This window comes from Chiloscyllium punctatum, chromosome 16, assembly GCF_047496795.1.
Source record: "Chiloscyllium punctatum isolate Juve2018m chromosome 16, sChiPun1.3, whole genome shotgun sequence".
In the NCBI taxonomy this organism is placed as follows: domain Eukaryota; kingdom Metazoa; phylum Chordata; class Chondrichthyes; order Orectolobiformes; family Hemiscylliidae; genus Chiloscyllium; species Chiloscyllium punctatum.
In genome coordinates, this window is record NC_092754.1 from 94381760 (window position 1) to 94453848 (window position 72089).

Here is a 72089-nt window from a genome sequence, read left to right on the forward strand (position 1 = left end):
ATCTAATGACTAGTATAGATCCATTGAAAATTGTTGAAAAAAATCTGTTTCATTGATGTTATTTCGGGATGGAATTTGCTATCCTTACTTGGTCTGGGCTTCATGTGACTTCAGACTCATAGCAATATGGTTGAGTCTCAACTGCCCTCTGGGCAATTCGAAATGGGCAATAAATTCTGCCTAGCCAGAATCGCCCTCATACTAATCCAGAAATTTTAAAACAAATGCTCATTAGGATCAAGCAACAGCGTTGTGTGCAGTTTTGCAAGTCACATTACAGCAGGGATGTGATCACTCCGAGAAAATTGCAGGAGATATTTCCCGGGATACTGTTTGAGCTGAAGAGTTTCAGTTGTGAAGAAAGACAGGACAGAGTGGAGTGTTTGTCGCAGTGTAATGGAGATTTCGACAAGACATGATTGAGTTAGGGTATAGATAGGGTTGACTGAACGAGTTTCCCATTGATGGAGGGATCGATCAGCAGGGACCAGAGACTTAAGGAGAAAGACAGAAAGATTTGAGAACATGTGCGAAAAATCTTTATCAGCCAGTGGTTGGTTGGAATTTGGATTACACTGTCTGCATTTTTCAGAGCGTCAGAAACCTTTATAACATGAATAAATATTCAGATGCGATCTTTTGCTCCCAAGACATATAAGGCTGTGGGGTTAGCATTGTGAAATGGGATTCAGTTCATTCTGCAGTTGTTTTTGACAAATGTGGCCACAATTGGTTGAAGGGCCTCCTTTGATACTCTTGTCCTCGGTAGTAGAATGGTTAGTGTCCCCGCCTGGCACAGGGATCAATTTTCCGCTGGGGACAGTGTAAATATTTTAAAACTGTCGCTCCTTTCCCAAGTGTGGGTATTGATACCTGTCCTTCCATTCTCGATGGGGCATGTCACAGGAAGGACAGTGCTGCCTGAATCAAGGTGGAGAAGCTGAAAATGTGTTGCTGGAAAAGCGCAGCAGGTCAGGCAGCATCCAAGGAACAGGAGAATCGCCGTTTCAGGTATAAGCCCTTCTTCAGGAATCCTGATTCCTGAAGACGGTCTTATGTCCGAAACATCGATTCCGCTGTTCCTTGGATGCTGCCTGACCTGCTGCGCTTTTCCAGCAACACATTTTCAGCTCTGATCTCCAGCATCTGCAATCCTCACTTTCTCCTTAAAGGTGGGGAAGGACTGCAACTCTAAGGGAGGCAGAGTGTCATTGAACGGCCAAACACGTGACTTCTGCAAACTTCACCTTGTGACTGTGTTGGAATGAAAAGCATTTGACAGACTTGTTCCAGATTGAAGTGTTTACTAGAAGCAGGAATCTGAGGAAGAAACAACATAAACGCATTCAAATATGAGTGCAGAAACATTTCCCGCAGCACGAATAAAATTGTAAAGGACAGAGTAGCGTTTCGATACATTGAATTTGGGTTCATTTGTTTTGATGAGGTTGTTACCAGGGTATAAAACCATTAAAAATGATACAGCATTTGCTCAATATGATGGAACATTGTCTCAGTAATTCGCATTGCTGTTCAGAGGGTGGGTTAGGTTGATTGGCAAAGTTAAATTGCCCTCTCGTGTCCAGGGAGTGAAATAAGTAAATTAGGTGAATGAGCCATGGGTAACGTGGGGATAAGGTCAGAAGTCACAGGGCGTCAGGTTATACTCAAACAGGTTTATTTGACATCATATGGGGGAGCGATTCCCCTTCTTCAGGTGAAATATAAGGAAACAGGGAGTGGAGCAAGGTCTGGGTGAGATGCTCTTCAGAGAATCGACACCGGCTCGATTGACTGAAATGCTCTTTCTACACTGCAGGATTCCGTGATTCTATGAATTGATAATGACGGTGTTTACTGGAGTGTAAAGCCTTTAGAGCAAGATGCTGATGGGGGTGTACTGAGGATGAGATTTTATTCACTTGTCTTCTTGGAAAATTGAGAACAGTTATCCCTGAACCAAGGAAAACTTAATGTTTTTTTTTCGGGTTATGAAATGTTTGAACAGACTAAATAGGTGGAAAATTCCCTCTTTCAAGTAAGTAAACATCTAGATGTCAGGTATTCAATAGCTTTGATAAAACCTTGGAAGGGCAAAGAAATGATGAGAACAGAATCGCTGTCACTCCAATAATCTGTTTTTCAAAATATTTGGAAAGGCAAATTTGGTGACATAAAAGGAATAAATTTTACAAGGAGAGAGACAGCGTGTGGCTAGGTAAAGGTGCAGAGGTGGGGTGTAGTCGGTCGGAAGTTGCCTGGAAACAATGTCTAAGTCGGTTGACTTTCAATGCAAAGAAATTTCTTTAATGTGTGCAACTGAATAAGATTCGCTTCCAAAACTCTGCATTTTGAAAAACTTGGCATAATATTCCACCTAAAGCATTGTAAATGGAACTGAGTGGATTTTTATTTCTTATGAAGGGAAGATATTACATACCGAATAGGAAGCGACCAGTTGCTTGGAGATCGACTTCCTGCTTTCATCACATGCGTTAAGGATGTGAGAAGAAACACCATGATGTTTGGTCCATTTAATACTCAGTGAAATCTGCCAAAGCAACGAGCAACAAAACTGGTGGGTTTTCTTTTGCAATTTAACCCTCTGTTTTTCTAAGCAGTCTTTTCCTTAAGCTGAAATTAAGTCAGAGCAAATTTGAATACAACATCGTTCCAGTGAGATATATGTAATTCACTTCTGATTCTTACAATGAACATTGTGAGATTTCAGCAAAATTAAAATGAAAGGAACAAATCAGCATTTCTTGCGATTTAATCCAATTCAGGTTCAGCCTTATGAGAAAGGCCATTGAGCAACAAGATCGCCTTTATTGCCCTCTCCATGGCTGCTTCTTCACGTGAGAGAAAAAGTGACTGAAGAAATTATGAGTCAAGTGTAGGTGTAAATATGATGGAAAATTCTTGTCCTGTTTCATTCTGACTCAGTTCTGACTCAGAATGTATTACCGACAGCTATTCATTCTGACCAGCATGGCTATTTATTGGAATTTGGTGTTATCATAATTCTACTGAAAGCAGAAACACAATGGTGTGGATTCGATTCCGCTCTGGAACTTTCTCATCCATGACTTTCACTACATGTAACCTGATGAGGTCACATGTCACCCCACTACAAAATGTGCAGAGGAGATTGTGAGATTACGTTGCTGGGTTATTATACCGCTGTGCTCCACATTCACGGGTTCGAGTCACACTCTGGTTGCTAACTTTACACACCCCTCAAGTAGTTTTCCTTTGCACCTCACACTCTGGTATACACTGGATCGAGAATCTTGCCCTTCACTGCACGGAAGATTCACAAATAATCGACACCACATTAAAGTCGAAAAGAAGAGTGAGAGCAGTCATTCTATTCAATTGTAGATGAAATTGGTGTAATGAGAAGGAACGCATTTTTCTTTCCGCCCTACATTCCATCTTGTCTTTCAATGAATTTACATCGAAAGAAAGAGAAAAAATTAACAAGAGATAGGGAGCACAAGTTTATCCAGTGGGGTTGTTCATGAGTATTTTAACCTAACACTTCACACAAAGATCTGATCAGTATTTCAAACAGTCACTCGGAATTGGAACCGCAGAAAACTTCTCCAATGAAACAAACATTTCATTCTTTCACAAATTTCTGCTGTGTGTGAATCATACAAGGATCCATTATCCAGAGTGATCACTGACTTGCCAACTGCATAAGATCGAGCAACTTCCTTCAGCAATCACAGCTTCTGTACACAGCCACCTGTGCTGGGGCCCAGTGTCATTTGTTGCCCCCAGGTCACAGCACATTTCTTCTTCCTGAGTTTATGAGGCTTGTTCCTGATCTGTTTAATGAACCTTTTCTGTCACTTCATCCCATCCCCTCACAATTCTGAACTTATGAATAAAATGAGGCGTTAGACGAAATGTTAAACCAAGTGTAAGTATGCTATTCAGCCCAAGGAGTCTTCTCAACCATTCAATGAACTCATGGATGATCTGATTTGGTGATGCCGGTGTTAGACTGGGGTGTATAAAGTTGCAAATCACACAACACCAGGTTATAGTCCAACAGGTTTAATTTAAAGCGCACTAGCTTTCGGAGCGATGCTCCTTCATCAAGTGATAGTCACTCCGACAGCTAGTGTGCTTCCAATTAAACCTGTTGGACGATAACCTGGTGTTGTGGCATTTTTAACATAGTTGATCTGATAATCTTGAATTCCTTTCTGCTCACTTAGCTCGACAAAGTTTCATCATCTTTCTGATTAACTATCTGGCACATTTTGAAAATACCCAACCACACAGTCTCAACAGCGGTTAGTGGAAAATGTCACAGATTCTTTGACCCCTGAGCAAAGAAATTTCTCCTCATTTCTGAATTAAATGGGCAATATCTAATTCTGAGATTATGTCCTCTGGTGCTCTCCTCAGAGCATAGTGCAAGCCACCTGCCCGTATATAACCTGTCAAGGTCCCACGAATATTGAACGTTTATAATTGTTATTATGTGATTATAAAGTTCCCCTCCTCCTCCTTTGTTTCAAGGAGAATAATCCCAGCCGAACCAATCATTTCACGAAGTTCTACTGTATACTGCAGCAACATGTTAGTAAGTCTGCGCTGTCCCTTACAGCGTCCTTACATATTATTACAACAGGTGGAGAAATTTCGGCGAGGAAACAGGTTGATATTTCAGGCGCCGACGTGAATTGAAACTTGAAATCAGAAAGCGATTAGAATCGGATTGACCCACAGGACCAAATACAGCGATGATAAATCTGACAAATGAGAATCTAATCATATTCGATTGACATTCAATGGCTTCAATGTAACTGAATTCCTCCGTGTAATCGTCCTGAGAGCTAGTATTTAGGGAAAATGGAACATGACCGCCCATATAAAGAAGTTGACGACAAAAATTTTTCCGTGGGTCGACTTTGTTTGAATATTAACTCAACTCTTGTCTCCGTGAAGCCTACATCGTCCGCAACGCACAAATTAGATGTTTAACAGAATTCTTTCCATTTGCCTAGGTGCGTGCAGCTTCAATGACACTGAAGGAACTGGGCACCCTCCACGACAATACAGTCACTTAAATGTATATTGTTGAACACCTGAATATTTATTCCTTAACTGCTAAGGCACAATTTCAGCAGAGTGCACCACATAGAAGATTCACTGATGAAGTCATCCAGGCATTGTTGAAAGAACCTTCAAAGCTCAAACATTGTACTGAATATAAGGACAAGGTTGAAGATGTACTGAACCTTCACCATTTGCAAATTACCCTCTAAAGTACATACCAGCATGACTTGGAGAGGAATTAGTGGTAAATTCATTGAGTGGTGAAGTAGTTTGATGGGCAAAGATTTATACTGCAGCCCTCTATCTTTCATCTTTCAATGTTTAAAAATGTAGATTATTGCATGGACCAGATTGCGCTCATTCCTTTCGTTGTTTCCTAAACTGGCGGTTGCTAAAGATCGAATATCATTCTCAGTCTGTCGTCAACAATAGAAAATATCCAAAAACCTCTCGAACAATTAATCTCCCTGTCCAACATTCTTCAGGGATCTGTGAATGTCCACTCCAAGATCTCTTTGTTCCTGTACACCACTCACAATCCTCACTGTTATTATTACAACACCCCAAATTCACGACACTCATTGGTCTGGATTCAATTCCATTCGCCATTTTTCTTTTCTACCTGATGGATACATCCCTGCGGTCCCTGACATTATTCATCATAGTCAACTACACGACTATGTATCGTTATTAAACTTCTCAATCATGACTCCTATTAAAAAAGTTTGAATTATTGATCTACATCAGGAAACAGTGGTACTTCACTGGGAACAAGCATCCAAACATGGCTCCTTGTTGCATGGCATGAAGAACTGCCATGTTCCAATCTCCAAGGGTTGCTAGCCCAGTACCTCGCCACTACATTTGCAGAAGACACAAAGATTGGTGGAGTAGCCAGAAAACCTAGGGGACTGTCAAATAACGAAGGCGAATATAGATAGACAGAAGAGTTGAGTGGAGAAGTGGCAAATGGAGTTCCGTCCAAGCAAATGTGAGGTGATGATTTGGGGAAGTTTAATTTCAGAGCCAAGTATACAGTAAATGAAGAGCATTGGGTAAATTTGATGAGAAGAGAGATCTGGGAGTTCAGGTCCTTTGTACCCTGAAGGTGACTGCACAGGTGGATAGAGTGGTCCAGCAGGCATATGGCATGCTTGCCTTCACCGGATAGGACCTTGAGTATAAGAGCAGGCAAGTCCTGCTAAAATTGTACAAGAGTTTGTTTCGGCCGCGTTGAGAATACTCTATACAGTTCTGGTCGCCAAATTACCAAACTTATGTGGACGTTTAGGAGAAAATGCGGAGAAGCTTTACGCAGATGTTGGCTGGTATGGAAGATGCAAGCTCTGAAGAGAGGTTGAGTGGGTGACTTCTGCTTTCATTAGAAAAGACGAGATTGAGGAGACCTGATTGAGGTCTACAATATCATGAAGGGTACAGAGAGAGTGGATAGAGATGAGCTTTTTCCCAAGATGAGGGATTCAATAATGAGAGGTCAGGCGTTCAATGAGAGAGGTGAAACTTTTAACGGAGATAGACATGGAAAGTATTTTACACAGAGGGTGGTAGGTGCTGGAATGTGTTGCCAGCAGAGGTAGTAGAGGCAGGCATGGTAGATTATTTAAAGATGCGCCTGGACAGATGCGTGAGTGAGTGAGAAGCAGAGGGATACGGATGCTTAGAAATTGGGCGACCTGTTTAGATGGTTGATTTGGACCGGCTCAGGCTTGGCTGTCCAAAGGGCCTGTTCCTGTGCTGCACATTCTCTGTATTCGTTGTTCTTCCTTGTTCACTGCACTACCAACTGTGGGTTACAGGTTAAGTAGTGTTACTCCTGCAATCATAATTACTTATGCAAGGTAAATGAATCACACCAGTGTGTAATTGTTTCAACCAAGAGCTGGGTCAACAAGAATGAAACCTATATGAAAAAAAATATAATTGTTTTCATATTAGCTAAAATGTGCATACAAGAATGAAAGGTGTCTGCAAACAATGGTAGATGGTACAGACAAATAAAAAGGTGCTGTGAGGATGTAGGTTAAGCCAGATATGCCTGTACAAGCAGTAGTTATAAGCATTTGTTTCCCATTTCTGCAAAAACAAAAAACCAACCCCAATTAAAAGGTCGTAAAGTTCATTATGTTTGGGGAAAGGGAGGAAATGCCACAAGTGTTGGAAATAGATCTCAAAGAAGGAAGATATACCTAACAGTTGACCACAGCCAGGATGTGGTGAAAAAGTCAAGTAAAACCTGCACTTTGTTGTGCACAAGGCCGGATACGGCAAGAGACAAACAATAGTAATGGGCACCGGGTTTGGAGTAGTGAATCCTATGTACTTGCTAAACTCTGCGAGTCTATTTCAGGCACCACGCTTGCAATCGTATAATAAACGTACAGATTGCTTCAGATCTTGTCTCGCACTGAAATTATTGAAGTGAGTGGGCTTAGTTTCTCACAACTGGGTGATTGTCCAGGTTATTCTTCCATCGCCGGGGTGAGTGGCTGGCCCTGGACACTGGGAAGATGCCTCCCATTCACAATTGAGAAGTGGTTTCTTGTCCCAGTTTTGTCCTCTCCCTTGGGCGACTGGTATGAATTCCAAAACAGAGACATCTGAATCAGACAGTGAAAGAAGTTCGATAAAAAATATGGAAAAAAGGGGCCAGGCAACTCTTTGCACAGACCAACGTCAGAAAACTGACTTTTAAGTATTAACTTGGTGGCCGGGAAAAGGGGTATTTAATCGCTGAGGGACTGGTGAGGGCCCCGAGAAATAGGGGGTAGGCAGAATAAGTCGAACTGTCACAGAGTAAAGGAAGAAAAAGTCCCTGGTAACATTCCTCCTGAAAGTCCGTTGGGGAGGATGTTGAGGGAATGGACAAGTAACACTTGTACAAGGGAAAAAGATAAAAAGATAATGATTAAATATTGTTGTTTAGTATGGACCAAAGAACCAATCATTCATCCAGCTGTCTTCCGGCCAAAGTATGATTCGGATGGGGATTGGGCATGTCAGTATTTAGGTATGTATGTGAATGAAAAACAACCTTTTAGTCAAGAAGAGGTGGACTATGTGTCCTGTTGGAAGGGTAGTTTGGGAATGATGGTAGTAAATACAAAGGATTTCCCCCTCTGCCCCACCTAGTCCCTGGGATCCTTTTGCCTGATGGCACTCCCACCCCCCGTAGCATAAAATCATATTGGGTGAAAAAGGGGGAGGAGGAGTGACAGACAGACAGACAGATATGGACAGGGAACGTATGACCCACAAGAGGAGAACGAAGAGGCGGTGGACGGGGATGTTGTTGTTCCCGACCATCAATCTGCAACAAAAGGAAGGGAAGATAAAGTAGATGTAGAGGACGCCTCTGGAGTATCGAAACAAAAGCCTAAGGGGGAAAAACAAAAACAAAAAAAGTGGAAGAACAGAAAGAGTTATCCCCTTCGGGAGGTATCAATACGGGACAAAGAGATTGGGTTTGTAAGTGGCCCTTCACCAGTGGGGAGGTCAGAACATTTAAAAAGGAGATGAAGGTCCTGGTTGAGGATCCGGTCGGGCTGTCTGAACAAATTGATCAATTCTTGGGGCCCAGTCTGTATACGTGGACTGAGTTAATGTCTATTTTGAATGTACTATTTACTGGGGAAGAAAGGGGATTTATACCAGGAGCAGCCATTAAAATATGGGACAGGGACCTTCCCATTGGGGATGAGGATACTGGACAGGGAGAGACGGAGTTTCCCCTCAGAGACACCCAGTGGGAAAATCAAAACCCGGAGCATAGAGAAGAAATAATGGAATTGAAAAAGGAATAAGAGAGGCAGTTCCGAAGTCGCAAAATTTTAATAAAGCCTTTGAAGTTAGACAGGAGAAAGATGAGACACCCTCAGCTTTCTTGCAAAGATTAAGAGACTCAATGCGGAAATACGCAGGAATGAACCCTGAGGACCCAGTGGCACAAGGTCTTTTGAAAGTACATTTTGTGACAAAAGCATGGCCAGACACAGAGAAAGTTACTGAAGATAGAAGGGAGGAATTAAACACAATTAGATGAATTGTTAAGAGAGGCACAGAAAGTGTTTGCAAAGAGAGAGGATGAGAGACAAAAACAGAAGGCAAAAATGATGGTAGCTACAGTTGATGAGGTAGTTAAGAAAAGAATAGAACCAATAGTGAGAAACTGGAGCGGTAGGTAGCAGCAGGTCGGACAGAGAGGGAGAGGGAGAGGACAATGGGGAGTATTTGATAGAGGGTTGGACGACAGGGGCAGCGATGGAAGTCTCCGCAGGCAGGATGCTGTTATTGCAGAAACTCAGGTGTTTTAAGCGGGAGTGTCCTGATCGAAACAGGGAAGAAAGGGCAATTACTCTTATGCATTTTGATGAAGAATAGAGGTTCAGGGGTTCCTGCCCTCGGGGGCCCACCAGGAACCCTTGATAAACCTGAAGGTGGGACCCTGTAGGGAAGAGGTAGTCTTCCTCGTAGATACGGGGGCAGCACAGTCATCGCTGAATTTCAAACCAAAGAAAGTAGGAATGTCGACACGGTCAATTACTGTTTCGGGGGTAAAAGGGGAAGGATTTACTGTTCCAGTATTTGAACCTATGATGATAGAAGGTCCGAAGGATAGAGTCACAGGGGAACTGTTGTATATCCCTGATATAGGAAGTAACTTATTAGGGAGAAATTTAATTATACTCTTAGGATTGGAGATTGGCATTCAGGAAAAAGAATTAGTTGTAAGATTGGCAATGTTGACTGAGGATGTGGAGAGATAGATAGACGCTATTGTATGGGCTAGAGAAGGGAATCGTGGAAAACTACAGATCCGTCCCCTAGAAATAAGTTTAAAAAGGAAAGGGCACGTTGTTTATTAGCGACAATCTCACCATTTCCATAGAAGGTAAACGAGGACTACAGCCAGTAATTAAGGTGCTAGAGATGGACTGTTGGAGGCATGTATGTCTCCTTATAATATCCTAATTCTACCTGTGCGTAAATCCGATGGAACCTATCGATTGGTGCAGGATTTGAGAATATTGAATCGAATAGAACAGGTCAGGCACCCAATGATGCCAAATCCCTATACGTTATTAAGTAAGATCCCTCATGACCACAAATGGTTTAATGTGACAGAATTAAAGGATGTCTCTTTGGATTGTCCCTTAGTGGAAGAAAGTTGGAACTTTTTTGCCTTTGAATAGGAAGATCCCAAGAAAGGATGGAAACAGCAATACCGGTGGACCGTGCTCCCCCAGGGGTTTATGGAATCCCCGAATTTATTTGGACAGATGTTAGAACAAATATTGGAGAAATTTAGTAACCCCAAGGGTACTGTTGCAATATGTAGACGACCTCTTCATAACAAGAAAGCGAAGTGAAAGAGTAGTAGAAGCCACTAAAAAAGTATTGAATTTCCTGGGACAGCTGGGACTGCGAGTATCTAAAAGCAAAATACAATGTGGAGCGAGAAGTGAAATACCTGGGACATTTAGTTAGTGAGGAAAAGCGGAAGACCATCCGGAACGGATAGAGTGAATAGTGGGAATTCCGCTGCCCAGGAATAAACGGGAATTAGGTAATTTTTTTGGGTTTAATGGGATATTGCAGATTGTGGATTGATTCTTATGCTCAAAAGAAAATTAAATTATATCTCAAACTATTAGAGGAGGAACCAAAGTGTCTGAGTTGGGAAGAAGAGGAAAAATAACTATTTAAGTATTCGAAAGATATTTGATCCATGCCCACATGGTAGCCTTACCTTCTCTTGATGAACCTTTCCAGCTCTTTGCTACCGTTGATAAGGGAGCGGCTTTGGGAGTATTAACTCAGAGGTGGGGAGGAATGAAACAGCCAGTAGCGTATTTTTCGAAGCTATTGGATCCAGTATCCCAGTGGCCTGAGTGTGTGCAGGCCGTGGCTGCCACTGCACTGTTGGTGGAGGAAAGCAGGATGCTTACATTGGGGAGAGCCCTAATAGTAAGCACCCCACACCAAGTGAGAACGATCCTAAACCAAAAAACTGGGCGATAGTTGACAGACTCGCGGGTTTTGAAATATGAGGCGATATTAACAGAAAAGGATGATCTAGTGTTGGCCACGGACAATTGTTTACCCCAGCTGCCTTTCTTTGGAAAGGGGAAGGAGACTCTCCTCAGAATCCAACTGCCTTAACATTATAGAATACCAAACTAAGGTCCGCATGGACCTGAGAGATGTTCCACTTCATGCAGGAGCCTGACTTTTTATAGACAGATCTTCCCGGGTGACTGAAGGGAAAAGACATAATGGGTATGCAGTTGTAGACGGGACGAAATGTAGTGTGGTAGAGGCAGTAAGGTTGCCGAATGAGTGATCAGCTCAGACCTGCGAACTTTATGCATTGGGAAGAGCACTGAGGGCGTTAGAAAATAAAGAGGGAACGGTATACATTAACTGTAAATATGCATTTGGTATTGTGCACACTTTCGGAAAGATATGACAGGACAGACGATTGTTCAAGAGCCGGGGGAAGGAATTAGCACACGAGGAGTTGATTAAACGGGTCTTGAGGTCTCTATTACTCCCCTGAGAAATAGTGGTAGTGCATGTAAATGGTCATCAGAAAGGAAATGAACCAGAAGTTAGGGGGAATAGATTAGCCAATGAAGTGGCTAAGGAAGCAGACCTGGATCCACAAGGAGTGGTGATTCATTCCCTAATACCTACTGTCCCGATCTTCGGGAAGCTCCTATATTTACTGAAAGAGAGGAAAGATAATTGAACGATTTAGGGGCTGCAAAGACAGCAGACCGGCATTGAATGTTCCTGATGGAAGGGAAATGCTGAACAAAATGATGATGCAAGAATTATGGCAGCCATTGGGGAGTACAAACAATGTGTCTTTTAGTTCTGAGGGAATAGGGATGCAAAGGTCTTTATACAATTGCGAAACATATATGTGAGGGATGTATAATATGCACAAAGGTAAATAAGAAAGTCTTGAGAAAACAGAGCCCGAGAGGAAAAGACACGGTATTGAGACGTTTCCAGAGTATGCAAGAAGATTTTACTGAACTACGCAGAGTACAAAGACTAAAATATGTGCTGGTCATAGTAGATAATCTATCTAGTTCGGTTGAGGCATACCTCCCAGCGACCGCCACTGTGAGTGGGGTGTCTAAAACAATATTAGAGCGCATAATTCCACGATATGGGCAAGTGAACCGTATAGGTTCCAACCAAGGAACTCAGTTTACCTCTAATGTGTTACAGGGGATAATGAAAGGGTTGGGAATTTCCTGGGAGTTCCATACTCCATGGCATCCCCCATTATCAGGAAGGGTTTTGAGAATGAACCAAACACTCAAACGACAGCTCTCTAAATTAATAATAGAAACCAGACTCTCTTTGACCAAATGTTTACCTATAGCTCTCCTGCGAGTACGAACAGCCCCAAGGAAAGATTTGGGACTATCCCCCTATTTGGATTACCTTATCTGGGTACGAAAGGAGAATTGCCAATTCCCGAAACTAAAGGCTTTTTCTTAAAGAAGTATATACTGGACTTATCCTACAATCTTTTCCTCAGGAAACAGGGTTTATTCGCACAGACTCCGCCCATTGAATTCACCATTCATCATATCCGTCCGGGAGATTGGGTCTTAGTAAAATCATGGACAGAGACTAAATTGCAGCCGGACTGGGAAGGGCCATATGACCGAAACGGCAATAAGGACGGCGGACAAAGGCTGGACTCACTACACTCGGATCAAAGGACCAGTGGAATCTCGAGTCGAGGAAGAAGTCTGGACAGCCGAATCAACGCAAGACCCACTGAAACTCAGGCTAAACAGACTTTGAGTAACTGATTATACAATGGCGAAGCGAGCGAGGGACGATTTCCGTAGGATTGTATATTAAGTCTTTTCGTGCTTCACCATGAGTTTTAGAATACTGGGCATGCTTAGCGGTATGATGCTAACCCTCTTAGTTTTGGAGTATTGTAAAATATCATATTCATACTTGCTTTTAACGGTTCCTGAGTCTGATAATCCACAAGTGTTAGAAGCTGATGCATGCAGCTTAGTAAATTGTGGGGAAGTAGATAATCAGAGACAGTACTGCAGCTCAGAGATACATCTTAAGTCCTATGGGGATGGCCTTGGGGATGGTACTTGGTATAATGGTCTCGTCACAGTACACCGGCCTTCCGACGCCTTCCGACCAGCTCGTGATTGCCCCGATAAAAAGTGTAACCCATTATATCTAACGATAAAGAAAACAACATGGCATGAATCAATCCTGGCGGTGGAGGGGGCGGGGCGCGGGAGGTAGTTGCGGCACCTATCAGGTAGAAATAAATGAAACATTTGGGATCGGAATGAAAACAAACGGGAATGATTTCTCGGGCTGTTGTTTTCGAATTAGCGTAGGAAAGGGAAAACGAGCAGAACTACTGGATAATAAGGTAAAACCTTTCACCCCTCCGGATGACCTTAAAGTAGTAAAAATTATAGAGATAAAGGACTTAAAACAAATCATCGAAATAGAATCTGGGTATGGGGATGCAAATGCCTGGGTTGAACGGGCAAAGTCTACTGTAAAAAGTCTGAACAAGAGCAATTGCTATGCATGTGCCTCCAGTAGGCCAATGGCCCAGGGGGTTCACTTTCCGCTCGCGTGGAAGGGAGACAGGAAGGGCGTGAAACGTATGATAGCCATGTACCAGGATGAGACTGCGTGGAATGATAGGAACTGTACCTCCCTATCTCTGATGTTCGCTCCCTTGGAGAAGAAAGATTCAAAAGCCTTCCTACGTTTTCAGCCGGAGTTGGAAATCACACGTTGTGTGTGCATAGTCGAGATACAAATCGGTCTAGAGATTTGGGGGAGCTGTAATTATGTACAGAGATTAAGTATGTTACCAAAACGGACAAGGGAGGGAACTACTCAGCACTAAATATTCCCCGAGCGGATCTATGGTGGTACTGTGGAGGCAAAATATTGAGACCCACCCGATCTCTGGATTGGAGAGGGATATTTGCAATTGTACAATTGGCAAATCCATTTATCCTGGCAGTTGCGAAGGAAAAGATAGTAGGGAAAAGGGAAGGAGTAAGAGATCACTGTTAGACACTTCTTTTTATGGCAGGATTTATATCGAATCTGTAGGAGTCTGTTCGGGAGGGGCCTGATGAGTCCAAGGCTCGTAAACAGATTGCAGAAGCTTTGAGTGAGCTCTCTTTTGGTGGGTAACAATTAATAAAAATGTAGATTGGAGAAATTACGTTTTCTTTATCAACAGCGATTTATAAATAATACAAAATATGTAGTTAAAGGAATATCAGAACAGCTTGATGCGACAAATAGAATGGTTTGGGAAAACAGAATGGCCCTTGACCTGATTTTAGCGGGAAAAGGGTGTGTGTGTGTGTGTGTGTGTGTGTGTGTGTGTGTGTGTATGTGTGTGTGTGTGTGTGTGTGTGTGTGTGTGTGTGTGTGTGTGTGTGTGCGTGTGTGTGTAATGTTATGAGGAACCTATTGTACCTTTATTCCTAATAACACTGCGCCTGATGGATCATTTAATCAGGCCTCTAAGGCATTGACTAAGTTATCAGAGGAAGGGGCTGAGAATTCAGGAGTAGACACATCTCTCACGGGATGGCTTGAATCATGGTTTGGAAAATGGAAGGGGGTGGTGGTTTCCATCCTTACTTCCCTGATAGTAGTAGCCGGGGTATTGGTAGCCATTGGCTGCTGTATCATACCCTGTATACAAGGGATCACCCAAAGACTGATTGAGACAGACTTAATGAAACAGATGCCCCTAAAACGGAATCAGGCAGAGGAACTTTCTCGAATAAAAGATGTGGGGATGAGTGAGACCAAGATGGATAAAATCTCCGGAATGATGCTTGCGAATTTTGGGAGCGATGATTAAAAGAAAAATGCAGAAGAAAATTAATGGTAATTCAAGAAAAAGGGTGAAATTGTGGGATATAGGTAAAGTTGTGTTACTTCTGCAATCATAATTACTTACGCAAGGTAAATGCATTCACACCAGTGTGTAATTGTTTCAACCAAGACCTGAGGCAACAAGAATGAAAACTAATGTGAACGAAATATATAATTGTTTTTGCATTACCTAAAATGTGTATACAAGAATGAAATGTGCCTGCAATCAATGGTAGATGTTACAGACAACGAGATAAGGTGCTGTGAGTATGTAGGTTAAGCCAGATTTGCTTGTACAAGCAGTAGTTATAAGCATCTGTTTTCCAATTCTGCAAAAACAAAAAAACAAACCTCAGTTAAAAGGTCATAAGGATCAATATGGTTGGGGAAAGGGTGGAAATGTCACACGTGGGGGAAATAGATAGTCGTCAAGGAGGATATTCCCCACAATGGACAATAGTATGATGCGGTCAAATGGCCAAGTAAAACGTGTACTTTGTTGTGCACAAAGACGAATAAGGCAAGGGATAAACAATAGTAATGGGCACAGGGTTTAGAGTAGTGAATCCTAAAGAAGATACGTACTTGCTCAACTCTGGGTGTCTATTTCATGCACCGCGCTTGCAAGCGGATAATAAACATACTGATTGCTTCAGATCTTGTCTCGGATTGACATTTTTGAAGTGGGTGAGCTTCGTTTCTCATATCTGTGGCACCTCCAACCTTGCTTCCTTATCTCTGAAATATCACCAGCCTTCCTTTCCTCTCTCTGGAAGATCTCCAGCCTTGCTTTCCAATCTATGTATCATATCGAACCATGCTTTACACTCTTGGTGACATCTCTCGATGTGCTTTCCTATCCCAAGAGCCTGCCCAGCCTTGCTTTCCTATCTATGTAACATATACAGCCCAGTATTTCTGTCTCTAACATCTCCAGCAGTGCATTCCTATCACTATAACATTTCCAGCCTTGATTTACAATCTCTGTAAAATTTACAGCCTTGCTTTCATATCTCTGTAACGGCGCCAGCTTTGCTTTCCTTTCTCTGCAATATGTACTGACTTGCTTTCTTATATCTGCAACATCTCCAGTCGTGCTCACTTTTCTCTGTAACATCTCCAGCCTTGTTGTCCTATCTCTGTAACATCTCCAGCCTTGGTCTCCTTTCCCTGTAACATCGCCAGCCTTGTTTCCCTCTCTTTTTTACATCTCCAGCATTGCTTTCTTTACTCTGTAACATATTCAGCCTTCCTTTCCTCAGTCTGCAACATCGTCAGCATTGCGTTCCTGTCAAAACTGATACCTTGCTTTCCTGTCTCTGAAACATCACGAGCATTTCGTTCCTAACACTGTAAGATTTCGAACTTTGCTTTCCTATCTCTGTAAATTTCCAGTCTTGCGATGTTATCTCTGTAACATCTCCAGCCATGTTTCCTCTCTCTGTAACATCTGCAGCCTTGTTTTCATACCTATGCAACATCTCCAGCCGTGCATCCCAATCTCTAACATCTCCAGCATTGTGTTCCTATCATTATTACATTTCCAGCCTTGTTTTCCTATCTCTGCAAAATTGCCAGCCTTGCTTTCTTATCCCTGTAACATCTCCAGCCTTGATTTCCTATCACTGTAACATCTCCAGCCTTGCTTTCCTGTTTCTGTAGCATCTCCAATCTTGCTTTCCTCTCTCTGTAACCTCTCCAACCTTGCATTCCTATCTCTGCAATATCTCCAGCGTTGCTTTCCTACCTCTGTGATATCTTCAGCCTTCCATTCCTATCTCAGGAGCCTGTCCAGCCTTGCTTGATTGTCTATGTAACATGGCCAGCCTTGCTTCACTCTCTCTGTAACATCTCCGGCATTTCGTTCCTCTCACTATAATATTTCCAGCCTTCCTTTCCTATTCCCTCCAAATTTCCAGCCTTGGTTTTTTATCTTTGCTACATCTCCAATTTTGCTTTCCTTTCTCTGCAACATCTCCAGCCATGCTTTATTTCCTCTGTGACATCTCCAGCCTTGCTTAGCACTCTCTCTAACATCTCCAATGTTGCTTTCGTATCTCTGAAATATCACTAGCCTTCCTGTCCTCTCTCTGGAACATCTCCAGCCTTGCTTTCCGATCTATGTATCATATCGAACCATGCTTTCCTCTCTCAGTGACATCTGTAGATGTGTTTTCCTATCCCTAGAGCCTGTCCAGCCTTGCTTTCCTATCTCTGTAACATCTCGAGCCTAGTATTTCTGTCTCTAATATCTCCTGCAGTGCGTTCCTATCACTATTTCCAGCCTTGCTTTCCAATCTCTGTAAAATTTGCAACCTTGCTTTCGTATCTCTGTAACGTCTCCAGCCTTGATTTCAGTCTCTCTGTACCTACTCCAGCCTTGCTTTCCTATCTCTGCAACATAGCCAGCCTTGCCATCCTATCTCTGTAACATCTCCAGCCCTGTATCCCAACCTCATTAGCATCTCCAGCATTGCAATCCTATCATTATTACCTTTCCCGCCTTGCTTTCCTATCACTGTAAAATTGGCACCCCGTCTTTCTTATCTCTGTAACAGCTCAAGCCTTGCTTTCCTATCACTATAATGTCTGCAGCCTTGCTTTTATCTTTATTTTAACATCTCCAGCCTTGCTTTCCTGTTTCTGTAACATCTCCAGCCTTGCGTTCCGCTTTCTGTAACATCTCCAAATTTGCTTTACTATCTCTGCACCATCTTCAGCCTTGCTTCCCTACGTCTGTGATATCTTTAGCCTTGCATTCCTTTCTCTAGAACATGTCCAGCCTTCCTTTCCTGTCTCTGTAACATGACCAGCCTTGCTTCACTCTCTCTGTATCATCTGTGGTATTGCGTTCCTCTCACTACAACATGTCCAGCCTTTCTTTCCTATTCCGATCAAATTTCCAGCATTGCATTCGTATCCTTGCAACTCCAATTTTGCTTCCCTTTCTCTGAAATATCTCCAGCCTTGCTTTATTTCCTCTGTGACATCTCCAGCCTTGCTTAGGTCTCTCTGTAACGTCTCCAATTTTGCTTCCTTATCTGAAACATCACCAGCCTGCCTGTCCGATCTCTGTAACATCTCCAGCCTTGCTTTCCAATCTATGTATAATATTGAACCATGCTTTCCTATCTCGGTGACATCTGTAGATATGCTTTCCTATCCCTAGAGAATGTCAAGCATTGATTTCCTCTCTCTTTTAGATCTCCACCCTTGTTTTCTTTTCTCTGCAACATATCCAGCCTTCCATTCCACAGTCTGCAGTATTGTCAGCACTGCGTTCCTATCATTGGTGATGCCTTGCTTTCCTGTCTCTGTAACGTCTCTAGCATTGCATTCCGAACACAATAACTTTTCCAACTTTGCTTTCCTATCTCTGTAATTTTTCCAGAATTGCTTTTCTATCACTGTAATATCTCCAGCCTTGCTTTCCTATCTCTGTAACATCACCAGCCTTTCATCCCAATCTCTGTAACATGTCCAGAATTGCATTCCTCTTACTATAACATTTCTAGCCTTGCTTTCCTACCTCTGTAAAACTTCCAGCCTTGCTCTCTTATCATTGTAATATCCCAGCCTTGCTTTCCTCTCACTGTAACCAGGTAAAAACAATGACTGCAGATGCTGGAACCAGATTGTGGATTAGTGGTGCTGGAAGAGCACAGCAGTTCAGGCAGCATCCAAGTAGCTTCGAAATCGAGGTTTCGGGCAAAAGCCCTTCATCAGGAATAAAGGCAGTGAGCCTGAAGCGTGGAGAGATAACCTAGAGGAGGGTGGGGGTGGGGAGAAAGTAGCATAGAGTACAATGGGTGAGTGGGGGAGGGGAGGAAGGTGATAGGTCAGGGAGGAGAAGGTGTAGTGGATAGCTGGAAAAGGAGATATGCAGGTAAGACAAGTCCGGACAAGTCATGGGGAAAGTGCTGAGCTGGAGGTTTGGAACGAGGGTGAGGTGGGGGAAGGGGAAATGAGAAAACTGTTGAAAAGCACATTGATGCCCTGGGGTTGAAGTGTTCAGAGGCGAAAGATGAGGCGTTCTTCCTCCAGGCGTCTGGTGGTGAGGGAGCGGCAGTGAAGGAGGCCCAGGACCTCCATGTCCTCAGCAGAGTGGGAGGGGGAGTTGAAATGTTGGGCCACGAGGCGGTGTGGTTCATTGGTGCGGGTGTCCCGGAGATGTTCCCTAAAGCGCTCTGCTAGGAGGTGCCCAGTGTCCACAATGTAGAGGAGACCGCATGGGGAACAACGGTTACAATAAATGATATTAGTTTATGTGCAAGTAAAACTTTGAATGACGTGGAAGGCTCCTTTAGGGCCTTGGATAGAGGTGAGGGAGGAGGTGTGGGCACATGTTTTACAGTTCCTGCGGTGGCAGGGGAAAGTGCCAGGATTGGAAGGGTTGGTTGTAGGGGGGCGTGGACCTGACCAGGTAGTCACGGAGGGAACAGTCTTTGCTGAAGGTGGAAAGGGGTGGGGAGGGAAATATATCACTGGTGGTGGGGTCTGTTTGGAGGTGGCGGAAAGGTCGGCGGATGATTTGGTTTATGCGAAGGTTGGTAGGGTGGAAGGTGAGCACCAGGGGGATTCTGTCCTTGTTACCGTTGGACGGGTGGGGTCTGAGGGCGGAGGTGCGGGATGTTGACGAGATGCGTTGGAGGGCATCTTTAACCACGTGTGAAGGAAATTGCGATCTTTAAAGAAGGAGGCCATCTGTTGTGTTCTGTGGTGGAACTGATCCTCCCGGGAGCAGATCCGGTGGATGCGGAGGAATTAGTAATGCGGGATGGCATTTTTGCAAGAGGTATCCTCCCACCTCCATAACCCGCGCTCCTCAAACATTCCACACAGGAGAATTCATACTCTCAACAAACAGTATTTCAATTCCATCTCAAGCATCAAAAACTGTAAGTATAAAAAATCCTTTATCCACCCACCTCCATAACCAGAGCTCCTCAAACATTCCAGAAGATTCCCCTGGCCTCGGGGCCTATTCCACCATTAGCCATGTGGCTGATGTAGCTACCACCACCACGCTGGTTGGTGACGTCACTCCCGCCCCATCATGGCCACTCCCACAACAACTTCCACCCCTCACAATTCCTCATGCATCACACCTGACATCACTTCTGCCCTTCACATCATCGCTGAAGCCATGCTCAGTGACTTGAGCCACCCTTACTGCCATGATCACCACCACTTCCGCCCCAACCAGCGCCACTCACCTGCATTCTGCTGACATGCCCCCCACAGACCCTACTGTCAATATCCCCACCCCCAGAACCCTGAGGAGAACATTACCCCTGCTCATGACTCCACCCCCATTCCCCCACCATCACACCTACTCCAGTTAGAGGTTCCGCTCCCACTCCCAGCTTGACACCCACACCAAATCCCAGCTCCCAGCCCTGCCGAGTTTTCACCATCCCCCCAGACATCTTCCTCAATGAGGACGAACGATCAGTCCTCAGCAAAGGACTCACCTTCATCCCCCTCCGCCCACGCATCAATGAATTTAATACATGCTGTGACGTCAACAATTCTTCCGTTGCCTCCGCCTCTGAGCTTACTTTCACAATCAGGACTTCCGACCACCTTCTGAGGACCCCTTCGCCCAGCTCCAACACACTGCATCCACCTGGACACCCCGTGCTGGCCTATTACCTGCCCTCGACCTTTTTATTTCCAACTGCCACCGGGACATTAAGTGCCTCAACCTGTCTTCCCCCCCTCCCCCACTCCAACCTCTCACCCTCACAACGCCTAGCCCTCCAATCCCTCTGCTCCAGTCCCAACCTCACCATCATGCCAGCAGATAAAGTGGCGCAGTGGTAGTCTGGCGCACTGACCTCTACACCGCTGAAGCCAAACGTCAACTCGAGGACACCTCTTCCTACTGCCCCCTCGACCATGACCCCACCCCCCATCACCAAACCATCATCTCCCAGACCATACAGAGCCTCATCACCTCAGGAGATCTCCCACCCACAGCTTCCAGCCTCATAGTCCGGGAACCCCACACTGCCCGGTTCTACCTCCTTCCCAAGATCCACAAGCCTGACCACCCTGGCCGACCCATTGTCTCAGCATGCTCCTGCCCCACTGAACTCAGCTCTACCTACCTCGACACTGTCCTATCCCCCCTAGTCCAGGAACTCCCCACAAATGTTCGAGACACCACCCACGCCCTCCACCTCCTCCAAGACTTCCGTTTCCCTGGCCCCCAACGTCTCGTCTTCACCATGGATATCCAATCCCTCTACACCTCCGTCCGCCATGTCCAGGGCCTCCAAGCCCTCCGTTGTTTCCTCTCCAGACGTCCCCAACACTACCCTTCAACCAACACTCTCATTCGTTTGGCCAAACTGGTCCTCACCCTTAATAACTTCGCCTTTGAATCCTCCCACTTCCTCCAGACTAATGGGGTAGCCATGGGCACACGTATGGGCCCCAGATATGCCTGTGTCTTTGTTGGCTACGTAGAGGAGTTGATCTTCCGTAATTACACCGGCACCACTCCCCACCTCTTCCACCGCTACATTGATGACTGCATTGGCGCCACATCGTTCTCCCGCGAGGGGATTGAGCAATTCATCAACTTCACCAACGTTCCACCCTGACTTTAAATTTACCTAGACCATTTCTGACACTCCCCTCCCCTTCCTGGACCTCTCCATCTCCATTAATGATGACCGACTTGACATTGACATTCTTTACAAACCCACCGACTCCCACAGCTACCTGGATTACACCTCTTCCCATCCTACCTCTTGCAAAAATGCCATCCCGTATTCCCAATCCTTCCACTGGATCTGCTCCCAGGAGGACCAGTTCCACCACAGAACACACCAGATGGCCTCCTTCTTTAAAGACAGCAATTTCCCTTCCCACGTGGTTAAAGATGCCCTCCTACGCATCTTGTCCACATCCCACACCTCTGCCCTCAGACACCACCCCTCCAACCGTAACAAGGACTGAATCCCTCTGGTGCTCACCTTCCACCCTACCAACCTTCGCATAAACCAAATCATCCGCCGACCTTTCCGCCACCTCCAAACAGACCCCACCACCAGGGATATATTTCCCTCCCCACTCCTTTCCGCCTTCCGCAAAGACGGATCCCTCGATGACTACCTGGTCATGTCCACGCCCCCCGACGACCAACCCTCCAATCCTGGCACTTTCCCCTGCCACCGCAGGAACTGTAAAACCTGCGCCCACACCTCCTCCCTCACCTCTATCCAAGGCCCTAAAGGAGCCTTCCACATCATTCAAAGTTTTACTTGCACATCCACTAATACCATTTATTGTATCCGTTTTCCCTGATGCGGTCTCCTCTACATTGGGGAGACTGGGCGCCTCCAAGCAGAGCGCTTTAGGGAACATCTCCGGGACACCCGCACCAATCAACCACACCGCCTCGTGGCCCAACATTTCAACTCCCCCTCCCACTCTGCTGAGGACATGGAGGTCCTCGGCCTCTTTCACCACCGCTCCCTCACCACCAGACGCCTGGAGGAAGAACGCCTCATCTTCTGCCTCTGAACACTTCAACCCCAGGGCATCAATGTGGACTTCAACAGTTTTCTCATTTCCCCTTCCCCCACCTCACCCTAGTTACAAACTTCCAGCTCAGCACTGTCCCCATGACTTGTCCAGACTTGTCCTACCTGCTTATCTCCTTTCCCACCTATCCACTTCACCCTCTCCTCCCTGACCTATCACCTTCCTCCCCTCCCCCACTCACCCATTGTATTCTATGCTACTTTCTCCCCACCCCCACCCTCCTCTAGCTTATCTCCCCACGCTTCAGGCTCACTGCCTTTTTTCCTGATGAAGTGTTTTTGCCTGAAACGTCGATTTCGAAGCTACTTGGATGCTGCCTGAACTGTTGTGCTCTTCCAGCACCAGTAATCTAGAATCTCTCAGTAACCACTCAAGCCTTGCTTTCCTATATCTGTAACATGGCCAGAATTGCATCCCTCTCACAACAACATTTCCAGCATTGCTTTCCTATCCCTGTAAAATATACAGCCTTTCTTTCGAATCTGTGTAATATCTCCTGCCTTGCCTTCCTATCTCTTTAACATGGCCAGCCTTGCTTTCCTTTCTCAGTAACTTCGCCAGCATTGCATTCCTATCACTATAACATTTCCAGCCTTGACTCTCTATCTCTGTAGAATTTCCAGCCTTGCTTTCTTGTCTTTGTAACATCTCCAGCCTTGCATTCCACTCTCTGCAATAATAAACAGTTTGCTATCTAATCTCAGTAGCATTTCCAGCCTCGCTTTCCTCTCCCTGTAACATCTCCAGCCTTGCATCCCTATCTCTGTGCCATCTTCAGACTTGCATCCCTATCTTTGTAACATCTCCAGCAATGCATTGTTATCTCTATAACATGTGGAGCCTTGCTTTCCCGTCTCTGTAAAATGTACAGCCTTGTTCCTTGTCTCTGTAACCTTTCCAGCCTTGCTTTTCTATCATTGCAACAACTCCAGACTTCCTTTCCTATCCCTGTCATATTTGCAGTCCTGCTCTTCTGTTTCTGTATCATCTCCAGCTTATCCTTCCACTGTCTGGAACATCTCCAGCCTTGTTTTTTTACTTTTCTGACATTTCAGCCTTGCCGTCCTCTCGCTGACACATGTCCAGCCTTGCTTTCCTGTCTATCCCTGCAACATCTCTAGCCGTGCTTTCCTGTCTCTGTGATATCTCCAGCCTTGTATTCCTATCTCTACAGCCTGTCCAGCATTGCTTTCCTATCTCTGTAACATGGCCAGGCTTGCTTTCCTCTCTCAGCAACATCTCCAGCATTGCGTTCCTATCACTATTACATTTCCATCCTTTCATTCCTAATTCTGTAAAATTTCTAAACATGTTTTCTTAACATTGCAACATCTCCAATTTAGCTTTCCTTTTTCTGTAACATCTCTAGCCTCGTCTTCCTCTCTCTGTAATGCCTCTAGCCTTGCTTCCCTCTCTCTGTAACATCTCCAAACTTGCTTTCTTGTCTCTGCAACAACTCCAGCCGTCCAATTCTCACTCTGTAACATCTCCACTCTTGCTTTCGATTATCTGCAAGGGGTCTAGCCATGCTTTACTCTCTCTGTAACATCTCCAGTCTTGCTTTCTTATCTCTGCAATATATCCAGCCATCCTTTCCTCTGTCTATCACATCACCAGCACTGCGTTCTTATCACTGGAGGTGCCTTGCTTTCCTGTCTCTGTAACATCTCCAGCCTTGCTTTCCAATTTCTGTACCCGCTACAGCCTTGCTTTCCTCCTGGTGTAACACGTCCAGCCTCGTTTTCCACTCGCTGTAACATCTCCAGCCTTGCATTCCTATCTCTGGAACATTTCCAGCCTTATATCCCTATCTCTGTAACATCTCCAGCATTGCATTCCTGTCACTATAACATTTCTAGCCTTGCTTTCCTCTCTCTGTAAGATTTCAAGTCTTGATTTCTTATATCTGTAACTTCTGCAGTCTTCCTTTCCTCTATCTATAACAACGTCAGACCTGCTTTTCTATCCCTGTAATATCTTCAGTATTGCTTTCCTATCTCTGCAACATGACCAGCCTTGCTTACCTATCTCAGCAAAATCTCCAGCATTGCGTTCCAAATTGAAAATTTTACAGCCTTGCTTTCTTATTTCTATAACATCTCCAGCCTCGCTTTCCTTTCTCTGACACATCTCCAGCCTTGCATTGCTATCTCCAGCTTTGCTTTCTATCTGTGTAACATATCCAGCCTTCCTTTCCTCCGTCTGTAACATCGCTCGTATTGCATCCCTATCTCTGTAACATCTCTAGAAATGCATTCCTATCAATATAACATAGAACATAGAACATAGAACAATACAGCACAGAACAGGCCCTTCAGCCCACGATGTTGTGCCGAACTTCTATCCTAGATTAAGCACCCATCCATGTACCTATCCAAATGCCGCTTAAAGGTCGCCAATGATTCTGACTCTACCACTCCCACGGGCAGCGCATTCCATGCCCCCACCACTCTCTGGGTAAAGAACCCACCCCTGACATCTCCCCTATACCTTCCACCCTTCACCTTAAATTTATGTTCCCTTGTAACACTCTGTTGTACCCGGGGAAAAAGTTTCTGACTGTCTACTCTATCTATTCCTCTCATCATCTTATAAACCTCGATCAAGTCACCCCTCATCCTTCGCCGTTCCAACGAGAAAAGGCCGAGAACTCTCAACCTATCCTCGTACGGCCTACTCTCCATTACAGGCAACATCCTGGTAAATCTTCTCTGCACCCTCTCCAAAGCTTCCACATCTTTCCTAAAGTGAGGCGACCAGAACTGCACACAGTACTCCAACTGTGGCCTAACCAAAGTCCTGTACAGCTGCAACATCACTTCACGACTCTTGAATTCAATCCCTCTGCTAATGAACGATAATACTCCATAGGCCTTCTTACAATCTCTATCCACCTGAGTGGCAACCTTCAAAGATCTATGTACATAGACCCCAAGATCCCTCTGTTCCTCCACCTGACCAAGAACCCTCCCATTAACCCAGTATTCCGCATTCTTATTTGTTCTTCCAAAATAGACAACCTCACACTTGGCAGGGTTGAACCCCATCTGCCACTCCTCAGCCCAGCTCTGCATCATATCTAAGTCCCTCTGCAGCCGACAACAGCCCTCCTCACTGTCCACAACTCCACCTATCTTTGTATCATCTGCAAATTTACTGACCCAGCCTTCGACTCCCTCATCTAAGTCATTAATAAAAATTACAAACAGCAGAGGACCCAGAACTGATCCCTGCGGAACTCCACTTGTAACTGGACTCCATGCTGAATATTTACCATCTACCACCACTCTCTGATTTCGACCGGTTAGCCAGTTTTCTATCCAATTGGCCAAATTTCCCTCTATCCCATGCCTCCTGACTTTCCGCATAAGCCTACCATGGGGAACCTTATCAAATGCCTTACTAAAATCCATGTACACTACATCCACTGCTCTACCCTCATCCACATGCTTGGTCACCTCCTCGAAGAATTCAATAAGACTTGTAAGGCAAGACCTACCCTTCACAAATCCGTGCTGGCTGTCCCTAATCAAGCAGTGTCTTTCCAGATACTCGTAAATCCTGTCCCTCAGTACCCTTTCCATTACTTTGCCTACCAAAGAAGTAAGACTAACTGGCCTGTAATTCCCGGGGTTATCCCTATTCCCTTTTTTGAACAGGGGCACAACATTCGCTACTCTCCAGTCCCCTGGTACCACCCCCGTTGCCAGTGAAGACGAGAAGATCATTGCCAACGGTACTGCAATTTCCTCTCTTGCTTCCCACACAATCCTAGGATATATCCCGTCAGGCCCAGGGGACTTGTCTATCCTCAAGTTGTTCAAAATGTCCAACACATCTTCCTTCCTAACAGGTATCTCTTCTAGCTTATCAGTCCGTTTCACACTCTCCTCTTCAACAATACGGTCCCTCTCGTTCATAAATACTGAAGAGAAGTACTTGTTCAAGACCTCTCCTATCTCGTCCGACTCAATACACAGTCTCCCACCACTGTCCTTGATCGGACCTACCCTCGTTCTCGTCATTCTCAGGTTTCTCACATACGCATAGAATGCCTTGGGGTTATCCTTGATCCTATCCGCCAAGGATTTTTCATGCCCTCTCTTAGCTCTCCTAATCCCTTTCTTCAGGTCCCTTCTGGCGATCCTGTATCCCTCCACTGCTCTGTCTGAACCCTGTTTCCTCAACCTTATGTAAGCCTCCTTCTTCCTCTTTACTAGACATTCAACCTCCCTCGTCAACCAAGGCTCCCTCACACGACCATTTCTTTCCTGCCTGATCGGTACATACATATCAAGGACACGTCGTATCTGCTCCTTGAAAAAGTTCCACATTTCCACCACATCTTTCCCTGACAGCCTATGCTCCCAACGTATGCTCCTCAAATCCTGTCTTACAGCATCGTAATTTCCCTTCCCCCAGTTGTAAAAACTTCCTTGTTGTGCGCACCTATCTCTCTCCATAACCAAGGTGAAAGTCACAGAATTGTGGTCACCATCACCAAAATGTTCACCCACTAACAAGCCCACCACTTGTCCCGGTTCATTACCGAGTACCAAATCCAATATGGCCTCCCCTCTGGTTGGACAATCTGCATACTGCGTTAGAAAAGCTTCCTGGACACACTGCACAAACACCGCCCCATCCAATCTACTCGATCTAAAGAGCTTCCAATCAATATTTGGGAAGTTGAAATCGCCCATGACTACGACCCTATGGCTTCTGCACCTTTCCAAAATCTGTTTCCCAATCTGTTTCTCCACATCTCTGCTGCTATTGGGGGGGCCTATAATAAACACCCAACAAGGTGACTGCACCATTCCTATTTCTGACTTCAGCCCATACTACCTCCAGAGGCAGATCCCCCTCAAACTTCCTTTCTACAGCCGTTATACCATTTCTAATTAGCAATGCCACCCCCCTCCTTTTTTACAACCCTCCCTAATCTTACTGAAACATCTGTAACCAGGAACCTCCAACAGCCATTCCTGTCCCTCATCTATCCATGTTTCCGTGATGGCCACAACATCGTAGTCCCAGGTACCGATCCATGCCTTAAGTTCACCCACCTTATTTCTGATACTCCTTGCATTGAAGTATACGCACTTGAGCCCATCTCTGTGTCCGCAAGTAGTCCCTGTCAGTGCTACCTTCTCCACAGCCTCCCTACAGTCTTGGACATCCTGACACACAGCTAGCTTACTTGCTGGACTACAAGTCCGGATCCCATCCCCCTGCCAAATTAGTTTAAACCCCCCCGAAGAGTGCTAGCAAACCTTCCCCCCAGGATATTGGTGCCCTTCTGGTTCAGGTGCAACCCGTCCTGTTTATACAGGTCCCACCTTCCCCAGAATGCAGTCCAATTGTCCAAATATCTGAAGCCCTCCCTCCTACACCATCCTTGCAGCCACATGTTCAACTGCACTCTCTCCCTATTCTTGCCTCTCTGTCACGTGGCACCGGCAACAACCCAGAGATGACGACTCTGTCTGTCCTAGCTTTTAGCTTCCAGCCTAACTCCTTGAGCTCTTGAATGACCTCCCCACCCCTCTTCCTACCTATGTCGTTGGTGCCAATGTGTACCACGACTTCTGGCTGCACACCCTCCCCCTTAAGGATTCTGAAGACACGGTCCGAGATGTCTCGGACCCTAGCACCCGGGAGGCAACAAACCATCCGAGAGTCTCGCCCATGTCCACAGAACCGCCTGTCCCTCCCTCTAACTCGAGAGTCCCCTATAACTAGCGCTCTCATCTTCTCCCCCTTTCCCTTCTGAATCTCAGAGCCACAGACCCCTTCACTGCAGCTTACACCTGCAAGGCTGTCCCCCCCAACAGTTTCCAAAGCTGTATACTTATTTTTTAGGGGAACGACCACAGGGGAACACTGCACTGCCTGCTTCTTCCCCTTCCCACCTCTAACTGTTACCCAGCTACCTCTGTTCTCCGGCGTAACTATGTCCCTGTAGCTTCTATCGATCACCCTCTCAGCCTCTCGAATAATCCTCAGCTCATCCAGCTCCAGTTCCAGTTCCCTGACTCGTTCGGTGAGGATCAGGATCTGACTGCATTTCCTGCACACGAAGTCGGCAGGAGTATCACCCACTCAAATACTAATCAATTGCCTTCCCGCCCAGCTATGCGCTCCAACCTCACTTCCGCTGCCCGCTACAGGTAAGTAATTTTGAAACAAACTGTCTTACCTTAGCTGTAGTCTCCCGGTTTCGTTTTTCCTCGGCCGCTGCTCCCACTCAAATGACCGTTGGTGATTAAAGGGTGAGTATTTATAACATTTACAGTCTGGCTTTCTTACCTCTGTAAAATTTCCAATATTGTTCTCTTATTTTTCGAACATCTCAGCCTTCGTTTCCTCTCTCTGTAACATTTTCAGCCTTGATTTCCTATTTCTGTGATATCCCCAGCCTTGTATTCCTATGTCTGGAACTTATGCAGCATTGCTTTCTTTTCTCTATAACATGGCCGGCCTTGTTTCCCTGTCTCTGCAACATCTCCAGCCTTGCATTGCTATCTCTGTAACATCTCCCCCCCCTGCTTTCCAAACTCTATAACATCACCAAACATGCTTTCCTAACTCTGTGACATCTTCAGCCTTGCTTTCATATCTCTGTATCTCATCTCCAGCCGTGCATTCCTATCTCTGTTACATCTCCAGCATTGCATTCCTATCACGATCACATTTCCAGCCTTGCTTTCCTTTTTCTGTAAAATTTCCAGCCTTGCTTTCTTATCGCTGTAACATCTCCACCCTTGCTTTCCTATGTCTGAAACAACTCCAGCCTTGCTTTATTATCCTAGTAATATCAGCAGCCTTACATTTCTGTCTCTTTTAACATCTACTGCCTTGCTTTGCTGTATCTGTCATATTTCCAGCCTCGAATTCCTGTCTATGTAACATTTCCACCCTTGCTTTCCTATCTTTGTAACATCTGGGCGGCACGGTGGCACAGTGGTTAGCACCGCTGCATCACAGCGCCAGAGACCCGGGTTCAATTCCCGCCTCAGGCGACTCTCTGTGTGGAGTTTGCACATTCTCCCCGTGTTTGCGTGGGTTTCCTCCGGGTGCTCCGGTTTCCTCCCACACTCCAAAGATGTGCAGGTCCGGTGAATTGGCCATGCTAAATTGCCCGTAGTGTTAGGTAAGGGGTAGATGTAGGGGTATGGGTGGGTTGCGCTTCAGCCAGGCGGTGTGGACTTGTTGGGCCGAAGGGCCTGTTTCCACACTGTAAGTAATCTAATCTAATCTCCAGCCTTGCTTTCTCATCCCTGTAGCATCTCCAGCTTTGCTTTCCTCTCTCTGTAACACGTCTAGCCTTGCTTTCCGATCTCAGTAACATCTCCAGCCTTAGATTCCTATCTCTGTAACATCTCCAACCTTGGATTCCTATCTCTGTAATATCTCCAGCCTTGCTTTCACATCTCTGTATCATCTCCAGAAATGCATTCCTATCTCTGTTACATCTCCAGCATTGCATTCCTATCACGATAACATTTCCAGCCTTGCTTTCCTTTTTCTGTAGCTATTTCCAGACTTGCTTTCCAATCTCGGTAACAACTCCATCCTTGCTTTACTATCCTGGTAATATCAGCAGCCTTGCATTTCTGTCTCTTTTAACATCTCCAGCCTTGCTTTGCTGTTTCTGTCATATTTCCAGCCTCCCTTTTCTATCTAGATAACATTTCCAGCCTTGTTTTCTTATCTCTGTAGCATCTCCAGCCTTGCTTTCCTCTCTCTGTAACACATCCCGCCTTGCTTTCCAGTCTCTGCAACATTTCCAGCCTGGCATTCCACTCTCTGAAGCCACTCCAGCCTTGCTTTCCTATCTCTATATCATCACCAACCTTACATTCTTTTCTGTGTAAGATTTCCAACATTGCTTTCCCTTCCTATATAACATCCCCAGCTTTGCTTTCCTGTCTCTGCAACAACTTTGGCCGTGCTTTCCTCTCTCTGCATCATCCAGAGCCTTGTTTTCTTATTTCATGAAGACCTTCAGCCTTGCTTTCCTCTCTCAGTAACATCTCCAGTCTTGCTTTCCACTCTCTGCAACATCCCCAGACGTGCTTTCCTCTCTCTGTAACATCTTCAGCCTTGTTTTCTTATTTCACTAATCTCTCCAGCCTTGGTTTTGTATCTCTGTAACATCGCCAGTCTTGCTTTCCTTTCTGTGTAACATCTCCAGCAAGGTTTTCCTTACTCTGTAAAATTTCCAGTCTGCATTTTTGTCTGTAACATCTCCAGTCTTGCATTCCGGTCCTTGTAACATCTCCAGCCAAGCTTTCCTACCACCGGAAAATCCCCACCTTTGCTTTGCAGTCTCTGCAACATCTGAAGCCTTGCCTTCCTCTCTCTGTCACCACTCCAACCTTGCCTTCCTCTCTCTGTCCTCACTGCAACCTTGCTTTCCTATCTCTTTAACCACTCCAGCCTTGCTTTCCTCTCTCCGTAACATCGCGAGCCTTGCTTTCTCATCTCTGCAACATCTCCAGCTTTCCAGACCTCTCTCTGAAACATCGCCAGACTTGCTTTCCAGAACGGAAAGTAAGCCTGGAGATGTTGCAGATATAAGAAAGCAAGGCTGGCGATGTGAGAGATTCAGTAAACACGGCTGTTAATGTTACATAGATAGGAAAAGCAAGGCTGCAAAAGTGATAGCAATGCAATGCTGGAGATATTAGAAAGATAGGGATGCAAAGCAGAAGATGGTACAGCGATAGGAATGCAAGGCTGGAGATGTTGCAGGGAGAGGAAAGTGAAGCTGGAGATATTGCAGAGAATCGACAGCAATCTGTTAATTTTCTCAGAGGTAGGAAAGCAAGGCTGGAGATGCTACAGAGATAAGAAGGCAAGGCAAGGAAATTCGACAGAGATGGGGAATCAATGTTGGAAATGTTATAGTGATAGGAATGCAATGCTCGAGATGTGACAGAGAAAGGGATGCAAGGCTAGAGATATTGTAAAAGATACGAATGGAAGGCTGGATATGTTACAGGGAAAGGAAAGCAAGGCTGGCCACGTTACAGAGATAAGAAAGTAAGGCTGGACAGGCTGTAGAGATAGGAATACAAGGCTGAAGATAACACAGAGATAGGAATGCAAGACTGGAGATGTTACAGAGACAGGAAAGCAAGGCTTGAGAGGTTACAGAGATAGGAAAGCTAGGCTGGAGATATTATACAGATTAGGAAGCAAGGCTGTAAATTTTACAGGGATAGGAAAGCAATGCCTGGAAATGTTATAGTGATAGGAACGCACTGCTGGAGATGTTAGTGATAGAGAAACAATGCTGGACATGTTACAGAGATGGGAAAGCACGGCTGAACAGGATCTAGAGATAGGAAAGCACATCTAGAGAAGTCAAAGAGACTGAAAATCAATGATGGAGATGATACAGATATCGGAAAACAAGGTTAGAGATGATACAGAGAGAGATAAGCATGACTGCAGATGTAACAGAGAAAGGAAAGCAATATTGGAGACGTTGCAAAGATAAGAAAACAAGGCTGGAGATGTTACAGAGATAGTAACGCAAGGCTGAAAATGTTATCGGCATATTAATGCAATACTGGTGATCTAACAGAGATAGGAAAGGAAGGCTGGTGATGTTGCAAAGACAAAAAAGTAAGGACGGAAATTGTACAGAAATAAGAAAGAAAGGCTGAAAATATTATAGTGATCGAAACGCAATGCTGGAGATGTTACAGAGATAGGAAAGCTAACCTGGCCATGTTACAGAGATAGGAAAGCTATACTGGACAGATTGTAGAGATAGGAGTACAAGGCTGAAGATGACACCGAGATAGGAAAGCAAGGCTGGAGATGTTACAGAGATAGGAAAGCAAGGCTGGAGAGTTTACAGCGACTGGAAAACAAGTTTGGAAATGTTACAGAGATAGGAAAGCAAGGCTAGAGATGTTACAGTGATAGGAATGCATGGCTGGAGATGTTACAGAGAGAGGTAAACATGGCTGGAGATGTTACAGAGAGAAAAAGGCTGCTGATGTTGCAAAGATAAGAAAGCAAGGCTGGAAATTTTACAGAAATAAGAAAGAAAGGCTGGAAATGTTATCGTGATCAGAACGCAATGCTGTAGATGGCACAGAGATAGGAAAGCAAGGCTGGAGAGGTTACAGAGAAAGGAAAGCAAGGTTGAGATGTTACAAAGATAAGAGACCATGGCTGTAAATCTTACAGAGGTAGGAATGCAAGGCTGGAGATGTTATAGAGAGAGTAATGCAAATCTGGACATGTTACAGAGATAGGGGTGCAAGGCTGGTGATGTTACAGAGAGAGGAAAGCTAGACTGGACCTCTTTAAGATATAAGAAATCAAGACTGGAGATGTTCCAGAGAGAGGACTGGAAGGCTGATGATATTGCAGAGAGAGGAAGGCGAGGATGGAGACGTTACAGCGAAAGGAAAGCAAAATTGGAGATGTTGCAAAGTTAAGAAAGCAAGATTAGAAATTTTTAAGAATTAGGAATGAAAGGATGGAAATGTTATAGTGATAGGAAGGCAATGCTGGAAATGTTGCTGAGATAGGGAAGCAAGCCTGGCCATGTTACAGAGATAGGAAAGCAATGCTGGACAGGCTCTAGAGATTGGAATACAACGCTGGAGATATCACAGAGACAGGAAAGCATGGTTAGAGATGTTGCAGGGATGGGAAAGCAAGGCTGGAGACGAGACAGAGAGGAAGGCAAGGCTGAAGATGTTACAGAAACAGAAAAATAGGGCTGCAGATATGACAGGGATAGCAAAGGAAGTCTGGAGTTTAGATCAGATTACTTACAGTGTGGAAACAGGCCCTTCCGCCCAACAAGTCCACAACACCCCGCCGAAGCGTAACCCACCAATACCCCTACCCCTTACCTAACACTACGGGCAATTTAGCATGGCGAATTCACCTGACCTGCACATCTTTGGACTGTGGGAGGAAACCGGAGCACCCGGAGGAAACCCACGCAGACACAGGGAGAACGTGCAAGCTCCACACAGTCAGTCGTCTGAGGCGGGAATTGAACCCCGGTCTCTGGCGCTGTGAGGCAGCAGTGCTAACCACTGTGCCACCATGCCACCCAGTTGTTGCGGTGGTAGTAAAGCAAGGCTGGAGATGTTACAAAAACAAGGAAGCAAGGCTGGAACTTTTACAGAGACAGGAAAGCAGCTCTGAAAATGTTATCGTGATAGCAATGCAATGCTGGAGATGTTACAGAGATAGGAAAGAAAGGCTGGCCACGTTACAGAGATAAGAAAGCAAGGCTGAACAGGCTGTAGAGATAGGAATACAAGGCTGAAGATAACACAGAGATAGGAATGCAAGACTGGAGATGTTACAGAGATAGGAAAGCAAGGCTTGAGATGTTACAGGGATAGGAAAGCAAGGCTGGAGATAATACAGAGATTAGAAAGCAAGGCGGTAAATTTTACAGGGATACGAAAGCAATGCTGGAAATGTTTTAGTGATAGGAACGCACTGCTGGAGATGTTAGAGATAGAGAAACAAGGCTGGACATGTTACAGAGATAGGCAGGCACGGCTTGATAGGGTCGAGGGATAGGAAAGCACGTCTGCGATTTCACAGAGTTTGGAAATCAATGTTGGAGATGATGCAGATATCGGAAAACAAGGTTAGAGATGTTACAGAGTGAGGTAAGCATGGCTGGGGATGATACAGCGAAAGGAAAGCAAGTCTGGAGATGTTGCAGAGAAAGGAAAGCAAAATTAGAGACGTTGCAAAGATAAGAAAGCAAGGCTGGAGATGTTACAGAGATAGGAACGCAAGGCTGAAAATGTTATCGGGATACGAATGCAATGCTGGCGATGTAACCGAGATGCGAAAGGAAGGCTGGTGATGTTGCAAAGATAAGGAAGCAAGGTTGGAAATTTTACAGAAATAAGAAAGAAAGGCTGGAAATGTTGTAGTGATCTGAACGCAATGCTGGAGATGTTACAGAGATAGGAAAGCAAACTGGAAATGCTATAGAGATATGAAAGCAAGGCTGGAGATTTCACAGAGATAGGAAAGCAAGTTTGGAGATGTTATAGAGTTCGTACACTCGGCTGGAGATGTTATAGAGAGAGAAAAGCACGACTGGGGATGCTGCAGGGGTAGAAAAGCAAGGGCAGAGATGTAACAGAGAGGCGAAAACAAGGCTGGAGATGTCACACAGATAGAAATGCAAGGCTGGAGGTGTTACAGAGAAAGGAAAGCGAGGCTGGAGATGTTACAGAGATAAGAAAGCAAGACTGTAAATTTTTTAGTGAGGAACGCAATGCTGGAGATGTTGCTGAGATAGGTAAACAAGGCTGGTCATGTTTCAGAGATAGGAAAGCAATACTGGACAGGTTCTAGAGATTGGAATACAAGGCTGGAGATATCTCAGAGAGAGGAAAGCAAGGCTGACGATGTTTCAGAGATAGGAAAGCAAGGCTGGAGATGTTGCAGAAATAGGAAAGCAGAGAGACGTTACAGAGAGAGGAATGCAAGTCTGAGATGTTAGAGAAAGAAGAAAACAAGGCTGGAGATGTTCCTGAGAGAGGAAAGCTAGGCTGGAGACGTTAAAAAGAGACAGAATAGCAAGGCTGCAAACATTACAGAGATAGGAAAGCAAGTTTGGCGTTGTTAAAGAGATAGGAAAGCAAGGCCGAAAATGTTACAGATATAAGAAACAAAGGCTTGAAATCTTACAGAGAGAGGAAAGCAAGGCTGGAAATGTTTTAGTGATATGAATACAATGCTGGAGATGTTAGATAGATCGGGATGTAAGTCTAGAAATGTTACAGAGATAGGAATGTAAGGCTGGAGATGTTACAGGGAGTGGAAAACGAGGCTGGATTTGTTACACCGAGAGGAAAACAAGACTGCAGCGGGTACAGAAAATGGAAATCAAGCTTGGAGACGATACAGAAACAGGAAACTCAGGTTGGAGATGTTATAAGAGACAGAAGAACAAGGCTTCAGACATTACAGGGATAGGAAAACAAGTCTGGCATTGTTAAAGTGATAGGAAAGCAAGGCCGGAGATGTTGCAGATCTAAGAAATAAAGACTTGAAATCTTACAGAGAGAGGAAAGCAAGGCTGGAAATGTTAAAGTGATATAAATGCAATGCTGGAGATGTTGGACAGATAAGGATATAAGGCTAGAAATATTACAGAGATAGGAAATCAAGGCCGGAGATGCAACAGGGAGTGGAAAGCTCGCTGGATTTGTTCCACTGATAGGAAAGCAAGGCTGCAGCGGGTACAGAAAATGGAAAGCAAGGCTGGAGATGTTACAGAGACAGGAAAGCAAGGCATCTCCAGTGACAGGAACGCAGTGCTGGTGATGAATCAGACGGAAGAAAGGAAGGCTGGATATGTTGCAGAGATAAGAAAGGAAGGCTGGAGATGTTACAGAGAGAGAGGAAAGCAAGGCTGTACCCCTTGCAGATATAAGAAAGCAAGACTGGAGATGTTACAGAGAGAGGACTGGTACGTAGGTGATGTTGAAGAGACAAGAAAGCAAGTTTGGAGATGCTACAGAGAGAGGTAAGCAAGGCTGGAGGTGTTACAGAGAGAGGAAGGCAAGGCTGGAGATGCTACAGAGAAAGGAAAGCAAAATTGGAAATGTTGCTAAGTTAAAAAAGCAAGGTTAGAAATTTTACAGCATTCGGAATGAAAGGATGGAAATGCTATAGTGATAGGAACGCTCTGCTGGAGATGTTGCTGAGATAGGGAAGCAAGCGTGGTCATGTTATAGAGATAGGAAAGCAATGCTGGACAGGCTGTAAAGATAGGAATACAAGGCTGGAGATATCACAGAGACAGGAAAGCAAGGCTAGAGATGTTGCAGGAATGGGAAAGCAAGGCTGGAGATGTGACAGAGAGAGAGGAAAGCAAGACTGAAATGTTAATGTTTGAAAAATAAGTAAACAAGGCTGGAGATTTTCCAGAGAGTGGAAGGCTAGGCTGGAGATGTCTCAGAAACAGAAAAGCAGGGCTACAGATATGACAGGGATAGCAAAGGAAGTCTGGAGTTGTTGCGGTGATAGGAAAGCAAGGCTAGAGATGTTACAGAGACAAGGAAGCAAGGCTGGAAATTTTACAGAAACGGGAAAGCAAGGCTGAAAATGTTATAGTGATAGCAATGCAATGCTGGAGATGTTACAAAGATAGGTATGCAAGGCTGTAGATGATAAAGAGATAGGAATGCCATGCTGGAGATGTTACAGGGAGAGGAAAGTGAAGCTGGAGATGTTACAGAGATTACTCAGCAATCTGTTTATTTTTTCAGTGACAGGAAAGCAAGGCTGGAGATGCTATAGAGATAAGAAAGCAAGGCTGGAAATTCTACAGAGATGGCGAATCAAGGCTGGAAATGTTATAGTGATAGGAAAGCAATGCTCGAGTTGTGACATAGAAAAGTTTGCAATGCTGGAGATGTTGCAGAGATAGGAATGGAAGGTTGCCCACGTTACAGACATAAGAAGGCAAGGCTGGACAGCTGTAGAGATAGGAATACAAGGCTGAAGATAACACAGAGATAGGAATGCAATACTGGAGATGTTACAGAGATAGGAAAGCAAGGCTTGAGAGGTTACAGAGATAGGAAAGCTAGGCTGGAGATATTATAGAGATTAGAAAGCAAGACTGTAAATTTTACAGGGATAGGAAAGCAATGCCTGGAAATGTTATAGTGATAGGAACGCACTGCTGGAGATGTTAGAGATAGAGAAACAAAGCTGGACATGCTACATGATGGGAAAGCACGGCTGACCAGTCTCTAGGCATAGGAAAGCACGTCTAGAGATGTCACAGAGATTAGAAAACAATGATGGACATGATACAAATATCGGAAGACAAGGTTAGAGATGTTACAGAGAGAGGTAGTCATGGCTGCAAGTGTTACAGAGAAACGAAAGCAATATTGGAGACGTTGCAAAGATAAGAATGCAAGGCTGGAGATGTTACAGAGATAGGAAAGCAGGCTGAAAATGTTATCGGGATAGTAATGCAATGCTGACGATGCAACATTGATACGAAAGGAAGGTTGGTAATGTTGCAAAGATAAGAAAGCAAGGCTGGAAATTCTCCAGAAATAAGATAGAAAGGCTGGAAAAGTTATAGTGATCGGAACGCAATGCTGGAGATGCTACAGAGATAGGAAAGCAAAGCTGGCCATGTTACAGAGATAGGAAAGCAAGGCTGGACAGCCTCTGAGATTGGAATACAAGTCTAAAGATAACACGGAGATAGGAAAGCAAGGCTGGAGATGTTACAGAGATAGGAATGCAAGGCTGGAGATGATACAGAGAGAGGTAAGCGTGGCTGAAGATGTTACAGACAAACGAAGACTGCTGATGTTGCAAAGATAAGAAAGCAAGGCTGGAAATTTTACAGAAATAAGAAAGAAAGGCTGGAAATGCTATCATGATCAGAACGCAATGCTGGAGATGTAACAGAGATAGGAAAGCAACGCTGGACAGGCTCTTGGGATAGGAAAAAACATTTACAGATGTCACTGAGAGTGTAAAGCATGGTTCGATATGATACATAGATTGGAAAGCAAGGCTTGAGATGTTCCAGAGAGAGGACAGGAAGGCTGTTGATGTTTCAGAGATAAGAAAGCAAAATTGGAGATATTTCAGAGAGAGCTAAGCAAAGCTGGAGATGTCACAGATATGAGAAACGAAGCTCACCTACCAAATAATGTCAGTCCGAGACAAGATCTGAAGCAATCAGTATGTTTATTATCCGTTTGCAACCGCGGTGCCTGAAATAGACACCCAGAGTTAAGCAAGTACGTATCTTATATAGGATTCACTACTCTAAACTCGGTGCCCATTACTATTGGATTAGTGGTGCTGGAAGAGCACAGCAGTTCAGGCAGCATCCAAGGAGCAGCGAAATCGACGTTTCGGGCAAAAGCCCTTTATTCCTGATGAAGGGCTTTTGCCCATAATGTCGATTTCGCTGCTCCTTGGATGCTGCCTGAACTGTTGTGCTCTTCCAGCACCACTAATCCAGTATTTGGTTTTCAGCATCTGCAGTTATTGTTTTTACCTTTTAGCCCATTACTATTGTTTATCCCTTGCCTTATTCGGCCTTGTGCACAACAAAGTACACGTTTTATTTGGCTGTTTGACCGCATCATACTGTGGTCCATTGTGAGGAATATCCTCCTTCACTACTATCTATTTCACCCACGTGTGACATTTCCTCCCTTTCCCCAAACATATTGATCCTTATGACCTTTTAATTGGGGTTTGTTGTTTTGTTTTTTGAGAAGTGGGAAAAAGATGCTTATAACTACTGTGTGTTCAAGCAAATCTGGCTTAACCTTATTTCCTCACAGCACCTTAGCTCGTTGACTGTAACATTGTTTGCAGGCACGTTTCATTCTTGTATGCACATTTTAGCTAATACAAAAACAGTTATATATTTCCTTCACATAGTTTTCATTCTTGTTGACTCAGCTCTTGGTTGAAACAATTGCACACTGGTGAGAGTTCATTTACCTTGCGTAAGTAATTATAATTGCAGAAGCAACACTACTTTGCTTATATCTCACAATTTCCCCCTTTTCCTATAATTACCATTTATTACCTTCTGCATTTTTCTTTTAAGCATCGTCCCCAAAATTCGCAAGCATCATTCCGGAGATTTCATCCATCTTGGTCTCACTCATCCCCTCATTTTTAATCGATAAAGTTCCTCTGCCTGATTCCCTTTTAGGGGCATCTGTTTCATTTCGGATGTCTCAATCAATCTTTTGGTGAATCTTCGTATACAGGGTATGATACAATAGCCATTGGCTACCAATATCCCGACTACTACTATCAGGGCAGTAAGGATGGAAACCACCACCCCCTTCCATTTTCCAAACCATGATTCAAGCCATCGCGTGAGAGATGTGTCTTCTCCTGAATTCTCAGCCCCTTCTTCTGATAACATAGTTAATCCACTTAAGGCCTGAGTAATTGAACCATCAGGCGCAGTGGTATTAGCAATAAAGGTCCAACAGCTTCCTCCTTACATTACATACACACACATACCCTTTTCCCCTCTAAAATCATTTCAAGGGACATTCTGTTTTCCAATACCATCCTACTTGTCGCATCAAGCTGTTCGGATATTCCTTTAACCACATATTTTGCATTATTTATAAATGGCTGTTGAGGATAGAAAATTTAATTTATCAAATCTACATTTTTATTAATTGTTACCCACCAGAACAGAGCTGACTCAAAGCCTGCTGCAATCTGGTTACGAGCCTTGAACTCGTCACGTACCTCCCTACAGACTCCTACAGAATCGATATAAATCCTGCATTCGAAATAAGTGTCGAACAGTTATCTCTTACTCCTTCCCTTTTTCCCTACTATCATTTCCTTCGCAACTGCCAGGGTAAATGGAATTGCCAATTGTACAATTGCAAATATCACTCTCCAATCCAGAGATCGGGTGGGTCTCAATATTTTGCCTCCACAGTACCACCATAGATCCGCTCGGGGAATATTTAGTGCTGAGTAGTTCCCTACCTTGTTCGTTTTGGTGACATTCTTAACCTCTGTACATACTTTCAGCTCCCACAAATCCCTAGACCGATTTGTACCTCGTCCATGCACACACAACGTGTGATTTCCAACTGCGACTGAAATCTTAGGGAGGGATTTTGAATCTTTCTTCACCAAGGAAGGGAACATCAGAAATAGGGAGGTACAATTCCTATCATTCCATGCAGTCTTATCCTGCTACAGGGGTATCATATATTTTATGCCCTTCCTGTCTCCCTTCCACCCGAGCGTAAATGGAATCACCTGGGTCACTGGCCGACCGGAGGCACATGCAGAGCAATTGCTCTTCTTCAGACTTTATGCAGTATACTTTACCCATTCAAAACAGGCATTTGCATCCCCGTACCCAGTTTCTATTTCAATGGTCTGTTTTAAGTCTTTTACCTGTACAATTCTTGCTACTTTAAGGTCATCGGGAGAGGTGAAAGGTTGTACCTTATTATCCAGTAGTTCTGCTTGTTTTCCCTTTCCTACGCTAATTCGAAAACAACAGCCCGAGAAATCATTCCCGTTTGTTTTCATTTCTATCCCAAATGTTACATTTAATTGTACCTGATAGGTGCCGCACCCACCCCCTGCGCGCCCTCCAACCACACTTCCCCTGTAGAATTTCTCCATGCCATGTGGTTTTCTTCATCGTTAGGTATATTGGGCTACACTTTTTATCGGGACAATCGAGAGCTAGTCTGAAGAGGGCCTCGAATACTGTGACGAGACCATTATACCAAGTAACATCCCCAAAGCTCTCCCCATAGTAATTAAGATGTATCTCTGAGCTGCAGTACTGTCTCTGATTATCTACATCCCCACAATTTACTCAGCTGCATGCATCAGCCTCTATTGCTTGTGAATTATCAGACTCAGGAACCGTTTATAACGAAAATGATATTTGACAACATTCCAAAACTAACAGGGCTTGCATCATACCTCTAAGCATTCCCAGTATTGTAAAAATCGTGCGGAAGTACGAAAAGACTTAATACACAATCCTACAGAAATCATCTCGCGCCCGCGTCACAAACATATAATCAGTTACTCAAACTCTATTTAGCCTGAGTTTCAGCGGTTATTGCATTGATTTGGCTGTCCAGACTTCTTCCTCGACTGGAGATTCCACTGGCCCTTTGATCCCAGCCTTTCTCCTCCGTCCTTAATGCCGTTTCGGTCATCAAAAGAGCCTGATATGGCCGTTCCCAGTCCGGCTGCAATTTAGTCTCTGTCCATGATTTTACTAAGACCCAATCTCCCTGCCGGATGGGATGAATGGCAAATTCAAGGGGCGGAGTCTGTGCCAAGAAACCGTGTTTCCTGAGGAAAGACAAAGAGGAGGACAAGCCCAGTATATACTTCTTGAAGACCAAGTCTTTAGTTTCGTGAATTTGCAATTATCCATTCATTCCCAGATAAGGTAATCCAAATAAGATTTCATATGGGGATAGTCCCAAATCTTTCCTTGGGGCTGTTCGTACTCGCAAGAGAGCTAGAGGTAAACATTTGGTCCAAGGGAGTCTGGTTTCTATTATCAATTTAGAGAGCTGGCGTTTGAGTGTTTGGTTCAGTCTCAAAACCCTTCCTGATGATGGTGGGTGCCATGGAGCATGGAACGCCAAGGAAATTCCCAACCCTTTCATTATCCCCGTAACACTTTAGATGTAAAATGAGTTCCTTGGTCGGAATCTATACGGTCCACTAGCCCATATCGGGAAATTATGTGCTCTAATATTGTTGTAGACACCCCACTCGCAGCAGCGGTAGCTAGGGGATATGCCCCAACCAACAAGAGAGATGATTTACTATGACCAGCATATATTTTATTCTTTCTACTCTGGGTAGTTCAGTATAATCAACTTGTATACTCTGGAACGGTCTCAATCCCGGGTCACTTCCTCCCGGGGTCTGTTTTCACAAGAAAATTCTTATTTACCTTTGTGCATATTAAACATCCCTCACATATTTGTTTAGCAATTGTTTAAATACCTTTACATCCATATTCCCTCAGAACTAAATCACACGTTGCTTGTACTCCCCAAAGGCTGCCTTGATGTAGGACAGCCATAATTTCTCCCATCATCATTTTGTTTAGTTTTTCCCTTCTATCAGGTTACATCCAATGTCCGTCTGCTGACTTTGCAGCCCCTAAATTGTTTTTCCTCTATTTCAGTAAATATAGGAGCTTCCCGAGGATCGGGAAAGTAGGTATTAGGCAATGAATCACCACTCCTTTTGGGTCCAGGCCTGTTTACTTAGCCACTTCATCGGCTAATCTATTACCCCTAACTTCCAGTTCATTTCCTTTCTGATGACCATTTACATGCACTACCACTATTTCTCAGGGGAGTAATAGAGACCTCAAGACCCGTTTAATCAACTCCTCATGTGCTAATTCCTTCCCCCGGCAATTGAACAATCGTCCGTCCTGCCATATCTTTCCAAAAGTGTGCACAACACCAAATGAATATTTACAGTTAATGTATACCGCTCCCTCTTTATTTTCTAACGCCCTCAGTGCTCTTCCCAATGCATAAAGTTCGCAGGTCTGAGCTGACCACTCATTCGGAAACCTTCCTGCCTCTACCACACTACATTTCGTCCCATCTACAACTGCATACCCATTATGTCTTTTCGCTTCAGTCACATGGGAAGATCCTTCTATAAAAAGTCAGGCTCCTGCATGAAGTGGAACATCTCTCAGGTCCATGCGGACCTTAGTTTGGTATTCTATAATGTCAAGGCAGTTGTGCTTTGGATTCTGAGGAGAATCTCCTTCCCCTTTCCAAAGAAAGGCAGCTGGATTTAAACAATTGTCCGTGACCAACACTAGATGATCCTTTTCTGTTAATATTGCCTCATATTTCAAAACCCGCGAGTCTGTCAACAATCGCCCAGCTTTTTGGTTTAGGATCGTTCTAGCTTGGTGTTGGGTGTTTAATATTAGGGCTCCCCTAAATGTAAGCTTCCTGCTTTCCTCCTCCAACAGTGCAGTGACAGCCACAGCCTGCACACACTCAGGCCACCCCCGGGATGCTGGATCCAATAGCTTCGAAAGATATGCTACTGGCTGTTTCATTCCTCCCCACCTCTGGGTTAATACTCCCAGTTACACTCCCTTATCTACGGTAGCAAAGAGGTGTAAAGGTTCATCTAGAGAAGGTAAGGCTAACACGGGAGCATGGATCAGATCTCTTATGCATTCCACAATAGTTCTTTTTCTTCATCTTTCCATATCAGACACTTTGTTCCTCCTCCAATAGTTTGAGATATAATTTATTCGTCTTTTGAGCATAAGAATCAATCCACAATCTGCAATATCCCGTTAAACCCAAAATAATACTTAATTCCCGTTTAGTTCTGGGCTGCAGCATCCCCACTATTCCTTCTGACCATTCTGGCCTTATCTTTCGCTTTCCCTCACTAACTAAATCTCCCAAGCATTTCACTTCTCGCTCCACATATTGTAGTTTGTTTTTAGATACTCGCAGTCCCTGCTGACCCAGGAAACACAATAATTTGTTAGTGGCTTCAACTACTCTTTCTGTTCTTTTTCCTGTTACTAAGAGGTCGTGTACATACTGCAACAGGGTAGTTCCCTTGAAGCTGCTAAATTTCTCCAATATTTGTTCTAACAAATGTCCAAATAAATTCGGGGATTCCGTACACCCCTGGGGGAGCACGATCCACCGGTATTGCTGTTTCCGTCCTATCTTGGGTTCTTCCCATTCAAATACAAACAAATTCCTACTTTCCTCCACCAAGGTACAAGCCCAAAAGGCATCCTTTAAACCTATCACACTAAACCAGTTGTGGTCATGAGGGATCTTACTTAATAACATAATAGAGATTAGGCACCACTGGTTGCCTGACATGTTCTATTTGATTCAATGTTCTCAAATTCTCCACCAAACGATAAGTTCCATCGGATTTTCGCACTGGTAGAATTCGGATATTATAAGGAGACATACATGGCTCAACAGTTCATCTCTAGTTCCGCAGTGCCTGGCTGCACTCCTCGTTTACCTTCTATGGAAATGGGATACTGTAGCTCATAGACAACGTTCCCTTTCCTTTTCAAACTTATTTCTAGGGGAGGGATATGTATTTTTCCACGATTCCCTTCTCTAGCCCATACAACATTGCCATTTGTACAACTTATTATTTTTCCTGAACTCAAGTCTCCAGTCCTAAAGGGGTAATTAAATCTCTCCCGAGTAAGTTACTTCCTATATCAGGGATGTACAACAGTTCCTCTGTGATTCAAATCCTTAGGACCTTCTATCATCATAGGTTCAAATACTGGAACAGTAAATCCTTCCCCTTTTACCCCGGAAACAGTAATTGACCGTGTTTCTTTGGTTTAAAATTCAGCGATGACCATGCTGCCCCCGTATCTACTAGGAAGACTACCTCTTCCCTACAGGGTCCCACCTTCAAGTTTATCAAGAGTTCCCGGTGGGTCCCGGGGGCAGGAACCCCTGACACCCCTCTTCTTTATCAAAATTCATTAGCGGAATTGCCCCTTCTTCCCTGTGTAGGGAAGAAAACCCCCTCTAAAAATATCCTATCATTCCGCAATAATAGCATCCTGACTGTGGAGACTTCTGTCTCTGCCCTTGTCGCCCGAACCCGCTATCAAACGCCCCCCGTTGTCCCCTCCCTCTTCCTCTCTGTCCTACAAGCTGCCACTCGCCGCTCAGGTTGCTCACTGTTGGTTCCATTGTTTTGTTAACTACCTCAACAACAGTAGCTACCATCATTTTTGCTTTCTGTTTTTGTTTCTCATCCTCTCTCTTTACAAATACTTTCTGTGCCTCTCTTAACAATTAATCCAATGGTTTTTCGCTCCTCCCTTCTATCTTCTGTATCTTTCTCTTTATGTCTTTGACACAAAATGTACTTTCAAAAGACCCTGTGCCAATGGGTCCTCAGGGTTCATTCCAGAGTATTTCCGCATTGTGTCTCTTAAGCCTTGCAAGAAAGCTAGGGGAGTCTCATCTTTCTCCTGTCTAACTTCAAAGGCTTTAGTCAAATTCTGCGACTTGGAACTGCTTCTCTTATTCCTTTTTGAAACAAGACTTTCAATTCCCTCATTTATTCTTTATGCTCCGGGTTTTGATTTTCCCACTGGGCTCTCTGAGGAGAAACTTCTTCTCTCTCTGTCCAGAATCCCCATCCGCAATGGGATGTTTCCTGGTCCTTATTTCAATGGCTGCTCCTCGTATAAGTCCCCTTTCTTCCAAAGTAAATAGTATATTCAAAATAGACTTTAACTCAGTCAACGTATACAGACTGGGCCCCAAGAATGATCAATTTGTGCAGACAACCCTACCAGATCCTCAAACAGGATTTTGATCTCCTTCTTAAATGTTCTGACCTCCCCACTGGTGAGGGGGGCACTTTCAAACCCAATCTCTTTGTCCCCTAATCTGATTTTATGGTACGGCGGGGGTTGGGGGTGGAGGGAAGCAGCCAAGAAGATCCCAGGGGCAGGGTGGGGCAGAGGGGGAATCGTTTGTCTTTACTACCATAATTCCCAAACTGCCCTTCCAATAGTCTGCCTCTTCTTGACTAAAAGGTTGTTTCTCATTCATATACAAATGTAAGTACCGACATACCCATCCACGTCCGAACCATACTTTCACCAGAAGACAGCCGGACGATGGATTGGTTCTTTGGTCCATACGAAACAACAATATTCAATCATTTTCTTTTTATATTTTTCCCTTGTACTAGTTTAACTTGTCCATTCCCGCAACATCCAACCCAACGGAGTTTCAGGAGGAATATTACCAGCGACTTTTCCCTCCTTTACTCCGTGACAGTTCGACTTTCTCTGCCTACCCCCCCCCCCCACCCCCGTTTCTCGGGGCTCTCGCCAGTCCCACAGCGATTAAATACCCCTTTTCCCAGCCACCAAGGCAATACTTGAAAGTCAGTTTTCTTAACTTGATCTGTGCACAGAGTTGCCTGACCCCTTTTTTGCTGTATTTTCTATCGACCTTCTTTCACTGTCTGATTCAGATGTCTCTCTTGTGGGATTCGTACCATTCTCCTAAGGCAGCGGACCAAACCGCGACACGAGACTGCTCAACTGGGAATGGGACACGTCTTCCCAGTGTCCAGGGCTAGCCACTCCCACCGGCGATGGAAGAATATCCCAGACAGCCGACAGTTGTGAGAAATGAAGCCAACTCACTTCAATAATTTCAGTCCAAGACAAGATCTCAAGTAATCAGTGTGTTCATTATCCGCTTGCAAGCGTGATTCCTGAAATAGACACCTAGAGTTTAGCAAGTAGGATTCACTACTCCAGGCTTGTTTATAGGATATATAGGATATATCCTTGTTATATAGGATTCACTACTCCAAACCCGGTGCCCATTGCTCTTGTTTATCTCTTGCCTTATCCGGCCTTGTGCATAAGAAATTACAAGTTTTACATAGCCATTTCATCACATCCTTCTATGGTCCATTGTGAGGTATATCCTCCTTCACTACTATCTATTTCCATCACTTGTGACATTTCCTCCCTTTCCCCAACCATTTGATTCTTATGGCCTTTTAATTGTTTTTTTTTGTTTTTGCAAAAGTGCGAAACAGATGCTTATAACTACTGCTTGTACAAATATATCTGGCTTAATCTACATCCTCACAGCAACTCATCTATTTCTCTGAAACACCTATCATTGTCTGCAGGCACGTTTCATTCTTGTATGTACATTTTAACTAATGCAAAAACAATTATATATTTCCTTCATATAGGTTTCATTCTTGTTGACTCAGCTCATGATTGAAACAATTATACACTGGTGTGAGTTCATTTACCTTGCATAAGTAATTATGATTTCAGAAGTAACACTACTTTTCCTATATCTCACACGGAGAAAATAAAGCAAGGCTGGAGATGTTACTGAGAAAGGAAAGCAAAATTGGAGATGTTGCAAAGATAAGAAAGCAAGGCTGGAAAATTTACAGAAATAAGATATAAAGGCTGGAAACTTGTAGTGAGAGGAACGCAAAGCCAGAGATGTCACAGAGATAGTAAAGCAACGCTGGCCATGTTACAGAGTCAGGAAAGCAAGGCTTAACAAGCACTAGAGATGGTAATGCAAGGCTGAAGATATCACAGAGGTAGGAAAGCAAGGCTGGAAATGTTGAAGCGATAGGAAAGCAAGGCTGGAGTGTCCAAAGTTATAGGAAAGTAAGACTGGAGATGTTACAGAAACAGGAAAACAAGGCTGGAACTGTTAAAAGAGATATAAAAGCAAGGATGCCGATATTACAGTGATAGGAAAGCAAGGCTGGAGATCTTATAGAGATAGAAAAGCAGGGCTGGAGATGTTACACAGATAGGTTTGCAAGGCTGGAGATATTACAGAGATAGGAATACAAGACTGGAGATGAAACATAGAAATGAAAGGAAGGCTGCAGATGTTATAGAGACAGGAAGGCAAGGCTGGAGTGGTTACAGAGACTGGAATTCAAGGCTGGAGATGTTGCAGAGACAGGAAAGCAATGCTGGACATGTTACAGACAAGGAAAGCAAGGCTGGCAGGCTCTGGAGATAGGAAAACACGGCTGGAGATGTCACAGAGGCCGGAAAGGAAGACTGGCAATGTTATAGAAATAAGAAAACAAGGCTGGAGATTTTATAGAGTGAGGAAGGCACGACTGGGAATGTTACAGAGACAGGAAAGCAATTCAACAGATGTTGTAGAAAAAAGAAAACAAGGGTGGAGATGCTACAGAGATGCGAAGGTAAGGCTGTGGATGTTATAGAGACATGAAAGCAAGGCTGGAGATGTTACAGAGTAAGGAAAACAAGGCTGGAGATCGTATAGAAATAGGAAAACAAGGCTGGAGGTGTTAGAAATAGTGGAAAGCAAGTCTGTAAATTTTACAGACACAGGAAAGCAGCGCTGGATATGTTACAGGGATAGAAAAGCAAGGCTAGAGATGCTACAGATATAAGAAAGCAAGGTTGGCAATTTCACAGAGATAGGAAAGCAAGGCTGGAAATGTTATACTGATAGAAATTCAATGCTGGAGATGTTAAGGAGATAGGGATGCACAGCTGGAGATGTTACAGAGACATAAAAGCAAGACTGTAGATGTTACAGAGATCGGAAAGCAAGGCTGGAGTGGTTACGAAGAGTGGAATGCAAGGCTGGAAATGTTGCAGAGACAGGGGATCAATGCTGGGCCGTCTCGAGGGAAACGAAAACACGGCTGGAGATGTTACAGAGATCGGAAAGCAAGGCTGGAGATGTTACAGAGATTGAAAGGAGGATGGAAATGTTAAAGAAATAAACAAATGGCTGGAGATGTTACAGAGAGAGGAAAGCAAGGCTGGAAATGTTACACAGATTTGGAATGCAAGGCTGGAGATGTTACACAGATTTGGAATGCAAGGCTGGAATGGTTACAGAGAGTGGAATGCAAGGCTGAAGATGTTGCTGCGACAGGAAAGCCATGCTGGACATGCTACAGAGAAAGGAAAGCAAGGCTGGACAGACCTCTTGAGATAGGAAAGCACGGATGGAGATGTAACTGAGAGGGGAAAACAAGGCTGGAGATGTTACAAAGACAGGAATGCAAGGCTGGAGATGTGACAGCAAGAGGAAAGCAAAGCTGGAGATGTTATAGGGAGATGATAGCAAAGCAGAAGTGGACACAGAGAATGGAAAGCAAGGCTGTAGATGTAACAGACACAGGAAAGAAAGGCTGGGGATGTCACAGAGCTAGCGAAGAATGTTGCTGGGCATGTTACAGAGATAGGAAAATAAGGCTGGACATGCGGTAGAGACAGAAAGACAAGGCTGGAGGTGGCACAGAAAGAGGAAAGCAAGTCTGGACATGTTGCAGAGGAAGGAAAGCAAGGCTGGACAGGAACTTGAGATAGGAAAGCACGGCTGGAGACGTAACAGGGAGGGGAAGCAAGGCTGGAGATGTTACAGAGACAGGAATGCAAGGCTGGCGTTGTTACAGCGAGAGGAAAGCACAGCTAGAGATGATGCAGGGAAACGAAAGCAAGGCTGGAGTGGGTACAGAGAATGGATAGCAAGGCTGGAGATGTTACAGACATAGGAAAACAAAGCTGCTGATGTTACAGAGATCGTAAAGCAAGGCTGGAGATGTTAGAGAAATAAGAAAACAAGTCTGGAGATGTTACAGAGAAAGGAAAGCAAGGCTGGAGATGTTACAGAGACAGGAAAGGAAGGCTGGAAATGATGTAGTGATAGGAATAATGCAGGATATAAGGACAAAGAACAAAGATAATTTTCCGCCCCGGAACAGGCCCTTCGATCCCCTGAGCCGATCCAAATGTACTGACTAAACCTGTCGGTCAATTCCTAAGCACCTGTGTCTCTCTGCTCCCCACCTACTCAGTGATCTGTCCAGACGCATCTTAAATGAATCTACCGTGCCTGCCTCTACCACTTCTGCTCGCAACGCGTTCCAAAAGCCCACCATCCGCTGTGAATTACTTGCCGCCTGTATCCCCCTTAAACGTTCCACCTCTCACTTTGAAAGCATGACCTCTAGCTACTGAATCCTTCAAGCTGGGAAAAAAGCTTATCTCTATCCACCTTGTATATACCCTGCATGAGTTTGCAAACCTCAATCAGTTCCACCTCAATCTACTTTTTCCTAATGAAAATAAACTGAACCAACTCAATGTCTCTTCATAGCTCGCACCTTCCAAACCAGGCAACATCCTCGTAAACCTTTTCTGCACTCTCTCCAAAGCATTTGCATCCTTTTCGTAATGGGCGCCCAGAACTGTTCACAATATTCTAAATGCGACCGAACCAATGTCTTGAACAATTTTAACATGACTTATCATCTCGTATACTCAATCTCCAGTCCGATGAAGGCACGCATAATAGATAACTTCTTGACCACACTATCCACTTGTGCAGCAGCCTTCAGGGTACAATGTACCTGAACTCCCAGATTTATCTGCCCATCAACCTTTCCCAACGCTCTTCCAATCATTCTATAATTCTCTTTATAATTAGACTTGGCTAAATGAATCACCTCACATTTGCCGAGATTGAAAGCTATCTGCCACTTTTCCGACCAAATCTCCTGTCTATGTATATCGTCCTGTCTGGAGATTTTACAGAAACAGGAAAGCAAGGCTGGAAATGTTAAAAGGGAGAGATAAGCAAGGCTTCAGATATTTCTGTGGTAGGAAAGCAAGGCTAGAGATGTTACAGAGATAGGAAAGCAAGGCTGGAGATAGAGTCATAAAGTCAAAGAGATGTAGAGCATTGAAACAGACCCTTCAGTCCAACCTGTCCATGCCGACCAGATATCCCAACCCAATCTAGTCCCACTTGCCAGCACCCGGCCCATATCCCTCCAAAACCTTCCTGCTCATATACCCATCCAAATGCCTCTTAAATGTTGCAATACTTCTTGCAGCCTTTACCACATCATCTGGCAGCTCATTCGATGCACCTACCACCCTCTGCGTGAAAACGTTGCCCCTAAGGTCTCTTTTATATCTTTTCCCTCTCACACTAAACCTATGCCTCTAGTTCTGGACTCCCCAATCCCAGGGAAAATACTTTGTTTATTTATCCTATCCATGCACTGCATAATTTTTTAAAAACTCGATAAGGTCACCACTCAGTCTCCGACGCTCCTAGAATAACAGCCCCAGCCTGTTCAGCATCTCCCTGTAGCTGAGATCCTCAAACTCTGGCAACATCTTTGTTAAACCTTTCTGAACACTTTCAAGTTTCACAACATCGTTCGGATAGGAAGAAGACCAGAATTGCATGCAATATTCCAACAGTGGCCTAACCAATATCATGGCCACAACATGTCCTCCCAACTCCTGTAGGAGAAATTGAGGACTGCAGATGCTGGAGATCAGAGTTGAAAATATGTTGCTGGAAAAGCGCAGCAGGTCAGGCAGCATCCAAGGAGCAGGAGAATCGACGTTTCGGGCATGAGCACGAAGAAGAGCTCATTTATGAAGAAGGGCTCATGTCCGAAACGTCGATTCTCCAACTCCTTGGATGCTGCCTGACCTGCTGCACTTTTCCAGCAACACATTTCCAGCTCCCAACTCCTGTACTGAATACTCTGACGAACAAGAGAAAGCATAACAAACGTCTTCTTCACTATCACATAAAGCTGCGTCACCACTTTCAAGGAGCTATGAACCTGCACTCCAAGGTCTCTCTGTCCAGCAAAACTCCCTAGGAACTTACCATTAAGTGTATTAGTCCTGCTAAGATTTGCTTGACCAAAATGCAGCACCACGCATTTATCTGAATTAAACTACATCTGCCACTTCTCAACCCATTGGCCTATCTGGTTCAGATCCTGTTGTAATCTGAGGTAACCCACTTCGCTGTCCATTATAACTCAAATTTTAGTGTCATCTGCAAACTTACTAACTGTACCTCTTAGTTTTGAGAAATAAGAAAACAAAACTGGAGATGATCCAGAGATACGAAGGCAATTCTGTGGATGCTACAGAGTTCGGAAAGCAAGGCTGGAGGTATTACAGAGGTAGGAATACAAGGCTGGAGGCGTTACAGGTATTAGAGAACAAGGCTCTAAACTTTACAGAGACAGCGAAGCGAGGCTGTATATGATACAGAAACAGGAAAGCACAGCTGGAGACGTTACAAGAGATAGAAAGGCAAGGCTGCAGATATTGCAGAGATAGGAAAGCAAGGCTGGAGATTTTACAGGGATGGGAAAGCAAGGCTGGACATTTTACAGGGATGGGAAAGCAAGGCTAGAGATGTTACAGTGATAAGAACGAAAGGCTGGCAATTTTACAGAGATAGGAAAGCAAGGCTAGAAGTTTAATAGTGATAGGAATGCAATGCTGGAGAGGTTACAGAGATAGGGACGAAAGACTTGAGATGTTACAGAGATAGGGAAGAAAGGCTGGAGTGGTTACAAAGAGTGGAATGCAAGGCTGGAGATGTTACAGAGATGAAAGCAAGGCTGGAGAGATAGTGAGATAGGAATTCAAGGCTGGGGATGTTACAGAGATAGGAAAGCAAAACAGGAGATGTTACAGGGATAGGAAAGCACGGCTGGATTTGTTACAGAGAAAGGAAAGTAAGACTGGAAATTTTTCATGGATAAGCAAGCAAGGCTGGAATTTTTCAGAGACAGGAAAGCAAGGCTGGAGATGTTACTGAGAAAGGAAAGCAAAACTGGAGACGTAACATAAGGGGAAAGGGAGGCTTTAAATGTTATAGATTAGAGTGGTGCTCCAATAGCACAGCTAGTCAGGCAGCATGAGAGGAGCAGGAAAATTGAGGTTTCGGGAAAAAGCCCATCATCTGGAATACTGCTTCTCCTTTCTTTTCCAGCATCACTCCCGTCTTGACTAGAAGCTCACAGTATTAGATAAAGCACTGACACGGAAACTTCCTGCTGACTCCCCTCCATCAACTTCACGGTGTCAGTTCAAACACTGACACGGAAACCTCCTGCTGACCCCACTTTGTCAGCCTCCCTGGGTCAGATCAAACACTGGCACAGAAATTTCCTGAATCCCCTCCCTCAGTTGATGTATCAGTGGCACTCCACATTGAACAACACTTGGAGGAAGCAGTGAGAGAGTGACAAAGCTGGAGAATATATAATGGGTGGGTCATTTCAAAGCCAACAACTAGAGGGGCTCAGCAGCAGGATTGCCGAACGAAACGGTTGGTTCCAAAAGGACATGGCTGCTGGACTGGGTTTGTGGTGGGTGGAGAGGGAACGACTGAGAGGGGAAACATGCTTGACCTCAACCTCACCAATCGACAGGCTGCAGACACATCGATCGATGATTATTTTAATAACAGTGAATACTGCCTACAGTATTTCTGGTGACAAAGGCTCACTTTTACGTTGCGATTTCACTCTGTGTGTGTCACACTGTCACCCTGCTAAACGGAAGAGATTTTGAATCGATCTAGTAACTAAGCACTGGATTGGGGGAGGTGATTAAGGTCATTACCAACAGCAGCAGAATTGTACTCCACCACAATTTTCACTGACACTGCCTGGCGGATCCTGCACGTTACATTGACCATCAGGCCAGGGGATGAACCCTTGTGCAGTGAGGAACATAGGACGGCCTGCCAAGGTATACATAAAAATGAGGTAACATTAACAAACAGGATCACTTACACAACAAAGAGTGTAAACTGCAAGTGATAGACAGATTGAACCAACAAATCACACCTAATCTCTGCAATCCTGTCGAATGCATTCTGGGTGAATGTTGGTGGACAATCAAACAACTTACTGGTGTAGGATCCATAAATATCGCCTTCTAAATAATGAAAGAGCCTAGCACAACAAGAGAAGATAAGGTTGAACCATTCCCAACCATGTACAGAAAGAAGGGTCGATGGCATGATCTACTTTAGTTTCCTCTAGATGTCAGTCTTCAGATAATTCAGTTCATTTTGTGTAGTATCAACAAATGGCCGGTGGTTTGGGATAATGCGAAGTGTGTGTGCCCTGATTGCATTCCATTCAAGCTGTTCCTGCTGGGCTACAGCACTGGCATCTACCTGACAATGTGGGAAACTATCTGTGTATTTCTTGGATGCACACAGACAAAACGTCAAATGATCAATGACTGTCGCATTGCTCCATTCCTCTGAATACCCACTTGGATTATACGGGCTTGACGAGACCACAAAGAGAGATCAGTGTGAAGTGTGGAGAATGCAACATAGATCAGAAGGTATTAATATTTGGAGGAGGTTGCAGAGAATAAAGAGACATTTACATGCTTTGGTAGGTATCAGACATCGGAAGAGGTATAGGTGATGAAGAAGCATACAGAGAAAGGGAGGGAGGTGCTGGATAAGGTAACAGAGCTAAGAAGGGGGCACGTTCTGGTGAAGGTTACAGGGTTAGTGCATCGTTGCAGGTGCTGGATCAGGTTACAGGGAATGGGAGAGGTGTAGGTGCTGGACAATGTTACAGGGATAGGGAAGGCATAGGTCCTGAAGAGTGTTACAGGCATAGGGAGAATGTGTAGGTGCTGGAGAATGAGACAGGAAATAGGAGGGGTATAGGTACTGGATTAGGTCACAGGGATAGGGAAGAGTGTTGGCGCTGCAGAATGGTACACAGATAGGGAGGGTTTGCAGATTCTGGAGAATGTTACAGAGATATGGAGGGTGTAGTTGCTGGAGAATGTTACAGTGATAAGGAGGGATGTCAGGTTGAAGAAGCTTGCGAAGGTTAGCTAGATGGGGAGGGCCGAAGAGGCTGGAGAGGGTGACAGACATATGGATGGTCGAAAGGGCTGGAGAGGATTACAGGCATAAGGAGCGTTGTAGGGGCTGGAGAGTGTTACAGAGATATGAAAAGTTGAAGCGTCTTAAGAATTACACAGAGTTATGGAAGCTTGAAGGGGATGGAGAAGCTTACAGACATATGGAGTGCTGAAGAGGCATTTGAAGGTTACAGAGATACGGAGAGTTGAAGCGGCTGGAGAAGGTTACGGAGATGTGGACGGTTGAAGAATCTTGAGAAGGTTACAGAGAAAGGAAAGGTTGAAGGGGGTGGAGTAGGTTACACAGATACGGAGGATTGTACAGACTGGAGAAGGTGACAGAGATGTAGAGGGTTGAACCGGCTGGATAAGGTGACAGAACTGGGGAGGTTAAAGGCGACCAGAGAAGGTGACAGACATGGGTAGGTTGAATGTTGAACGCGTTTCAAAGTTGGGTAGAAGTATGAAGTGATGATCGATTACTTTTTTAACAAGAAAAGAATTAAGGGACACGGTGAGAGAGTGGGCAAGTCGAGCTGAGTCCATGAAAACATTAGCCATGATCTGATTGAATGGCAGAGCAGACTCTAAGGGCCAGATAGCCTACTCCTACTTCTCCGTTCTTAGGTTCTTACATCCGTATGTATGTGAGGGGCCTGAATGGAGTGAACGTGGGGGGTATGTTTCCACGAGTACGAGAGACTAGGGACACAGTTTCAGAGCGAACGAATGATCCTTTAGAATGCAGATATGGAGGAATTTATTCAGCGAGAGGACGATCAATCTGTGGAACTCACTGCCTCACGGGGCTGTGGAGTCAAGTAATTCTGTGTCTTTAACTCAGAGATAGATTACTTCGTGATGACTTAGGGGATCAAGGCTTTCAGGGAGTAGAAGAGAGAACGAGGTTGGGAAACAATTCAGCTATAATTGAATGGTGGAGCAGACTCAATGATCCGAATGGTCTCATTCTACTCCTATAACTTATGGTCTTCTGGACTGTCCTTATTCCATTGGGTTTGAAGTGCGCAGTTATCATTTCGGGCATAATGTTCATCATGAATTCCGACACGTTCCTTCTTATTACTGTCATCTCTTGGTTTCAGATCGATTGGAGAAAGCTCCACAACAGAAACAAACTTGGGAATCATTGTGTATAAACCTCAGAAACATGGCATGCAGGATCAGCAGATCATAGAGAAGGCAAATGTAATGCTGGCATTGATTCCAAAAGGAATGGAAAATAATAATAGCGAAGGCATGCAACAATGACAGAAGGCAGGAACCAGCTCACACCAGACAACACTTGGTCCCCTATCTACAGGAAAAATGTTCTTGCACTAGAGGCAGTTCAGACAAGATTCACCAGACTGATCCTCAAAAAGGAGGGATATTGATGAGAAGAGGTGGAGAAATTTGAACTTTGAACTGGTTAGAATTTATTGAGAAAAGAAGGCAAATGTATTGATATACCAAAGATTCTTGTGTTCTCACAGGGTGGACCATGAGATGTTGTTCTCCTGAGCAAAGGTCTATAACCAGAGATAAAGGGGAATGCAGGCACAAGAGAAGCTAACACTGAAAAGCAGGACTGTACAGACTGGAGGATGCTTCAGAGTTCAGATGTTGTGAGATCACTGATGTTGTTTAGAGGTCAGATAGGATTTCGGGAGAGTTACAGGCTTATCAGTCCTGAAGAAGTTACAGAGATCGGGATTATTATAGAGAACGGGGATTACACTGATAGGGTTGGTATTTGGAGCTGTACGTGTTTACAGAGATAGGGAGGGTGTAGTAGCTGGGCATGACACAGTTGTCATGTTAGTTGTAGGGACAAGAGTTGACTGAGGTAGGGAGGTTTGAAGGGGCTTGATCAGTTCACAGAGCCATGAAGGAAAATTGGAGGAATTCGATTACCAGAGATGCTGAGGATAGTAGGGCAGCAGGATTTCAGACAGTTAGTGAGGGCTGTGAATGCAGGTTTGCAGCATTCCCATCAGTTACACAGAGATGTAGAGTGCTGTTCTGGAGGAGGATACAGAAATCAACAGGGCTGCAGATACTTGAAGATACTACAAAGGCAGGGCGTGGTAGTATTTGAAGAGATTACAGGGAGACGATGCATTGAAGAGTTGGAAAGGAGAAGAGGTTAACGAGATCGGAACAGTTTTAGGAGTTAGAAGGATTTAAGGCACTGGAACAGATGTGTTCGTCTGTTTCCTTGCTGTATGACTCTATGACATGAAATTGATAGAGTGTTGGAGAGAGAATACAGAACAGGAAAATCCCAGGCAGCATTACCAGTCTCTCATGAGAGTACTGCCTTCAGCTCTGTTGCATTGATCCTCATTAAGACAGCACAGGTCTAGATTGATAAGTGGGAACTCCCTATGCTGTCTCAGGAAGGCTCAGTACAGGAGAGCTGATCGTCGTCCTCTCACAAGTGGGAAGAGATTGAGCCTGGGTTCTTACTACTCTGTTCTCATCCTTCAGCACTGTGTCTACGTCATGTATTGTCGTTAGATGTTTCCAGCGCTTTACATGCGCTCTGCTCTGTTGAATGTGAGTGATCTTACCTCGCTGCAGGATTTATTGCAGTCTCCATATCTCATTGCCTTCTAGCTGACAAATTGCGTTTGATGAGATGATGGACAATACAGGAATTAGAAACTGAGTGTCAGGAACATCCTGAGTAACGACAGTCGACAGAGAAATAGAGAGAATGGGAATTTAGACTGAGGCGGTAAAGCTTACACATTGAGAACAGCACTGAGTCCCACTGAGATCTGAATAACCACAGTCTCCATCCCTGGCCTGTGATGCCTCGTCTCTTCAAGGTGAATAATTCTGTTGGCTCAGGATCTGGAGTAGCTTTAAAAAGCTGCAGTTTGAGATGACAATTAGACCCTCAAAATGAAGGATCCTACACGGAGAGATATTGATTGATATATCCATTTGCAGGAAGGTAACAGGATCAAACCACAGTCAGGAAGGAGGGGTTTGATTCATGTTGCACTGGGATCAGTACTCAGGAATGAGGCAGCTATCAGTGGGATAGGCGATGGCCTCGTCTTACTCTCATTAGACTGTTCATCCAGAATTTAATGCCAATGTCAGTGATACCCATCCGAAAGCTAAATATCCTTTAAAGATGGAAATCTGTTATAGTCAGTTAGTCTGACCTACATTTGACTCCAGGTCCTGATCAAGGGGTTGAATCTCAACTGCACTCTCAATTAGTCGAGCAAGCTGCTCAGCTCAAGGACAACTATGGGTTGGCATGAAATTCTGGCCAGCCAAAAATGCCCACATTCCACGTGTGAATTAAAACATAAATCCGCTGGGAGCAGTGTCCTGGCCAATCATATCGGTAGGTTTATAGACAGGGCTTTAAACTGACAGAGAGGATTCTGAGACAATGTTCAGGTAAAATGAGCTTTCCAAATTCAAACACAACATGTAAAGCATCGGAACAGCATGAGGATGTGAATGAAGACAAGCAGAAAGTAATAGGAAGGAACAGAGTTTACTTCTCACTGTACATCAGCGAATAGGTTTGTGACAGGAAAGATTTGGAAAATGTAAACTAGAATGTTTTTTGGAATGGAAAAATTCTCTTCAATAAGGTAGATGGACTTGTGGTATAGATATGAAAGAGATTTAGACACCAGAGACATACGGTTACAGGGTGAAGAAAAAATTGAACATTTCAATTCAATGGTACACAACTTAGCGGGAACTCAGGCAAAATGGGAAAGCAGGAAGGGTAAACTGATAGTAGTGGGTAACAACGGCATGACAGAGATAATACTTGGCCTCAGATTTTGCAATAGAATCAGTGTAAGATCTGGCTACTACGTGTCAAAAACATAAGCAGGAGAACAGTTTGTTTTTAATGGTGCCGTGCAGGATTTAGTTTGTCATCGCTGGATCAAACTGGAATCGGTTGGAATTTTAAATAAAGGCAATATGATAATTTGGGGAGACATCAAACTTTGTATAATCTGGGACAATCACACTGGCAAGAGCGATCCTCGGGGAGGAATTCAAAGAATATTTTTATCAGGGTTTGTGCAACTAGCTAAGAGCATAACTATGTCAGATCGACCATTGGGTGATGTATTTGAGTGAAGGAGTGATGTCACACTGAGCAAACCGACGGGAAATAGCAATACGGTGGAATTCAAAGGGATTATGAATTTTTAAGTGACCGCTGAGCGCACCCTATGATCAGAAACAATGCCAATCCCCTGAAGATTGAGAGAAGAACTGACCAAGCTAAACAGGGGAAACAGATCAATATAACTGGCTGTAAATGAAAGGTGGAAAAGAATTGAAGGAACTGTTAAATATTAACAGTTAAATATTAAAATATTAAACATAATGACAAAATCACAGCCGGACATTCCACCTGTGCTTCTGAAATGTTTAGAAGACAAATAACCTAACAATTCTGAAGGAACCATGGAAATATTTCTTAAACGGATTTCAAGGGGTGTCCACTCAGGAGGAGTGTGGTATAAAGAAGACACTTTCTCGGGGTTTAATGAAATGAAAGGAGCAAGGAGAGTTAAAGATGCTGAAGGTGGCGAGCGTGTTATACAGAGAGTGGTAATGACCAGAACAGTGTCACAAAGCTAGTATGAATTGCTGCAGCTGCAAGTATTTGAAGAGGCAGCAATGAAAATACGTATTTATACTTGTTCATTCATGGATTGAAGAGTCTACTGGCTGGACCAGGATTCTTTGCCCACAGAAAATAGCCCAGATGTGGCTCAGAGTCAGCCATATTTCTGTGGGTCTGGAGTGACATGTGAGCCAGACCAGGTAAGAATGTCAGATGCCCTTCCAAAGGGACGTACGTGAACCAGCTTAGATTTTTTTCAGATAATGAACAATGCTGTTATGGTGGCTTCACCAATGCCCTGTGCAGCCACAACATGACGTTCCAAGTCTTATTCTCAATGCTCATAACAATGAAGGTAAGCATCCAAACACCTGTTTCACCAGACTGACCACATGTGACACAACTTTCAAAGGACTGTGTACCTGTATCCCTCCATCTCTCTGTTTGACAAAACTACCCAGGGACCTAACATTAACTGGACAAGCTCCCCCTCCCTCCCCCGGTTGTTTTACCAGAATGCAAAACATACATTTCTCCACCTGCTATTCCAAAACTCACTGGCCCAGGAGCACTGTTGATCATGTACTCTTCGATAATCATCTTCACTGCCCACATTACAACCAGTTTCAGTTTCATTCACAAATGTGACCAGCACGAATCCTGTATTCTTATCCAAATCGTTTATATGAATGATGCACAACAGTGGACCCAGCACTGAACCCCATGGCACTCTGTTTATCACAGGCCTGCAGTTTGGGCATCAACCCTCTATGAACATGCCCTGTCTCCTACCGTCAATCCAATTTTGTACCCAGGTGGTGAGAGCTTCCTGGTTATGTGTGATCTAGACTTGTTAAACAGTCTGCAATGCAGATCCTTGTCAAAGGTCTTGCTCAAGTCAATGTACATAACGACTACTGTTCTGCCTTGACCTATTATTTGGTTACGACCTCAAAAACTCAATCAGGTTTGAGAGACATTTTTCCCACAAAGCCATGCTGACTATCGCAACTCTGTCCTTGCCACTCCAAATGTATGAAGATCCAATTTCAGGATCTCCTTCAACAACTTACCCATCCTACTGGTCTGTAGTGGCCATCGATGATCCAAATTTCTTTATGATCAGGCCTATAATTTCCTCCCTAGCTTCTCACAAGGTGCTGCGATACATCTGACTATGGCCCGATGTTTTAGCTACCTTTTTGCATTTAAAGATATTCAACGCCTCCAGTTCTCCAATGTGAATTCTGTTTAAGACATCACTATTTATTTTCCCAAATTCCCGAGTTCCCATGTCTTTCTCCACAGTAAAACCTAATGCAAAACATTTGTTTCGGATCTCGCCCATGAAACAGTGATTCCACATAGACAGCCTCATTGACCTTTCAGCGGCCCTATCCTCTCCCTAGCTAACCTTTAGCTCTTGTTGAAACTTGCCAACATGCTTCTGAATCTCCAAATATCCCCATTCCGTCATTCTCTTCTCCACCCTTATCTATTCTAACATTGGAGGTCACATTAAAATATAAAATCCAACAGATTTACAAATATTCCCCTGTTATAAAACCATGAATCTCTCATTGTTTCTAAGGGACCAGTTATTGTTCATTGTCATATGCTTTATAATATACTCTGCACGTTTCCAACTTACTGTCAGGCTAACACTGTTTGCTTTCAGACTAACTGCACAAAGGGTTTTGGGAGTCCTTGTGTATCCACACGAAAAAGGTAGCTTACAGGTTCAGTAGGTAATAGAGAAGATAAACCAAATGCTGAAATTCAGTACAAAGGGAATGGTGTCTAAAAGTAGGAAGGTCTTGCTAAAACTGTGCAGAATACGAGTCAGAGCGCACCGACAATATTCTGAAGAGTGTGAGTGTCCTAAAGAAAGATATTCTTGTATTGGATGGAGCCCAGAGAAGGGTCACTCGCCTGAGTTTGGAGATGGAGTGATTTTCTAATGAAAAGAGACGGAGTAAGTTGAGTTTGAATCCATTAGTATTTCGAAGAATGGGCGAGAAATTTTATGCAACATGCAAGATTCGAAGGGGCTTTGACAGGGTAGATGCTGGGAAGTGCGAAAATACAACAGTACAGTCCAGCAATAGGCCCTCAGCCCAACATGGCTGTGCTGACTCTGATGCGATTCTAAACTAATCTCATCTTCTGCACATGGTCCGTATCCCTTTACCCTCTTCCTGTTCATGTGTCTGTCTGAATGCCACTTCAAAACTTTGCAAACATTTCAGCTTCTACCACGTCCTGAGCAGCTTCCACCCTCTATGGAAAAAAAAAACTTTCCTCATCCATCTCATTTAATTTTTTTTCACTCGCAAACTTAAACCAAGGCGGCCTAGTATTTGACATTGCCACATTGGAAAAAAGGTTACGACTATCCACACTATCCACGCCGATCCTAATGCTATATACGTGCACTAGTTTGCCCCACAGCCTCCAACATTCTCGCAAAACAATCGACTTGTGTCCAACGTCCTTATATTAAACACATTCTCATCAAGGCAACATTCTGGTAAACCATTACTGCACCCCTTCTAAAGCTCCATATGCTTCCTATTGTGTGGCGATGAGAACTATACGCAACATTCCAAACGTGGCCAATCTGATTTTTTATCAATTACAACATGACATGCTAATGTGTCTACTCGATGCTGCCACACTCCTTCTTAATCAGTACATCGTGTTTTGTTATGTTTAGGGAGCTATGGATTTCCTTTCAAGATCCCTCTGCATATCAATGTTCCCAAGGGTCTGGTCATTTACAGTGTAATTTTCTCTTGCATTTGACTTAAAAAATACATCACCTCACAATTGTCACGATGAAATTCAATTTTCTGTTTCTACATCCAACGTTCCATTTGATCTACACATTGCTGCATCCTTTAAAAACTTCCTCACTTCCCACAATTTCAACAACTATCCGTAATTAGTACCTGCCTATTCAAATGTCTTCTGCAAAAGTGCTCATCTGACTGCTGAGAAATTCATCTTCGTCACAGATATAAATTCCAATCAGAAATCGCAGTACTGATCTTTATGAAACATCTCTGGCCACAGAGGTCCAATCAGAAATACACCCCTCCAGGTTCTGCTGTCTATTATGACAAACAAAATTTTGTATCCAACTTGCCAACAACCATGGATTCCATGGATTGTGATTTGATCATTCGGGCCAAACTACCGTGGCATAAGGTTTAGTAAAGCCCATGTAGGCACTATCCATAGCCTTACACTCAATAATTATCTTTGCCACTTCCTTTGGTTTTCCTTGTATGAAGATCTGCAACCAAAGGGCATAAAATCCCAGCAAGGGTACACTTATTCAAGATAGAGGTGAGGAGGAATTTCTTCCCTCAAAGAATAGTGAATCTGTGGGAATTTCTTACTGCAGAAGGCTGGTGAGGCTGGGTCATTAAGTATATTTAGAATAACGATGGTCAGAGTTTAATTCATCAGGGAAACAAGGGCTACCTGGAAAATTCAGCAAAGTAGAGTTGGGTATTACCTGATCAGCAATGAGCTCGTTGAATAGTGAAATATAATTGTTGGGCCAAAACGTCAAATTCCACTCCCACAGCTGAGTGATCTAAATCATGCTTCACCTCGAAAAAAAATGCACAATATTCTGCTTCTCTTTAAACAAAGCTCCTTTTCAAGTAGATTATTAGGCATTTCTCAATACACAAAATTTGATATAGCATGGTCCATTCTCTTAATGGCTCATTGACATGGTATTACTTAAGCTACCTCGTATCCAGTTCAAGATTCCATTACAGCATTGATACTCATCAGTTATTTAGTCAGTATAAAATGGACTCAAAACAGTTAAACCAATAGTAAGGCATATAGGAACTTTTAAACAGATAGGGAGGATTGTTGGGATTTGAAGAGGTTACACAGATCGGGAGTGATCAAGGGACTGGAGGATATTACACTTATAGGGATTGTTTTAGAGGCTGAACAATGTTAAGCAATAAGGGATCTGCAATGGCAATGCAGGATTCAGCACAAAGGATGATGTGGGCCCGAATGAGGTTACATAGATAGCAATAGCTGTAGAATCTAGAGGAGATTGTAATGACTGGAGGAATTTACTCGAATGAAGAAAGTACTAGCGGTAGGCAGAATTAACAAACATGTAAAGGATTGTAGGGGCTGCAAGACGCTACAGAAATGAGAACTGTTGTATCACCTTGATGGTGTACACAGGCAGGAATGTCGTGGCAATTGGAGCAGCTCACCATGAAAGGGAGGGACACAGAGACACGCGATGTTATAGAATTGGGGAGGTTTGAAATCACTGCAATCATCAGGGAGAGCGAGAGAGTTGTATGGTCTGGTGGAGACTGCACAGCTGGGAGAGATATAGGGACTTGATGAGGTTGTCCATGCAAGTACGCTTGTTGGGACTGAAGATGGGAACAGAAATAGAGAGAACTGTGGGGGATTACGGAGACATGGAGGGTGGTGGTTGGAAGTTCCTATTAGAGGGATTTTTATTGGAACTGCAAACTATGCCAGAGATAGGGAGGTTTGAAGGGGTTGGAGCCGTTTACAGAGGCAGTGAGAAATATAGCAATTGGACGATACAGAGACGGTGGGGCCTGTAGGAGATACTAGAAATTGGAAGGACTGTAGATGCTGGAAGTGTACACAACCAAGGTGGATTGCAAGAACGTGAGGAGTTTACAGAGGTAGGGAAATTGGAGCATTCTCAGTAATTAGTGGTTCGGAGTACTGTCATGACTGGGGGAGGTTTCAGAATGGGAGAGGCACTGAGAAACAGGAAAAGGTTGCAGAAAATAGAGGAACACAAACATGTCACTCCGATGCTGTGCCAATAAGGGTCATCAGGATGATATTTGTCCCCATTAAACTGTACAGATCCTCAGGGGGATGGGCCGGGTGGATGCTGAAGGGATGTCTCCTTCCTCTTATGGGAGAGAGACAAACAAGAAGTCTCAATTTGACAGAGATAGAGAGGGGAAATGTCATCTTGTTTTCAGTGGCTCAAACCGACTTCATGTTTGTTCACACACAGTTCAAAGGAATACAATGAGATAGCAAAGAGCAAGGTCGTTTGGGACTGTAGGAGATATGAGGCGAAGGCCAGGTTGGAAAGCCAAGGGGGATTGAGAGGAAAGGGAGATGTTCAACAGCCGGAAGGGTTTACAGGAAGTGGACACTGTCAGGAGTGGAGAACATGACACGCTCAGTCATGAGAGGGAGGTAACCATATGGCATAAGGTCAAACATAACAGGATGATTCTAAGCTCTGACCTGTCATTTACTCAGTGAGCTTCTCTCACCCAGTCTAGTGCCCATGCCCCACGTGCAAACAGCATGGGATTGCCCAGCTCCTGGCGCTCAGGGCCCCGTGCACTCACCCCTTAACCACACGGTAGGTAGTTACACACCTATACATTCTCCAGAAACACTGCGCCCTAGCCGACATAAACTGTTAAATTCACACTCTACCAACCAAAGACCATCGGCACTCCGTGGATATTCCTCTGTGTGACAGTCTTCCTCGAACAGCAGAATCCACGAAATTCCTATGCATGTGTCAGAGTCAATGATAAAAGTTTCATTCTCTCAAAAACGGAAACTCCCCATTCCTGCATCTCACAAAACTGTCAATTAAAAAAATAATGAAAAAATAAAGAGCATTCCGACTGAAGGTTTTTGAGGTGAGCTCTGGTAAGTCATGCAGATCTGGAAGTCATATAGAAGTACCATTTTAGGATCAGGTACACAGACAGAATGGGCAAATAGATTCACATCTGAACCCACATAACCCAGCCTGGAATCTGTAGCTGTGCTCACCCATTCCAGTAAAGATCTCCAGAATTGGGACAACAAGATCGGCTGAACGATCCGATCCAAAAAGATCTCTGTTCAAATTGTGACATCCTTCACGTTCCACAACCTATGCCCTGTCTCACCTTGCATGTTCTAAGAATTCTGTTACCTTTAACCTTCTGAGAATCCACGTCCTTTCCAGCATTTATATCATTCTCCCTTCTTACCTCCATAACATGGTCCGCATTCTGCAACTCTTCCTTCCCCTGCAATATTCTCTAGAAGGGGACTGGGGAGTGTTGGGGGCTACAGAGATGGGGAGAGATATCAGAATGGAAGGATTTTGCAGGTATTAGGAATATTGAAGTGGCAAAAGAGACTTCAATGATTTTGAGGGTTGCTGCGAATAAAGGAAGAAGGAGGAAGGGAGGGACCTGAGGAGGTTACACAGTTCATGAGTGTTTTGGGACTAGAGGAATTGACCAAATAGGGAGGGTTTAAGATTGAAGGATTCTGCAAGAAACCTTAACAGTATTTAAGTCAGGATTCCTGGCAGTGTGGAGGAACAAGCAGATCTCGGGGTCCACATCCATCGATCACTCAAGCTTATAGGGTTGACTTTCCTTAACAAGAGGATTGTGTTTACGAGCTGCGAGGTTATGGTACAGCTCTATAGATCACTGGTTAGACCACGTTTGGAATATTGTGTTCAGTTCTGGTTGCCACATTGTGTGCAAAGTATGAACACTTTCGAGAGGGTGCAGATGACTTTTGCCAAGATGCTGCCTGGACTAGAGGGCATGTCTTATGAAGGAACTGTTGATGATGCCAGGCCTTTTCTCATTGGAGCAAAGAAGGAAGAGTAGTAATTTGATAGGGGTAATGAGAGGCATAGAGAGAGTAGATAGCCAGAGACCTCTTCCCATAGCAGAAATGGCTGTCGCAAGGGGACATAAGTTTAAGGTAATTGAAAGTTTAGCTTAGATGATAGACGTAGCTGCTTTACACAGAGAGTGGTGGGTTTGTGGAATGCACTGACAGGGGTAGTAGATTCAAATACATTGGGGGCATTTAATCAACTCTTCGATCGGCACACGCATGACAATGAAACTAATGGTCTGTAGGTTAGTTTAATCTTACAGTAGGATTAAAGGTCAGCACAATATCGAGGGCTGGAGGGCCGGTTGCGTGCTGTATTGTTCTATGTTTGAAATAGGGAGAATCACGATGACAGGAAGAGGTTTCGGAAAGCTGGAGACAATTGGGTCGGAATGAAGACGCACGACTAGGAAGGCTTGCTCGGATTGTGGGAGGTAACAGAGACAGCAATGGGCTGATCTGGAGCAGACGACCCAGACTGGGAGAGTTGTGGAGACTGGAGGAGGTTTCACAGGAATGGAGGACCACACAGCCACATGAGGTTACAGAAATGTGGCGAGCTGTAGGACGCACAGGTGTTCATGGAAGTGGGGAGATTGGGAGGGATGGATCATTTTTCAGGGATAAGGGTTTTGGTAGGACAGGGCTGGTTTACACAGGCAGGGACTGTTTAGGGAATGAAGTAGATGAGAGAGATAGTGTGATTTGTATAGACTAGAAGAACAAACAAACATGTGGGGGGTAGTTTGGACTGAACATGTTTATTGACATAGGAAAGCTTATGTTCTGCCAGTTATTTAGATGTAGAGGGTGTGGCCTCGAACAGTTTTTTTTTCCCAGGAGATAAGTACAGCAATTTTGGTTGGACACAGTTTCACAGCTAAGGGAGATTAGTAACCTCCTCCAGTTTAGTCAAAGTGGGTAGGTTTGCAGGGGAGGGTGACGTTTACACAGATAAGTGTGTAAGAGCTGGGAAAGGTTATGGAGATGAGTAGATAGATGGAGAGACTGGAGGATCTTACGTTGACGGCGGGGTGCTAGTGACGGGAGGATGTTACACAGATAATGAGTCTTTTCGGAATTGGATCAAGAGAGTCACAGGCATTTGAGTGAGGTCGACAGATCACGAGTGTTACAGAGACTTGAGTGGATTGTAGGGACTCCACGTATTGATCGTGTCTATGAGTGGAAGAGGTTACATAGATATGGATAGCTTAAAGCTTTCGATTTTCCTGAACAGGGCCTCAACGTCCTCCACCAGCCAGGAACTCCTCAACTTGCCAGCTTTTCCCTTCACGCTAACAGGGACGTATTGGCCCTTGATTCCTCATATTACACCTTTAAAAGACCTCTATTTGCCAGTAGTTCCATTTCTTTCAAAATGATTCAGTCAACCGATGGCAGTTTATAATGCGGAGTTGCTGGTATTGGACTGGAGTCGGCAAAGTTAAAAATTAATGTACACCAGGTTACAGTCCAACAGATTTATTTGGAGGCACGAGCTTTTGGGGCGCACATCTTCATCAGGTGGTTGTGGTGCACAAGGGAACCGTAAAGGCAACATGTCCAGTGAATACTGATCAATCGATATCGTGAGTTTGATGAATACATTAGAGTGCAGTAAAAATCTGGTGAAGCCCTTCACAAGTATAGAGAGTGCAAGGGGACTGTGGAAAATGCGGGGCAAACAATGGCCATGAAATACATTTTGCAGACACGATTGCAGAAATGCCACAAGGTATATTATCAGTATAATTAAAGGCGGAGGATGCCTCGATGAAGAGTGGGGCCTGTTAGAAACAAAAGGGACAATCTGCATGGAGCCAGGGGAAGAAGGTGAGATCGTCAATGAATACGTGCTATCTGTATTCACTCAGGCGAAAGACATTGTAGTCGGGATTTCAGTCGGGATGGTAAGGTTCTAGAACATATTAATATCAATAAGGAGGTGGTATTAAATGTTTTCACAGGCATAAAGTTGGAAATATCCCCAGTGCCCAATGAAATGTATCCAGAATGCTATGGGATGAAAGGGAGGAATTTTCTGGGGCAAAGGTGGGTATATTTAATACTTTGCTGGCCACAGGTGATGTGCCAAATTACTGGATGACAGCTAATGTGGTTGTTTTGTTCAAGAAAGGCAGCAGGAATAGGCCAGGTAATTACACAGCCAATAGTCTGACAGCAGTGGGAGGAAAATTAGTATAAACAATTCAGCGGTGCAGGATGAATCATCATTTGGAAAGGTAGGGGTCGGTTAGAGATAGTCAGCATGAATTTGACAGAGGAAGGTCCTGTCTGATAAATTCAGCTGAGACATCTTTGAAATTACAATTGAAAATATTGACGAGGACAGCGACTCCAGTACGGCCTTTGACAATGTCCCACTTGGAAGGCTTCTTCAAAAGGGAAGAGCCGATGGGATACAAGTCAAGTTGGTAAATTGGATCCAAAATTGGTGGAGGGATGTTTATGTGTTGAAATTCTTTCACCAATTGCTGTTCGTCTGGCATCTATTCAGGAACCATTGCTGTTTATTATATGCATTAATAAATTGGATGCTAACCACAAGGTATCGTTAGCAGGTTTGCAGATGACATGAAAAGTGAGGTGCTGTTCACAGTGAAGCGGATGGTTTCAGGATACAGCCTGATTGTTGAGGCTGGGACAGAACTTCAAGGGAATAATTTAAATAGACAAGGCAGGCACGAACACAGCAGAAAACGAAGAAAACTCATCAATTAAACTGCAATTACTTAGATGTAAAATGCCTGCAATTCAGGCAGATGAAGTCACCATATGGATGGGAACATGGGACTGGAATATCAAAGGAATTACAGAACTACAGCTGAGGTAGGGACAGCCAAGCAGCTCAATGTTCCGGAATAAATCTGAAGGAAAAGAAGAGAAGATAAGAGACGTGGTGGAGTGGAGTTTTTGATCAGTGAAAACATCACTGCAGCACTTCGAGGGGATATTCCTGTGGACAATCCAGTGAAGCTATATTAATAAAATGGCGAAATAAGCATGAGTCATCACTATGATATGACTGTATTACAGGCCCTCAACAGTCAGCGGGAAATTGAGCAGCAAATATGTCTTGAGATCTCAGGTATGTGTAAGTATGATAGGATTGTAATGGTGGGGGATTGTAAGTTTGCAAACCTCCACTGGCACTGCCAGCGTGTTCAGAGCTTGGATGGGTTGGATTTGTTCAGCGTATTCAAGTAACAAGGTAGCGAAAGGGTCTGAAGTGTTAGTGGGGAAAATAGCTATGGAAAGGGACTGGTGTGCTCCACAAGTGAAAGATCAAAATTGGCCTTGCTTCAATCCAGAAGGTATTAGACAAGACATTCAAACATTGATTCATGGAGGCTATTAGCAGGTAAAGGACGTCTGGCAAGTGGGATGCTTTCAAAAGAGAGAGAAAATGAGAGTTCAGGGCAAGCATATTCCTTTTAGTGAGAAGGACAATGATGACACAAGTAGGAAACACCGAATGAATAGTGATATCGAGGCTCCGGCCAAGAAAAAAAGGGGTAAATGTCATATATTGCCAGCTGGGTTAAGTGAATCCCTTGAAGAACTTTACTGGTGTAGTAATACACGGAAATCAGGAGGGCTCAAAGGGGACCTGAGAGAGCTTTGGCAGATAAGCCTAAGCAAATTCCAAAGGGATTCTGCATGAATATGAACAACAGAAGATGAACTTGGCACCGAATGTGACCCCTGAAAGACCAATGGGAACGACTATTAATGGGTAAGATCCTAAAAGAAAATTTCACATCAGAACTTACTGTGGCGAAAGACTGGTGAATGTGGATATAAACAGTGATGTATTCAAAGCGGTTTACATTGGAGGGCAGGAGGTGCTGGATGTTTTAAAACGCATTCAAAATAGACGAACACCTGGGAACTTATCAAGTGTGTTCAAGGATATTGTGTGAAGCCAGGGAATCACTTACCGCCACGGGTGGTGACCTGGAAGCCTGGAGGGTGACTAAGCTGCCAGTATTACATAAAAACTGTGAGGGAAAGCGATGTACAGAAACACCAATTAGCTTGATGTCAGTGGTGTGAATGTTGTTGGAAGCGATTCCGAGGTACAGAACTTGCATGCATTTGGAAAGGCAACGATTGATCAGGGAGAGTCAGCACAACTTTGTGCGTAAAAGTAGTGTCTCTCTGACTTGACTGATTTTGTTGAGGTGATGACCAAAAAGATTCATGAAGACAGAGCAGTAAACGTTGCCTATACTGTTTACAGCAAGCCCTGTGACAGGGTGTTGTTGGGTAGAACGGTTAGTAGTGGGTACAAAATTGGCTTGAGAACAGGAGACAGAGGTTGGAGAGAGCAGGTTGTGGAGGCCTGTGTCCAGCGGTGTGCCATAAGGAGCAGTGCTATGTCCACTGTTGTGTATCATTTAAACAAACAATTCATTGTTAATCATATTGTGGGTAACAGAATTAGTGTTATAGTGAGCAGTGAATGCAGTTATCGAGAGGGACCAGTGGGATAAGCAATGAATAAAGGAGTTGAATTCAGTTGTTGGATTTTGTTAAGACAAACCAGGGAGGACTAACACAGTTAATGGTTGAGCCCTGGGCAGTCTTGTTGAACAGAGAGAGACCAAGGGGTGCAGTTATATAGTTCCTTTGTAGTGGCATCAGAAGCGGACAGGATGGTGAAAGAAGCATTTGGTACACCTGCCCTCACGGGTCAGACATTTGAGTACATGAGTTGGTAAATCATGCTACGGCTGTACAAGACATTGCTGGGTCTCAATTCGGAGTACTGTGTCGAATTCTGATCATCCTGCTTTAGGAAACTTTTTTCTGAAACTGTAAACGAAGCAAATATTGACAAAGATGTTACTGATACAGGAGGGTTTGACTAACAAGGAGCAGCTGGAAAAACTGGAAAGCAAAACGGGGGGATGAGACAGCTTTGGCAGATAAGGTTAAGGAAAATCCTAAGAGATTCTACAGAATGTATGTACAAACAAGTAGCTAGAGAGACAACAGACCCCTCGATGATCAATGACGCCATCCATGTGTGCAACGACAGGAGATGGGCGAAAGCCTCAATGAATATTTTATGTCAGAACATCCTGTGGACCAAGACTTGGAAACAAAGGGAAAGCAATGTCTTTAAAAAGGGTCCGCATTACGGAAGCGGTGGTGTTGCAGGTTTTACAACATAAAGGTAGAGAAAGCCCAAGGTATTGAACAAGTGTATCAAAGAACATTGTGGCAAAGTCGTGGCGGGGACTCGAGCAGAGATATTGATATGGTTGTCCTTCCTAATTGCATTGGGCATCGATAGCCGAGGGTTGTCCTTATAAAGATTTATAATTCCATGAGGGGAATGCGTAAGGTGAACAACCAAAGACTTTACCCCAGTTTGGTGAGACCATAGCTGGTGGGTATGAATATGAGGTGAGCGAGGAGATTGGTAATAGGGATTGGAGGAGAACATTTTCCACACAGAGAATGGTGGACGTACTGAATGAGCTGCCAGGGGGATTGGTAGAGAAAACTACTATGCTAACACTAAAAGACATTAGGGCAGATACATGGAAAGGAGAAGGTTTAAGGGATATGGGCCAGATGCAGAAAATGCGACTTGTTCAGTTGAGGAACAGTAGTTGGCACAGAGAAGTTGGATGCGTTGTTTCTGTGCTGTATGACTCTGTCGTTAGTCATTGGAGGAGTGTAGACAGTGAAGCAAGTTACAGCAATAGAGATGGTAATCTGGTTTTCGGTACGTTTCGTGGGGGCGGCACGGTGACATAACAGTGCTAGGGACCCGGGTTTGATACCAGCCTCGAGTGATTGCCTCTGTAGAGTTTGCACTTTCTCCCTGGGTCTGTGTGGCATTGTGTCGGTTTCCTCCCACAGCCCAAAGATGTGCAGGTTCGATGAATTGGCTGTGAATTTGTAGGTTGCCCAAGATATGTAAGTGAGGTGCATTAGTCAGGGGTAAATATAAGTTCGGCGGAATGTGTCTTGGTGGGTTAGTCTTCCGAGTGTCATGTGGAATAGTTGGGTTGAAGGGCCGGTTTCACACTGTAAAGATTTTGTTTAAAAAGATGTGGAGGCACTACAGGAATAAAGGAGATTACAGGGACAGGAACTGTTAGAGGAAATTAAAAGAAAATGAAGACATTGGTCTGCAAGACATGCCATAGACACAGTGTTGAAGGGGGAACACGGAACAGAAAGGTCCCAGGCAGCATTCCATCCCTCTCGTGGGATGCCTGCTTTCCCCTCTGTCCACGAAGACAGAATAGGCTTGGATTGATAAGTGTAGCACTCCCTATGGTGTCCCAGTGCCACAACAACTTA